This window comes from Rhododendron vialii, chromosome 2a, assembly GCF_030253575.1.
Source record: "Rhododendron vialii isolate Sample 1 chromosome 2a, ASM3025357v1".
NCBI classification, from domain to species: domain Eukaryota; kingdom Viridiplantae; phylum Streptophyta; class Magnoliopsida; order Ericales; family Ericaceae; genus Rhododendron; species Rhododendron vialii.
This window is the reverse complement of record NC_080558.1, coordinates 13,545,180-13,597,469: the sequence shown is the minus strand read 5'-3', so window position 1 is coordinate 13,597,469 and position 52,290 is coordinate 13,545,180. Positions and strand designations below refer to the sequence as shown.

General features: G+C 37.1%; 3 protein-coding genes and 1 long non-coding RNA gene across 5 annotated transcripts; 1 reads left to right on the top strand and 3 right to left on the bottom strand.

Annotated features, from left to right (window-relative positions):
* The first annotated feature begins 13,089 nt into the window (after positions 1–13,089).
* On the top strand, positions 13,090–37,892 carry LOC131316902 (uncharacterized). Of its 2 annotated transcripts, XM_058346419.1 has the most exons (22): positions 13,090–16,385; positions 16,416–16,430; positions 20,895–21,566; positions 21,920–22,342; positions 22,468–22,662; positions 26,348–26,449; positions 26,568–26,735; positions 26,836–26,964; positions 27,052–27,147; positions 27,725–27,907; positions 27,982–28,157; positions 29,343–29,550; positions 32,527–32,667; positions 32,744–32,851; positions 32,928–33,140; positions 33,227–33,376; positions 33,845–33,940; positions 34,725–34,907; positions 34,975–35,147; positions 36,323–36,530; positions 36,666–36,758; positions 37,530–37,892. In XM_058346419.1, the coding sequence occupies exons 1-22, from the start codon at positions 13,452–13,454 to the stop codon at positions 37,533–37,535; spliced, it is 6,672 nt and encodes a 2,223-aa protein (XP_058202402.1). In that variant the 5' UTR covers positions 13,090–13,451; the 3' UTR covers positions 37,536–37,892. The 2 variants fall into 2 exon arrangements, 1 of the variants encoding a protein (XP_058202402.1); XR_009197317.1 differs by lacking the exons at positions 33,845–33,940; positions 34,725–34,907; positions 34,975–35,147; ... (1 more) ...; positions 36,666–36,758; positions 37,530–37,892 and having other exon boundaries at positions 13,090–16,430; positions 33,031–33,140; positions 33,227–33,369.
* LOC131316910 (uncharacterized) lies at positions 17,510–19,371 on the bottom strand. The gene is made up of 3 exons (XR_009197320.1): positions 19,214–19,371; positions 18,967–19,070; positions 17,510–17,794 (listed from the first exon to the last, which is right to left on the bottom strand). It is a non-coding gene; the product is annotated as an uncharacterized LOC131316910 (long non-coding RNA).
* Positions 37,893–38,502: 610 nt separating the features above from the next.
* On the bottom strand, positions 38,503–43,067 carry LOC131316906 (uncharacterized). The gene is made up of 6 exons (XM_058346426.1): positions 42,602–43,067; positions 41,630–41,736; positions 40,287–40,395; positions 39,768–39,929; positions 39,472–39,645; positions 38,503–38,715 (listed from the first exon to the last, which is right to left on the bottom strand). The coding sequence occupies exons 1-6, from the start codon at positions 42,917–42,919 to the stop codon at positions 38,686–38,688; spliced, it is 900 nt and encodes a 299-aa protein (XP_058202409.1). The 5' UTR covers positions 42,920–43,067; the 3' UTR covers positions 38,503–38,685.
* Positions 43,068–48,042: 4,975 nt separating this feature from the next.
* LOC131316905 (protein STRICTOSIDINE SYNTHASE-LIKE 2-like) lies at positions 48,043–52,043 on the bottom strand. The gene is made up of 3 exons (XM_058346425.1): positions 51,677–52,043; positions 50,035–50,304; positions 48,043–48,828 (listed from the first exon to the last, which is right to left on the bottom strand). The coding sequence occupies exons 1-3, from the start codon at positions 51,979–51,981 to the stop codon at positions 48,261–48,263; spliced, it is 1,143 nt and encodes a 380-aa protein (XP_058202408.1). The 5' UTR covers positions 51,982–52,043; the 3' UTR covers positions 48,043–48,260.
* Between the last annotated feature and the right edge of the window lie 247 nt (positions 52,044–52,290).

Below are 52,290 nucleotides of genomic sequence, written 5' to 3'. Positions count from 1 at the left end.
AATTTTTCACCACTCATGATTCATTCCCCTTTTGGCTCTGATCTAATTAATTGTAAATCCAACATCACCCACACTTCTGGGGTTCCTTGGTCATTCATGTTTCCTTTGCGCGTTGGTCATTCTGGATTAATCAAAATTATAGTTTTTCGAGAGCCCAATTCGCCAAACCCAGGTCCTATTATCGACAGGTTATTTAATCTACTCAAATTAGAGTGGGTTGGACCCCTCCTAATCCAGAGAGGTTCATGTTAAACAGTACTGATGGTGCTATTGGAGGTATACATGGGTAAAGCTGTAGCTGGAGGAATTATTCGTGACTGGACTGGCCAGTTTATAAAGGGATTTAAGCGCGACATTGGAGCTGCATCAGTTCTTGCATAAGAATTATGGGGTACAAGGGATTTTTTTACAACTAGGGGAGGAGTTAAAAATCTCGAATTTAGATGTGGAAGTTGTTTAGCTAATATTTCAAGAGAATTGTATTGCTATCCACCTGATGAACAGTTTGATTTCAGATTGCAGAGATTTCCATCAGCGACGCTCAAACATGTTTTTCGTGAAGCCATTTTTTGCACATATATTTTGGCTAATTAAGGAAGCTCTCACAGCTTGGATGTAGGATTTACCACTAGATTCAGTTCTATTCCTGATGTAATTTATGTTCAACTCCGTAATGACTGTGTAGGGGTCCCGTGCCCCAGAAGTTTATAGTAACCAGACCTACTTGTTTTTGACATTCATCTTGTCCCATGAAGGTTCATGTGTCATCATTATGGAGGCAACAAATTAATTAGGATATTTGAATTCGTGAAAGAATGAGATCTAATACCATTGCTATAATCTCCCCTGCATTAAAACGAAATCCTCGCTTGGGAAGCGATTCTTTTTTTTCCCCTCTTCCCCTGCTTTGCTTCAATTCTTTGTTGTTGTTTGGCTTCGCGGTTTTTTGGTCTTTTTCGCAATCCTCTAGTTTCGGTCTTCTGTAAGGATAGTGGTAGACCTGGTATTTGTAGCTATTTTAGGGTTTATTGTGGTTGGTGACGAATCGTTCAGTTAAGTAGGAAAAACACGCGAATTGGAATGCATCACCCCCCAAGTGACACTCTGGTTTGCTTTTTCTATCTCGCCCTGTATTAATATGTTAAGTTCTTTGGCGATTTCGTAAATCATTTTATGGAGAACATCTTCTTGCTTTCTCTCTCTCGTTTGATCTGAAATCGGTTGTGGAAGTGGTGGGTTTAGTTTTATGTTTGATGGTTCTTCAATTATTCTACATTTCTTGATTCAATGTACATGACATGACTCGTCTTTGTTCATTTTTTTTTTTTTTTGCAGCAGCTTTGGTGCTCATCATTTTACTTCCCTTTTATTGTGATGGTTTCTTTTGGATGCTAACTCTTTCGAGATTTTGTAACACAACACCTTTTTTGTCTTTCCTCTACTTTTAACTGTTTTCGCTACGTTTTCGTTGTCGTGGTTTTGGTGATTTGGTTAGCTTTATTTTAGCAGGAATGGTCATTCTATTGGAGAATCTTGTTGAGTGAAATCTTATTAGGTGTAGAAAGCTCACAAAAGTTATGTCTCAGCTACAATATTATGTTTGTGCGAGAGGTGCAATAGTACTATTCATCTCTAAAATCACGATATCAAATTATTACACATATGTTTTTCATCCAAAAGACGAACGCTAAATGAAGGCACGATCTTGGCCTCTTCATGAATCGGAGGGTAGAAAAAGATGTGCTCGTTCACACGAATTAGAAGAATCCCATGCTGATGTGTGCGGAATGAGTAACAAGAGTTCAAGTGATTAGCATTTTTCGACTCCTTTGGATTAGCTCAGAGAACAAGTACTTGAAGATGCGTGGTTCCTCCAAATTTGAGGTAGATCCACAGGCTGAAGTCCGATTCCGCTATCAACTTATCAATAAAAGTTCACAAATGGGTTTACAAAGAGATTCAAGGATTACACAAACACCCTAAGGTGTATCCCACAAATTACAACCAAAGAGAGGAAAGACCTCACCAAATTTGATGAACAAAACCCTTCAACGCAGCTGGAAATGAGAGCCCAAAAACATAGAGCAAAACCAGTGCCAATTGTTAGAAAGCTTGATATATATTGTTGAGCCTATTTCCTAATAGCTTAAGATTTTGAGGCAACTGGCAACTTAACATAGTATTAGAGCTCAGGTTGCAAAAGGTCTAGCTTCTCTCTATTTACATTTGGTTCCTGTTAATTTGCATTATGTTTCTCCCATTTGTATTCTATCGCAATATGTATCGATGTTTGTATATTCACGTGCAAGACTAGGTTGCACATGAGAGAGGGTGTTAGAAAGCTTGATATGTATTGTTGGGTCCATTTTCTAACAATTTTTTTTTCCTTTTTGATCCGCATTTTCTAACAACTTAAGCTTTCGGGACAACTGGCGACTTAACAATATCGTGAATATGCTGTAGGCTAGAGCAAACGAATGGCTGCACTCAGGCTTCCACCTTCTTCACCGTATCCCCCGAGAACACAAAGCACACACTTGCACTCCCACGTTTTTCTTTTCCTGCTACTGGTTCTATTTGTTGAAGTGATATAAGCTTTAATTTATGCGGGGTTTGCTTGTGGTTTAGGTGAGAGACCAAGAGAGTTGAGGAGTAAATGGGAGCGTTTGAGAGCTGTGAGGGTGGTCTCCATATTCAGAAACTCAAAATAAATTTGGAAACCAAATCTCTTAAAAAGAATAAAGGAAATCTCCAAAATTCTATTAAAAAGTACAAAAAGTGAGATAAGATGAGAAAATTACAAAATCTCTTTTTAATATGTCACATCCATTTTTTATTTTCAAGGAAGATGAGTTGAAGATTCTGTAAAGTAATGTCGGGAGTCAAGACCCAATGCTCTCCGGGAAAATGACGGCTAAGGATGTGTTTTTATCATTAATACCTATCAAGGACATTTTCAGCATTAACAAATGTTCTTAGCTTGTCTTTGGCGAATATTAATTATCAAAACATGTCATGGGCCGTCATTTTCCCATTCTCTCCATCATCCCCCAATACAACTTTTGAAGCCTTTTGAATTTGATGAAGATACCTCGAAAGTTTGAGTTGAAGATTTCAATGGAATCCAAAGGCAATGAAATTTGTGGTAAATGGCCACAAACACCCTGCCGGAAACAAAGTAAAAAGTACACTCGTAATGGGGCACTACGGTAATAGAACCTCACATTTCGATTTATGGCATGGGAAGAAAGACAAGTGAAAAAAGTGAAGACATGCACATACAATCAAGAAATCAATAATACACTCGAAGATATGTAAGGACCAAGATATGCACGTTGAAAAAACTGAGGTAAGCAAAATCGTCCAAATTACCCTTGTTATACAAAGGTGGAGGCCCTCCAATTGAAGGGTTCAATTGAATATTTCAGACCTAAAGTGGCGATTGTTTCAATCACGGAAGACGGAAGTGCTTCTTTTACATGGGCAGATCAAATTAAAACAAGGCTTATCGAAACAAAATATAGTTGCATTATGCTTGCTCGACCAAAGTGTGTCGTAGTAGAGGTTGCCCCAAGCGCAGGGCTAGGTCGGTTGCAACATAATAAATTCGGAAGTCCGAGGTCGAATCCACAGGGAGCCAATGGAGCTAGGTCAGAAGGTTTGTTTTACGAAGGGTTTTTAGCGTTAGGACCGCCAACCTTTAAATTTGGCGTTGAGACGGCCAACTTTTGCGTGGTGGAATTCTCTCTACCTCCTAACTTAATTGAAAACGAAGATTGACTAGAAACTAACAGCAGCAAGGTCTAGGAGTTCATTCCGCCCATAACTTAGGCCGTTCAATTCTTCTCTTTGATAACTCAAGTGAGAGTCGAAGTCATACGATCTCACTCGGAAGATTTAACTATGAAAATCAAGTTGAACTCATACAACGGGGTTTGGAAATGGATGAAAACTCGTTTAGGCATTTTATTGAACACAAAGAAAGCCATGGTTCCAAGCATTGGGTGTGCTAAGAGACTTGTCTACACCCAATCAAAGAAGTTAACATCTCTAAGTTTAGACCAAAGATTAGAACTTAACAAGTTCTTTGAGGCATTTTGGCAAACACCTAGAGTGACATAGCTCCAAGCATTATATGTGGCAATAGATCAAGTCCTTGCCTACACATAATCAAAGAGGTTAACAACCTTAAGTTTTGTTACATAAAAATGAACTTAATCCATTCACAAACCACATTAAGCACAAGAAATTAGAGAAGCCATTAAACTACCTAAATCATGGGGTAGAAATCACCCCATGACCAAGCCTAGATCACTACTCACCCATAGTGGGTGTATACACAAGGCAAAACGAAGAGAGATACAAAAACATGCACAAAAACGGAAATAAAAACTAGATTAATAAAGATCTTAAGTTAACTTACAAGTTTAATGAAGAACAAAAGCATCAAAAACCCTTGAAATCCTTGCTCTTTTGAAAGAGAAGGAGAACTAGAGAGGAGAGGAGAAGAGGGAGGTAGAGAGAGAAAGTGTAAAATGAAAGATAACCTACTAAAATGAGGTTTGGAGGTATTTATACCCCCTTAAAAACGTGTTACAAAGTTCCAAAATACCCCAAAGTTGTTGCTTGGTCGGGTACAAAATTCTGCAGAAAATCCCAGTTGGTACAGGTACTACATTTTTGTGGTACCGGTACCAATCCAATTTGGAGCTTTTTGCACCGCTACTGGTCACTGGGTACAGGTACTGAGATTTTCAAGTACGGGTACCGCCTGGACAATTTTGATCTTTCATTGTTTCTTCACCCTATGCATGTCCCTTGGCCTTCCGATGTTCGACACGCCTTCCAATGCTACTTTCCATCATTTTTGGGACTCAGTGGCAGGGTGCCACGTGGTCTTGGCTCTTTGGATACTTTCGGGTTGTTCTCATTGGCGTTTAAAACGCCTTATTTCCACAGTTTCACTTGAAACTTACAAAAAACACAACCTCCGTGCAATATCATCCAAATAAAGCAAGTTAAGCACGTGAGAGTGACAAAATGGAGAGAGATAAGCCCCATTATTTACACTATTTAGGGCTTATCACATTATTGAAGTTGATCAAATTAAAAAGTGATAGGACATCCCTATTAAGGAACCAAAATATAACCTATGATATGACGATTTCATGTTCAGCCCAAACTAAGTTGAATTTTCACCCAATCTATATAATAAGAGCTGTGCACGTAGCTTTTCTGATATAATAATGGGGTGCAAATGCTCAAAGACTATATTTCTCAATTTTAAGAATGCCCATACGTGTTTATTATTCTTGCTCCAAAATTTGGATGCCTTGACCATTGTGTCCCTGTGGTGACTTTTGTATTAAAATTTGATTGGTCAAAAGAATGTTGGCATATTTTCAAAGGTAATAAACGATTAAAATTATTGTAGGGGTGATAAGTTGTCTTTTTGATTTCATTGCCAGTTCATATTTATTTGCGATGAATTTAATAATTCAATCTTACTCTTATTTATGTAGGAAAGTCGAGGACGGATAAAGAGACAATGGGGTCGTTGTGATAAGAATTTTGTTAAGACATTGAAAATTTCATAATGACATTTTATTTGTTAGGTTAAGTTTTACAAAAATATATTTGGTTTGAAAGTAGTTAATTTTTATGGATTTTGAAAATTTGTGTAAAACTTGAATATTATTTGCATCTCGATTTGTCTTGCACATATACCAAAGTTTAGTTTGATCCTCCATTTGCTCATTGTTTGACGAGCAACTTTAATTGTCTTTAAAATGTGGTGCGCCGTGCCTGAAGGCATGGGCATTCGCTAGTAATTTAACAAAACAGACTATATAGTAAAGTAACACGTGGTGAAAACCCATTCGTCCGGTCGTGATTTCGTGTGGATAAGGAAATGGATGATGCCACTTTTAACAACTGGTCTTATAGGATTGTCCTGTCAATTACGCCTTTGAAAATTACTCAATTAATGGGAAGGAATGGTCACAATTAAGTTTTAGTGAGATGGGCCCTTCCTTTTCTGTTGATCACAACCACCCCATTTATTACGTTTGGCCTCGTTCAGAGGCAAAAGCCTGAGGGAGAGTCCTCGGGGTTTTTTTAGCGATGGATGGATACCACGTGGTGCCTCTCAACGCATTCGGATAGTCCAAAAGTGTTTTAAACTATTCGGATTAAAAATAATCTCTTAACAGTATGTGCGGACACCACGTCTGCCGTACCCATCCGACACTGAAAAATTTCTCCCCCACCCCATCCATCCTTTTTACTGGAACCACACTCAGAATCTGTCACTATCGACGGTAAATTCCATGCTTAGTCTAAATTGATGAATTCAGCCAATTACCTCTGAACGGTTTCATTTTATTTCAAAATTCAATTCATACCCCGGATTTCAAAACAGTGAGAAATTGATAGCTAGCAAGGTCGAGATGGTTCTGCCATGCTCTGAAAAAATCATGTTCAAAATGGATCCAATACAGCTGGAAACCACATAAAGTTAAGGTTGGACCCTTCATTATTGATTGATGCTTCATTCTTTGCCCAACATAATCTGGTGGGATGTGACAAAAGACGAGCTTGGGAAAAATTTTCTCGCTGGAGAACTTCATCTCACAATAATGGTGATTGATCTTGTTGATATTTCTTTTTCCAAAGATTTGGTTTTTCCTCCCCTACTAGTGGTGATAACTTTTCTTTGATAGATATTTTCGGTTTGAGGTCCTAGCAAGGAAAACTCCAACTACCTCTTTTATTAGTGAGATTTGGATTAAAAAGTGGAACAATTACTTCTTCTTCTTTTTTTGTCTTTATTTAAAAAAAAATCAGCGCGCAGTTGTCAGTTTTGCATCAAATTTTTGTGACTTATTTGATTTGTCTCAGTGAGAGGAATCGAAAAAAGTAAAAAAATTTGATCGAAACTCATAATTTTTAAAAAAAAGACAAAGATAAGTAAAAAAAGTTGTCTTATTGACTTAATTTTGTCTTTATTTAAAAAATTATGAGTTTCGATCAAAATTTTTTACATTTCTGATTCCTCTAGTCGAGATGAATTAATAAGTCACAAAAGTTTGACGCAAAACAAACAAATACAAAAAAAATTTAAAGACAAAAAAAAAAATTATTTAATTTTTTAATCCAAACCCATCCACGTTTGACTCATTCAGAAGCAAGAGCCAGGGGGAGAGTCCCCACCCCCATCCATCCTTTTTACCGGTACTATACCCAGAATCATGAGGAATTTCCATCCTAGACAAGGGATTAAGAATTCAAAAAGAAGGAGATTCAGTCTAAAAGACTATCCAACCCACCTAAATTTTTACTAGACAAAGTATGCGCAATCCAATTAGAAAATCGGTAAGCAAACAAAAACATACAACTTTGAAAATCATTGCTCAAAATCTTAACATCATGGATGAAATAAAGCAGATTACGTTTGACCTCATTTATTTTGGGAGTGGTAAAATCTGTACCAGCGAGTACAAATGACTTTTTTGGCCACTTTCGGGTCTCAAAAAAATGATCGGAACCGCTCATTTTGTTTAGATATGATCTTTGCAAAAAATAAGCTCAATCCGATATCGATAAAGGCATTTATAAAACATCCAATTTTGTTACAGAATTCAAGCCTGAATTCTAAAGCAACGTTGGATATTTTGTAAACGCCCTTACCGGTACTGGATTGAGTTTATTTTTTCCAAGAACCATAAACAAAATAAACGGCTCCGATCATTTTTTTGTGACCCAAAACATGCCAAAAAAACATTTGTACACATCTGTACCAGTATCATTTGCCTGAGGGAGAGTCCCCACCCCCATCCATTCTTTTTACTGGAAGCTTTTTCCCCACTCCCCTGACAGCCCCCCATCCCACTTTTTTGTCAAAATATCCGAAATACCCCCAACCCCCACTCTTTAACTAAATTCTACTATTTTTATTTAATTTCTTAATTTTTATCTCATTTATTTAACTCTTTTTTTTTCTTTTTTTTCTTTTTTCTCTTTTATTATTTAATATTATTTATTTAACTAAATTCTTTTTTATTAAATTTCTTAATTCTTTTATCTTATTTATTTAATATTCTTGAATGTAGGGATTAGGGATAGGTGAAATTGGAGATTGAGCATAGGTCGAATGATTGTTGCAAACCCCCGACCCCCGACCCCCTCCCACGTCTCTCTCTCCCTCTTACTCGCGATGTTGCAGTCGGTTGAGCGAACGGTACATTTGAAGTTGATATAAACACAACCCTAGATTCTAAAGTGGATGCTTAATTAAAGAAAATAAGAAGAAAAAAAATATACATAAAGAATATTAAATAAATAAGATAAAAGAATTAAAAATTTTAATTAAAGAAAATAAGAAGAAAAAAAATATACATAAAGAATATTAAATAAATAAGATAAAAGAATTAAGAAATTAAATTAAAAAGGAATTTTGTTAAATAAATAATATTAAATAAATAAAAGAGAAAAAAGTTATAAAGAAAAAAAGATAAATAAATAATTAAATTAATGAATTAAATTAATAAGATAAAAGAATTAAAAAATTAAATAAAAATAGAATTTAGTTAAATGAGGGAATTGGAGGTATTTCGGACATTTTGGAAAAAAGGTGGGAGGGGGGTTGTCAGGGGAGGGGGGAAATGCAATTTGCTTCTCAGAATTCATCACTATCGACGGTAAATTTGTTCCATATAGTCAAATTAAAGGTGGATTTTTATGTATTTTCTCTAAACTTGACAAAATTACAAATAACTACTATTAAAATAATTTTTCGGCGAGCTTGAGGGCCGTGGCCCCTCAATACCTCTGCCCGTGTCCGTGAACACTAAGAAATTATAATAGGCCTAACTTGATTTTGGTGCTTTTTCATTACAACAATATGATGGTTAAAAATTCCATGCTTGGTCTAAATTGATGAATTCACCCACTTACCTCTGCACTGTTTCATTTTATTTCAAGTTATTCAATTCATACCCCGGATTTAAAAACAGTGAGAAATTGATGGCTACCAAGGTCGAGATGGTTCTGCCATGCACTGAAAAAATCATGTTCAAAATGGACCCAATACAGCTAGAAGCCTAGAAACCACATAAAAAAAAGTTAAGATTGGGCCCTTCATTATTGATTGATGTTCATTCTTTGGCCGACATAATGTGGTGGGATGTGACAAAAGACAAGCTTGCATGGGCAAAATTTTCTCACTGGAGAACTTCATCTCACAATAATGGTGTTTGATCTTGTTGATATTTCTTTTTCCAAAGATTTGTGGTTTTTCCTCCCCTACTCGTGGTGATAAGTTTTCTTTGATAGATATTTTCGGCTTGAGGTCTTAGCAAGGAAAACTCCTCCCATAGTAGTGAAAAAGTTACTATGCACAACTCTGTTCGGGCGTGTGGAAATTGTACTAATTGAATCCCATTGAATATATTCATAGCATTTTGACACGTGGGAGGAGATGTCAAATTACACCTAAGCAATTGACATATGGGTTATTTACCCAAAAAAAATTTGACATATGGGTAGGAGACTTGGAGTTAATTGGTTCAAATGTCACTTCATCGATCTCATGCCACATTTGACCTACTTGGTTGGAGATGCTCTAAGGGAGCCTTTGGGCAATACCATTGAGGTAGAAGCTTTCTACAAGTGGAAATTTTGTTGAGCAAAATATTCTCTACCAAAAGGTAAGAGAATACTACTCCGTCCATGATGTCCGTCCCAATTTGTTAGTTCATTTCGGGAGTTCGTGCCTCGTTTAAATTAACTATATCCTTTGATGTATAAATAATCTGATTTAAAATGCCTTGGTTGATATGACTAATTGAAATCCATCAAGTAACATCATTTATATTGCATATAAAAATTTTACCAATTAAAAGATATTATCAATTTTATATTCAGTTAGAATGCAATGAGGGACCAATAAATTGGGACAGAAGGATCATGAGCTTGTTGGAAAGAATAGAATAGAAGATAATAGAATTGTTGAAATGAGCCTTTATATAGAAAGTAACTAGCTACTAAGGCCATCCACAGTGGTATAATCAAAAATGGATAACCAAAAGTTGACACGTCAGCTTTTGATTATTCGTTTAAGAGGTTGCTAAGCTTAACAATGTTGAGGTTTACAATGGTCACTTCTAGTCCATAACCAAAATAAAGAGTCTACTACAATTTCACACAATCGCTCTCTCCCCATCTGTTTTCTGCCATTCACTTCCCTCCATTACGTTTTTTTTGAGCAAAAATATATCGAACATATGGTGTTTTTCCTAGTGTTATCTATCAAAATTATACCGAAACTTTTTTTTTCTTTCTATTTCTATAGCCTATATCACAAATCCACCACTATCTTAATCTTTCAAAAAAAATCAGACGTGTTCTTGAATTTGGAAAAGAATGCAACGTTCTTCTTTTTCTTTTTTTTTTGCAAGGTTCTTCATTTGCTCAACCATAGGGGGAGGAACAAAAAAGGAATAACTATTTTTTAGTCAAAAAAGTCTCTTTTTTACTTCTTTTTTTTTTTGCTGAAAAGTGATTAGTTCTCAAAATACTTGGGTAAAAGTAAAAAAAAAAATACTTTTCTGATTCCTCTAGTCAAGACGAATCAATAACCTATAAAAATTTGGTGCAAAACTAACAAATGGAAAAAAATTCAAATAAAGACAATTTTCAGATTTAAGTTAAGTTTAAATTAAATTCATAAGAATGCAGCCTAAAATAAAAACGGGAAAAAAGAGTGAAATACCTTAATCCGGCAACGATGAGTTAAATTGTAGATGATCGAGAAATATGAGCTTCATTTTTTGAGGAAAAGAAAGAGAAACAATTTGTGGTTGAAGTGAAGAAGATATAGAGCAAGTGAAGAAGAGAAGAAGAAAATACTAGTTGAAATACGCGCGTATATAAATTTTGGAACCAATTAACTTATGTAGTGTGGGGTTCACAAATTTTGATTATTGAAAAAGGTTGCTAGTTTTGATTATCCAAAGCCCAAAATTTGATTATTTCTAAGGATGTTGCTAAGTTTGATTATACCATTGTGAGTCATTTTTTGCACAAATATTGTTAACTTTAGCAACAACTGACTTTTGATTATACCACTGTGGATGGTCTAATAAGAGGTTGGTTCAGTGGTGGAAACTCAAACTTAGTTAGACAAGGCCCGAGTTCGAACTCCTGTAGCTCTATTGGGGCTAAACATGCTCTTAACATTAACCATACGTGGTGAGATTTTAACTTTGGTCCCAACGCAATTGTGGAGGGGTCACTTACAAATAGTGGTGTATGACGGGGCAATAATCTCTAGCGGAGGTGTTGTGTACCATTAATTTATACTCATTTTTTTGGCACCAAAAAATAAAACTAGCTAAATAAAAATGAAGAAGCAAAAATGTAAATAAAAATGAAGAAGCAAAAATGAAGGTGGGGGGAGGTTTCTCTCAATGCTCTTTTTTCCAAACCTCAATATACTAGCTATCCTGTGATCCACATGAACAAAGCAAATGGCTGTCTATCTTCTGTAAGTAATGTCGGGAGTCAAGACCCAATTCTCTCTATTATCCCAATACAACTTTTGAAGCCTTTTGATGAAAGATGGAAAGTTTGAGCTAAAGATTTCAATGGAATCCAAAGGCATTCAATTCGCGGTAAATGACCACAAACACCCCGAAAACAAAGTAAAAAGCACACTCGTAATGGAGCACTTCGGTAATAAAATTTCACATTTCAATTGATGGGAAGAAAGACGCTTGAAAAAAACGGAGATGCTACAATCAAGAAATCAAGAATGCACTCAAAGATATGTAAGGACCAAGATATGCCCGTCGAAGAAAGCGTGGTAAGCAAAAATCAACCAAATTACCCCTTTACAAAAAGACTAGGGCGCTGCTATTCGCAGCCCTCTATTTACTCCCATAGCCCGTTAAAAATTTTCAATTATACTCGACAGTTAGTTACCGAAATTGAGATATATTTTCAGCGTCCAATTACTGAAATATAATATTTTTTTCAACAGATGTTTACCGAAAATGCATGTTCGGCAGTTGTTTACCGAAAGTTGAACATATTTTCGACACGTAGTTACCGAAATATAATCTTGTTTTTAACAGCAATTTACCGAAATGTTATTTATGATTTTCAACAATCATTTACCGAAATTTAGTGGGCTACGGGAGTAAATACAGGGCTGCGAATAGCGGCGCCCAAAGACTATTGAGTGGTAAGGACTATTGAGGAGTTACTCGTTACTAATTACGAAAATGGAAATAACTAGTTTGTAACAATAGGAACGGAGAATTTCAAAAAAGTCCCTGAACTTTCAAGAATTTTGAAAAAAAATTAGACTTTAACTAATGACAAAAAGATACGTGAACTTACCTTAACAATTAGACCCCCTGAGGTAGGACAAAAGTGGGGTTTCTAAATTTTATTTTTATTAATTTAAAATAAGATTTTTACTAGGAATATTATCGATTGGGTTAGAATTAATAACTTTCCGTATTTTGTTTGATTTTGATTTTCAACTTTATTAGGATTCTTGGTCTGCAAGAATTATGATTTTATTTTAATTAATTAGAAATTATCTTTTTTTTAATTCTCCTTGTTTTGGCATGATTTATGATTTTTTTTTCAGTAGAATTTCTAGAGTTAGAGCCTCATAAAAGGGGCTGTAACCTACATCATGAGTTGAACATTCAACTTTTCATTAATAAAATCTCTGAGTTTATTTTTATTTTTGTGAATTCAAGAACTGCTCGTGGCTACTAGTACCTATCTCGTTTGGAATGTTAGTAAACTATTATCTTCGTGAATTCTGCTATGTCACCCCCGCCGTCCAATTCCGTCAATTATAATGGATGAAGCTAACAGAATGCGTTAAACTTTCTTTTTTTTAGTTTTTACTTTTAAAAATTGGTTTTAACTCTTTTTTTATTTTAGTACTAGTAAATAAATATGCAATAAATTTTTTTCCTTACTATTTATAAAAACTACTTTTTATTACGTTTGGCATTGCTCTTCGATTCTTCTGTTAAAAGACTGACGGATAGTCCCCACCGCATGACTATTCAAATCTCACTCACTCTGTCTCTCTCTCTCTCTCTCTCTCTCTCTCGGCTGCTGATCTTTGTTGCGTTCAAGATAATTGATTGCAGTAACTGTGGTGATCTGCTCTCTCTCTCTCTCTCTTGTGTGTTCCTGCGTCGAATTGTAGCTAGGCTTGAAATCATTTCTGCTATATGCTTTCGTTTTTCTGTCTTTTGGCTATTAAGCTTGCTTTCTTCTTTAATTTACCTCCTCTTGTTCAATTCCGATACATTCGCTTTCATTTCGTTCTTGCTGCCTTTTGGTTTTCCATTTTTTTATTTTATTTGAAGTACCAAAGGAGAAAAGGCGGAAAAAGAAAACTAGATCAAAAGAAGTGAGAGATGGCTGAAGCACTTGCTCTTACCTGTTTGGAAAAAATCGTAGATTGCTTGGTCGATCCAATCAAACGCCAATTTACTTACATGTGCTGCTTCAATACCAACATCACGGAGCTTGAAACTCAATTGAAAGAGTTGGAAACAACAAGACAAGATGTTCAAATGGGGGTGGATGAAAACCGTAGAAAGGTCAGAGTTGTTGGACGTACTGTTGTGGCTTGGCTGACTAGTGCGAATGAGGTCACGACTGAGGTTGAGGGAATTATCCAAGACAAGGACAAAGTCAAGGAAGGGTGTTTAAATGGGTGGTGCCCCAATCTCAAACTGCGTTACTCGCTGAGCAGGAAAGCCTTGAAGAAGACCAAGGTTGTCGTTGATCTCAAGGCTGATGGCGTAAGGTATACTCAGACTCTGCCATCTCACAGCCCACCTCCTGCATGCTTGGAGACCATCACCAATAGAGATTTTATGGGGTTTGAGTCTCGAAGGCTTATTATGGAAGAAATCATTAAGGCTCTGAAGCATGATGAGATCAACCTGATTGGGGTTTGCGGGATGGGAGGTGTGGGCAAGACAACTATGGTGAATGAAGTTGCAACAAGAGCAAAAGATGATAATCTCTTTGATGAATTTCCAATAGCCGTCGTTAGCCAAGAGCCAAACCTAACCAATGTCCAGGCTTGCATTGCAGACACGCTTGGTTTGAAAAATATTCGTGACATGGAGAGCCCAATAGCGAGAGCTGATCTCCTTCGTAAGAGACTTTTACAGGATAACAAGAAAGTCCTTGTTATACTGGATGACATTTGGGCAGAATTTGACCTAAAGGCCATGGGAATCCCTTTGGAAGGTGCTGATAAGAATTTCAAAGTGCTTTACACGTCACGGAATCGAGATCTATGGCATGATCTACGATCTAAAAAGGAGATCCCCCTTGAAATCTTGTCAAAAGACGAAGCATGGCAACTATTCAGGGAGAAAGCCGGTGATTCAGCTGATGCTCCGGATTTGCAGCCGATAGCCAAACAAATTGTGGATGAATGTGGATGTTTACCGCTTGCTCTTGTACTTATTGGTAGCGCACTTTCGAAAAAAAGTGAGAGAAATTACATTAAGGAGATATGGAAAGAGATGCTTGATCGGCTAACTTGTGCAGGAAGCACTCCTGCGGATAAGGATCTGTCTTCACGTCTAGCGCTAAGTTACGAATATTTAGAAGATGAGCAAGCTAAGCGTCTATTTTTGCTTTGTTGCTTATTTCAAGAGGATGAAGATATCAGTATTGAAGATTTGGCTAGATATGGATTGGGTTTATCACTTTTTGATGCAATAAATGAAATGGAAAAAGTAAGACGTCGAGTTTTTCTTATTGTTGATGATCTTAAGAGCCGTTATTTACTGCTAGACAGTGAAGAAGTAGAAAAAGAGTGCGTAAAAGTTCATGACGTAGTGCGCGATATGGGCATATCTATTGCATCTAAAAATAAATTTGCTCTAGTAATCCATGGTGAAGTATCTGAGTGGCCAAAGAAGGACACGTATGAGCATTATACTTGCATCTCGTTGATATCGAGTAAAATTACAGAGCTTCCGAGAGGATTGACATGCCCAAATCTTGAGTTTTTGCTGTTGGATTGCAAGAAACTTAAGGAACTACCGTGTAATTTTTTTGAGGGGATGGGGGAACTCAAGGTTTTGGTACTCAATAATTTTGAGGGCATCCTGTCACTTCCAACCTCCTTGAGGAACCTTCACACGTTGTCTCTTTCAGATTTCGATGGCAAGTTGGATAATGTATCTGAATTTGGAGGACTCTTTAGTCTGAAAACTCTAAGCTTTTGCAATTCACGGATGGAAGAGCTACCAGAAGAAATAGGGAAATTGGTTGACTTAAAGTTGTTAGATTTGACAGGCAATGAACTACTAAAGAGAATACCGCCAAATGTCATATCACGCCTGGTTGATTTAGAAGAACTATACGTCGGCTTCCATGGCGAATTTAAGGATTGGGAAGGAGAAGGCAAGGAAGAAGAAGGAAGAAACGCAAACCTACAAGAGTTAGAGTTCTTGTCCAATTTAAATACCTTAGAGATCGTTATAAGAAGCGATGTACTTATTCCAAAAGTGCGAATATTTAGCAAACTTAAAATATACAAGGTTATTATAGTCCAGGATGATGACAAGGAGATGGATGATGGCATCAGGGATGAGGAGCTCGGAGTTGAGATGTATAACTTATTACGTAAATGCGAAAGGGTGTTTATGGTCATATCGTCGATTCCGATCCCTTTAAATCGCGGAGGAATTGATTTGTTGTTAAGGAGTAGTGATTGCCTAGTTCTTGAAGGGAAAGGATGCAATGATTTGGTGCAAGCGTTACTACGCCGGGATGGGGTTGATGGACTCCAACAATTGAAGTTACTGGGAATCGGAAGATGTGATACACCAGAATGTCTCGCCGATACAATGAATCTGGTCCATCTACCTATTGCTCATGCTCCTGCTATTTTCCCCATCCTGAAGGTATTAGATCTCTTTGGGCTGATGAATTTAAGAGAGATATGCGGCGGCCCAGTCCCAGCGCGTTCCTTTGGGGAACTAACTTTTATTCGAATCCATAATTGTAAAAGATTGAGAAATCTCTTCCAGCTACCAATTGGAGGATGTCTTCCTCAACTCAAACGTCTCATCATAAGCTCCTGTGGTATGATGGAAGAAGTTTTTTGGAAGGATCAACAAGAAGATGTGCATGCTGCAACCAACCGAATCGAGTTCCCGAAGTTGGAAGTCTTGAAGCTTGTGAAGCTACCGAGTCTTGTGGGTTTCTGCAGAGGGAACGACCAGATTGATTTCCCTCAATTGAAAGAACTATATCTCGAAGATATACCACAGGTCAACCTCCTCTTTCACAACAACGGTAATCTGTCTTCCAATTCAAAGCGAAATGACGATTTCGGCTTCCTATCTCTTTTCCCCGAAAAGGTATGTGCCTATTTTTTCTCTCTTTCCCTTCTTTTAATTACCAGTATATTTTATTTATTTCGTTATTTCATTTCTTTCTGTTGCAATATGAATATAGAGGCAATAGAGACTTTGAGAATTTTGCATAACTCCACTATAGCAGTTTCAACCCATCTAGTCCACTTCTAAATTTTATAATCCACTAAGTCCACTAATAATTTTAATGACAAAAATACCTCACCTAAGAAACAAGGGCCTTGTTTGGCTAACACAAAAATGTATTTTTTTTCATTTTTTTCGTTTTAGTTGCAATCAAGCCGCCGCCGCCGCCGCCACTGTCGCCGCTGCCATCATAACACATATAACGTCATGTGTAACAAAAAACGTAATTTTGCATTTTTATCGATTTTTTTATTGAACCCGCTACACTTAACATTTAACGTTATATATGTGACAAATTTCTCTTTTTGTTTTTTCCTATTTTTCTTGTATTAATTTTTTAACGTTATATAAGTGATAAAAATTTCCTAACGTATAACATTATATGTGTGACAAAAATTTTCTAACATGCAACATTTCTTTTTGGTTTTTCTTGTTTTTATTCTTTAACGTTATATGCTGGTCCATACAAAATACATAATATTATATGTGAGTTTTTGAATATCTAAATATCACAAACAAAAAAATAGAACATATAACATTAGATTTGAGCTTCTGCAGCTCTGAATCTCACAAAAAAATAGAACAGAATATATAACATTATATGTGAGCTTCTGTAGTTCTAAATCTCACAAAAAAACATACTCCCTACGTCCCTTTTTAAGTGTCGTGTTTCGTAACTCCAACTTATTAAAAAGACATCATCATTACACCTTTCACATCAACTTTTTCCTCCACTTTCCCTACTTACCCATCATCATTACACTTTTATTCACTAACTTTTCAAAATGAAATCTACTTATAGGGACAAAATAGACAATGCACCAACTTTTACCCTCCTAACTTTACAAAATGGATACTTATTAAGGGACAACCCAAAATGGAATACTGGACACAAAAAAAGGGACGGAGGGAGTAATATATAACATTATATTTGAGCTTCTGTAGTTCTAAGTCTCAAAAAACATGACATAAAATTATATGTTCTCAAAACAACTTCATATCTTTCCAACAATATTATTTATCTCAAAAAATAACATTATATGTTTACATATCATACCACCATTATTCTTGTTTCTAGTCGCGCCTTGAATCCCAAGTTGAATGTTGATGAGGCCACAGAAGGTTGAGCTTTATTTTTTCACCGTTTCTTCATTAAAACCTTCATCGGATCCTTCAAAATTTTGATTTTCTGCCCCCGAATAGCATTCCCATAACCTCTATATCTACATATATACATATTCAAAACAACATAAACAACATTAATATATCTCAAAAATGAGATATAATATTATATGTCTAACCTTAGAAAAAACACATATTACACATGACAGAAGTTCACATAAAACGTTATATCCTCCGTTGTCTATCACTTATTGAATTGGTCTGCGCAGCGGCCTCTTTGACTTGCTTCTGATAATATATGGAGATATTCATATGTGCTTTTGAGAGGCCATGATAAAATCTCATATACAACGTTATATGCTCTTTATGCAAATTGAAATAATTTTTTTTATGTCAATACAAACTCATATATATATATATATAATGTCATAATCATATATATGTATATATGATCACAAATATTCTCATATAACCATATGTTCTTTTTATTAAATAACATAGAATATTTCTAATTTAGAATGTTATATATAACAATATAACGTTATATATTATTATATATCTCTCTAACTGAGAATGTTTTAAAAAAGTGACATTAAATAACAACAAAAACACACAAAAATATATAATTTGTGACACGAAAAACACACATATAACTTTATATATTTTTTCAAAAAACATAACCTGTTCCAACCTTATATGTCTAGCCCTAGAAAAAACACACATATAACTTTATATATTTATTCAAAAAACTCTAAATATATCAGAAGCAAGTCGGAAAGGCCGCTGCGCGGACCAAATCAATAAGTGATTGATGAAAAGTACAAATATAACCTTATATATTTATTCAAAAAATTCAGATCTACACACATATAACCTTATGTATTTATTCAAAAACCTCCAAATCTGATGATAACTGGACACGGGACAAACAAAAGACTGGATCAACATTTTTATAATATTATATTTTTTACTTTTACTACTCCAGATTTCTCTCTAGTAAAACAAATAAAAAATCGGATTAACCTTTTTAATACGATAGACAAATCAACTTTAAAGCACGTTTATGAAAAAGTAAAATAACGTTATATAATTGACTAAAACTACAAATTCCACACACATAACAAGTCGAAAATCCAAATTCGTTCAAGATTAGTGCAAGAAATAGACTATAACTGCATCTAGAGCAGTTCAATGCACGAGGGCTCATACACAATTGTGTCCAGAAGTTGTGTTCCGAGACTCTTCATAAACAAAAGGTAGAAAAATACCGTACTTGCTGGACGTTTGGGGAAACAGAAGGTTGATTTGAGTTCCTCAGATCATCTCCATCCAAACTCAGAAATATTAAAGCCTTGGTGCCAGAATCCACTGTAGTTACTGCCAATCAAGGAAGAAAAAAAAACAAAGAACGCCCAATTAGTTTTCTGTTTGGTACGTAGCCGAGAAAATACAATAGGAAGAGGAAGAAAGGAAGCTTTCATCTGTTTCTCATTCTTTCTGTTTGGTAGCCGATAAAATACCTTGATATGACCAGGTCTTGAGGAGCCTCTCGATGAGTGAATTTGGAGGTGGACGGTTCACCAAGGGAGGGGAGGAGAGAGAGAGGGGAGGCTCAGATCTTTTTTGTGATCTAGGGTTTCTCTCTCTATATGTTATATAAGAGCGTTTTTTGGTCTTGAAAAATATATATTTTTAAATAAATTGGAGTTATTAGGTTATATAACTATATTAGTGGACTAGAGGAGTTCTGAAATTTAGAAGTGGATTTAGTGGGTTACAAACATGCTATAGTGGACCTCCCACCAATTTTTTAGACTTTTTTTAGGGTTGACAATAGTGCAAAAGAGAATTCGAATTAGGTTGGACAATATTACTCTTAAGTGCTTGTAGCACGTGGTAGAACCTTAATTTCCTTAATTTTGGCACTCACATCAGTGAAGGCTTTGCGGTGTTGAGTATAAATAATAAAGTTGTCACTATCTCTAACAACTTAAACTTTTAGATGGGTTAACTGTTAACAATCTAATATGGTATCAGAATAGGCAATAGATCCTGCATGTATTTGAATCTCATAGTCTAGCTAATGTTAAAAATATTTACACGTGTTTGGCCTGCATATGGAAAAAAGTCTGACTACACATGAGGAGGCTTGTTGAAGATATACATAATATAATTGTTCCTTTGTCTTACAGCATTCACACGCATATATGTGAAGTAGATATATGATTATCCCTTTTTGCTATACAAAAAAAGGAGGCATGTCAATAGATTTTGCACTAATAATTACTTAAAAAATTGCGCATACGAAACAGTAGCAGATGGAGACCAGATATATAGAATCGGTTCCCTCTTAGTACCATAACAATTAAGGAAAAAAACACCTTAACAATTAAGCAAGACCTTAATTTTTTTTTTTCCTACTCCATTTGCGCATATGGGATGTTAAACTTTCGGGTTTTAGCCATGATTTTTTAAGGTCGCAACCATTGTATAGTTTATTCAATAAATCTAAGGACACATATCTTGTACATACACTTTTATGGGGCCCGCCTCCGGTCTCACCAATATGATCCGAACCGTTCATTATTTTTAAAATAATGTTTTAAGAGTTTCTATAAAAAATCAACTCGATAGGATATCGGTAAGGGCTTTTTCATTTTCAGAAATCACAGGGCGAATCAGACTACTTCACTCTATGATTTCTGAAAAAGCCCCTACCGAAATCCTATCGAGTTGATTTTTTACAGAAACTCTTAAAAAATTATTTTAAAAATAATGAGCAGTTCAGATCATATTAGTGGAACCCGAGGTGGGCCCATAAAAATGTATGTGCAAGTAGCATGACTATTCATTAGATAGATTCTCAAACAGGTGTGTTGAATTTCGGGGCCACAATTTATGAATTAGCGAAAAAAGAAAAGGCACTATAATAATCTGATACTTCCAGATGCTTTCTTGTTTTGGATAAACTTATATAATTCAACGGCTGTGATGGTCTTCGGCTTCTAAAGATACAAAAAATAAAAGGGAATTGATATTGCCACTTCATTTAATTTTCTCTAACCGGAATCCCATTCACTTATAAAACAAATTATCTATTAGAGACACAAAAAAATACCGTTGGAAGAAAACGGAGCGACAAAATCACTCCCCAAGAAAAACATAATAATTGCATGCACTGACCAAATGAGTTGTTTGCAGGTCTCACTACCTAACCTGGAGGTCCTCCGTGTCGACAAACTTGAGAATCTGGAAAGACTAGGACAGGGTCCACTTCCAGTGGGGTCATTCTCAAAACTGGAAGAATTTACTGTGAAGTTCTCCAACAAACTGCTCTGTGTTATTCCATCACAATTCCTTCCGATGCTGCGAGAGCTTCAGGAACTCACTGTAGAAAGTTGCAAATCACTGGAGGTAGTCTTTGAATTGGAAGGGTTGGAATCTAATGAACCAAACCCAGAGATTTTATCTCCACTGAAATTTGTCAAATTACGCGAGCTACCCAAATTGAATTGCATTTCAAAGAGAGATCCCGTGGGCGTCAAGTACATTCAGACTCTAGAGATTCACAACTGTAATAGCTTGAGATATGTGTTCGCACCTACCACGACGAAGAGCATCCCGCAACTTTGTGAGGTGAAGCTATCGAGCTGCAAGATGCTGTCAAGAATTGTGGCAGAGGAGAATGGGTTGGGTGAAAGTTCAGTGGATAAAGTTGAGTTCCCTCAGTTGGAACGTTTGGAACTTCTTGATCTTCCAAACCTTTTGAGTTTCTTCCCGAATGTGAATGTGAATGGGAATACTACTGCTCTGGCAAAATCAACTAACTTCTACCATAACCCACTGCAACCTCAGCCTCTCTTCAATGAAAAGGTAAATGGAAGAAGTCGGTCAATGCTATATAAGGACACTTTTTAGCAACTAATTAAAGTCTCCTAACTTTTTACTATTATGAGTTATTTTGAAGAGAGTGTCTTATTTACGGAGGTGCTGTAAATAGTTTGTTTACAGCACCAACCAATCACTATCATCCAAAAGTGTTCTGGACGATCCGGATTTTAATGAAACTTTTTCGGGGAAAAGTTTCACTCTTCCCCGGAAAAGTTTTATTAATATCCTAACCGTCTAAAAGTTGAGTGCTGTAAACACTTATTTGTAGCAACTCCGTGAACAAGATTCTCTATTTTGAAACTAAGTGATCTTAACAAAATCATAATGCTTTGCAGGTTGCAATTCCTAGCTTGGAGTATTTGGAACTAAGTGGGTTGGAGACACTAAGTGACCTATGGTGCAGTGAACTTCCGACCAGCTCATTCTCCCAACTGAAAACACTCAATGTGAGAGGTTTCACGAATTTGAGAAGTATGTTCCACCCTTCCATCGTCGGAGGTCTTGCGAATCTCTCAGAACTAGTCATTAAAGATTGCTCAAAGATGGAAGGAGTAGTTTACTGGGAAGAAGAAATAGAAGATGGACAAGGAAGAAAAGTAGAGAAAACTTTGTTTCCTCTGTTAAGAAAATTGGAACTTAGTAATCTACCAAACTTTGTGAGTTTCTTTCTGAATGTGAATGTGAATACAACTACTCCGGCAAAATCAAATGACCACCTCTATAACCCAATGCAACCTCAACCTCTCTTCAATGAAAAGGTAAAGTGGAAGAAGTCAGATAGTGCTAATGACACTTTTGAGCTACTCAGTCTCCTAACCTTTTTACTATTATGAGTTTTTTTTTAGACTAAAGTGATTGTTAACAAAATCATAATGCTTTGCAGGTTGCCTTTCCTTGCTTGAAGTATTTGGGACTAAGTGGGTTGCAGAATGTGAGTGACCTATGGGGCAGTGAACTTCCAACCAGCTCATTTTCCAAACTGAAAAATCTGCAAGTGACAGATCCTGCAAGTTTGAGAAACAAGATTTGCATAGTGTGGATTGATGATCTCAATAATACCACACAAGGTTTGGAAGAGGTACGTTTGCCCATACTTTGACCAATTCTTTCTACACACTATGACAGGCAGCATATCATTTTCTTGCATTTTGTCTTCTCCCATATACTGCAATTTTAGGTAAATATAACTGCAAAAAGAGAAAAAGAACCATGCAAGCTTCAATTCATTCTTTTTTACATAGATCCTCTCTATTCAAAAAGGGATAATTAGAACCTTTTATAGAACTCATTGGCAACGTTATATATCTGTGTCAAACGTCGCGTTGATTAGGTATCTGTTGATTTGATTTCGAAAGATATATATCATGGAAAGAGGAGCAGTACTGGACTGGACCCCATTTTTCTCTACAAAGTTCGGCAACATATCCTCTTCTTGCATTTTTTTTCTCTTCTTCTTTCATAAGCTGCAATTTTTAGCTAACTTTAATGGTAAAAAAGGAAAAGAATCATACAAACTCCATGCTGTCAAAAAGTATGTCTTCCCTAGAAAACAAAAACTTCCTCCATCCCAATAGGTTGGTCCCTACGAAACTATGTGCAATTTTTTCAAGCTTCAAAGTATGTGTTCGCGAAATAAATTTTTGTGAAAATTGGTTTTTTTTGGGAGTAAATGAAGATTTTATTGAACCAAAGGACACAATATCAAAGGGGCATACCCCCATAAGAAGCAAGAAAGATCCCAACAACAAAAACATCTATAATTAGAATCTATAAAGACCCATTAGCTATTCATTTTTCATTTTACACAATTCAAAACTAGTAAAAAAAAAAACCTGCAGACATCCAAAATGTGACTAGGCAGGCGCCATAGATCACGTATGGCCCAAATTTTTTTTTTTTGAACGGTCACAGATGGCCCTATTGACCTTTACCCCAAGAGCTAATGCAAGTTTTGATATCGCCTCCATTGTTTGGACATCAAAGTTTCAATGTTGGAAAATACGTTTGTTTCTAAAATAAATAGAGAACTTATTTGATAGACTTTGATGAGATCTTTTGAACAGTGCCAAATAAATTAAAAAACTATTTTAGTGAATACGTTATATGTACTAACAACGTCTTCATAGGTGGGATAGTGATGGTGGGGGGAAGCCTTGGTTTGTTTGAGTGTATACAATATAGAAAAAATCATTGGGGATGGTGATGACTGGTAAGGATATTGATCACATTTACTAACAATATCCTTCAACGGGGGGGATAATGTTTTGCATATCGATCACACATATATTGAGAGACGAACGTGAGTTTGCAAAAAGGATCAGATAGAGCTGCGATAGTAGAATATGTTAGACTTGTCCCATATCGCCCATCTAAGCCACCCAAACTTGGTTAATAAAATCTAGAGGCTACTCCACCTATTGTCAATTGGTTTTAGGTTAGAACCCTCCAAGAAATCTAACAGAATAGTTGAGTCGGTGGATCGAGGTAGTAAGGATTCGGGATGGAGGATCATAAAAGCCAGAATAAAAGAGCGCATGAGCACTGGTGAGATACAGACGAGACAAGATGAGATTATTTAGTGTTCTAATAAGAGGTTGAGCACATAACAAACTAGATTAATATCAAGGAGATTTTGATATCCTTAATTGATTAAAGAACCAGCTGAGAAGCCAGGATGAGAGAGCACAAGGGTGCTGATTGAGATCCGGGGCGAAATCCGGATAAGTTGAGCCAGTTTGAAAAGTCACGATCGGACCTTGAGATCTCAAAGTTATAGGCTAGATTGAGAGAGTGCTTAATTGGGCGATGGTTGGGATTGTGTACGAACTTGGAATGGTTAACAAAATTCAAGTGATATGAGATGGAGACTGACAAGACCACTCTCCCGCGAGTGTTTTTTTTTAAGGTGACATGAGACTCAAATATTTGAAGGCATTGTCAAAAAGATATGCTTACTAATTTCTTTGTTACTCGTCATCATGGCCATACATTACCCTTTAAGCATGTAAGCTGGAAGCTAGTAAATCAAACAGAGTTTTAAAGGTAAGCTAAATATATTTTTGAACAGCAAAGGTAAGGTAAATATAACTCGCATCTAAAAAAATTGACTCAAATTTGTCAGAAAATGTGTTTGCAGTCTTTTGTTTTTGATTTAGGAGAATATAAAGTTGAACTCATGAAAACAAACTCGAATTTGCATTCGGTATGTAAAAACATCCAGAGACAGAAAACGTCTATGTGAAGCCATTTCGACTCAATATTTGTCTATTTCGAAATCAATTCCGATGCTAGTTCAAGAGGTGTTTTATTGATGCCCTGAAATTCTCATTGCTAAATTACCAATCCTATGAAACAATTGACAAGAAGAGGAGAGTATCGGTATGAGCAATTTGCTGCCTTTCTTTCTTAAACAAAACGTTGCCGATACAAATAAATAAATAACTTTTATGCCTAAAATGGGTAATTGGTAAAATGTCCAGTTATAGTAAATTGGGAAAAGTTCCAGAGACAATCCCAATTGTCAAGGTTAAGTCAGGAAGATCACCATATGTTTGAATTAGGTGCCATTAATATTGGCATCACCAGTGTGGGGAGTGGAGCCGAAAACCGTGGTGATATTGGTTAGATACACTTTGCTGGTGGCTATGTGCTCCTCCTATCCAGAGTTTCCTAGGTGAGTACTGCTATAACTCTACATACATACCCCGGCCAGGATTGTATGAAACATGGCGATGAGTCATAACGCCCAGTAATTAAGGGGAAAAACCCTCTACCAATATCGCAAGGGAAAAAACCTCTATCAATATCCTACCCGTATATACATACCCAGAGGCCGGTAACTAAAAGTAAGGCAAAACGTACAGGAAAGAGCATAGATGATGATAGTGTGGAATTTCTATGTTCGTTTGTTGTGTTTCGATTGTTGTTTTTAACAACAAAAAAACAGATTTTATTATTCTCATAAAAAATTTACAGATGATGGTATGTGGAATGTCTATGTTCGTTCGTTGTGTTTTGATCCTTTTTTTTACCAACGAAAAGAGAGATTTTATTAGTCTCCTAAAAAATTTTATAGAGATTAAATGATTAATAGGACTCGAGACATTAAATGGCATCACAATAAGGAGTAAGCATCCCAACAAAAGGCACTCATTCTCCCCTCTAATCATATGCCGCCCAAAACCCAAAAGACAAGGTTGGCAAGAGGCCCAGAGAAAACACCCCAACCCCGGCCACCACTTCCTCCTAAACCCAACACCTCTACCTCATTAATCTAGGATCCTTCCCCCCTCGGCCAACATGGCTCTGTACTGCACTTCATCAATTTCCTCCAAATGAGAATCTTACTAATGACTTTCCCTTCATCACCATCGTAAACTCTAGTTGCCATGCCAGACAGCACAGACGGAGCCGGGGTGGCTCTACTATTTTTCGAGGGTTCTGGATTCAAAAAGTGCTCTAAATTAAAATTGTATATCTTTTTGCATATAATTTGATATTTTGCTAACATTGTCCACACTGGATCATTTGTAGAAGGCCAGAGTAAATGAAAATTCACTTAAATTGGTAAGAAAGTAGAATATATAGCTCAATAACATTCTGACCAAAATAAACATATTTATGCATTTTTATCACCGCTGAGCAAAAATTCTTCAACAGCCCCTTAACGGGGTGCACAAGGTGCGTCTCGGTAATTCCACTTCACACTTTTGGTTTCAAGATTTACCTAATGAATGATGATTGACTAACACATCTGCATCTAGGTTGCTGGACTACTCTATTATACAAGTTACCACGGTAATGGTGTTTTAGCACTTGGGAGTAATGGTACTATGACGATGTGGGATTGGCCACGTGGGACGAAGGTAATCTCAAGTCTGGAGTTGTTTCAGTACTTAATTACATCCTTACCTATTTCATTTCTTGTATTTGTGGTTATTTTTTAAGTAGAGACTTCTAAATTCCGTGAGGTTGTTTTTGAAGGTCACTACCAGAGTTCTTCCAGCCAGTTGTCGTCTTGCTATGACAAATGATGTGACAGGTGTCAACCTCGAGGAAGCAGTGCCCTGCATGGCACTCTCAAAGAATTACAGTTATATAATTTCAGCTTGTGGTGGAAAGGTTTCATTTTATAACACACTGGAACGCAGTGTATGTACTGCCGTTATGAAGGATTAAAGCTGAGATTTTTTTAATGAGTTCCGCCGTTATGAATGATTAAATTAAGCTGAGATTTTTTTTTGGAATGTAGGTAGAGAGAACGTTTATGCCACCTCCCCCAGCTTCAACATTCCTGGCATTTTATCCTCAAGGCAATAACATCATAGCCATTGGAATGGAAGATTTCACAATCCGCATATACAATCATTGGAAGGATGAGGTAATTAATTTCTATAATCATGTGAGTCCAATCAGATACGTTTATTGCTCATGTCAATCAACAATTGATACATCTTGCCTTCTGTAGGTAAAATCAGAATTGAAAGGTCACGAAAAGCACATAACTGGCTTAGCTTTTTCCACCAGTCTTAACATATTGGTTTCATCAGCAGCTGATGCTCAGGTACTTGCACCTTTTAGTTTCCCTAATTTTCCTTTTCGTACTTTTAATGTTATTGATTTGTGAAGATTCTTTCTTGGTTTGTGTGGGACAAAAATTTATTTAAACAAGTATTTTATGGTATACTAGAATTTTTGGAATCCGGGGGGCTGCTACTAACAGCGCCCAAACGACACCGGTTTCACGCCATTCCCCAATTCCAAACTCAACCCTTAAGCCTCTGCAGGGAAAAAATGCTTTATTGAATTTTTATTTTATTTTTTGTGGGACTCATTCCAGGTCCTACAAAAACGATTTGATGCGTAAGTTATTTTTAAAATATTTTTTTACGGGTGAAACTGCCCTTACCGATATTGGATTGAGCTAATTTTTTTAGGAACACATAAACAAATATTTTAAGAATAACTTGCGGTTTAAATCTTTTTTGTAGGACCCGTAATGGGTCCCACAAAAATCAAAAAAAAAATCAACAAATGGTTAAGGGTTGCCCAACGACTCTCTACTATCCCATAGTTTCCACTATTTTCTTTCTTAGTTTTTCCTCTTTTATACACTAATAGTAGTTAACATGCGTTGGCAGCTCTGTATTTGGAGCACAGATACATGGGAGCACTTGAAATCAGTTTCAATACAATTGTCAGCTGGCAAGGCTTGTAACAGCGACACAAGAGTGGAGTTCCACTCTGATCAAATCCGTATGTTGGTATCTCATGAAACACAATTAGCAATATATGATGCTTCCGTGATGGATTGTATTCGTCAGGTAGAAATCACACCTCATTCTTTTAGATTTCGTGGTACAAACTTTAAACCTAATGATATTTATTTTGCTTGCAGTGGGTTCCGCAAGATGTCCTTCTTGCACCTATTTCCTTTGCAGTATACTCTTGTTACAGTCAACTTGTTTACACTTTGTTTTGCGATGGAAACATTGGGGTGTTTGATGCAGATAGCTTGACACTTGCATGCTGTATTGTGCCATCCGTATACTTGTACCCAGCAATTTTAAGTGGGTAAGTGCATCATCAAGGCCCTCTCCAGAACTTTTTTATGTTTGCCATGAAATTTATTTATGGAGCCAACAGAGGATTTTGTTTTTCATTTTTGTTTTCCTCATTTTCGTTGGGTGGGGCCATGGACACCTCCAAATGAAGAACACAATGCTAGATATCTTAAACGCCCAATTGTCCCAGTTTTCAGTCATTGCTGTTTTAATTTTTTTCAAGAGATGTTAACCTACCCGAAAATTTACTTTTAAAATTGAGGAAATGATGCATTCTCTCTTTCAAAGCCCACATTCGAATTCAAAGACATTTCTTCCATCTTCACTTTTCTATCACATCCTGGTTGCCCTTGCCCCAGATCAAAGGGCGTAGAGAAATGGATTAAAGATCACAATGCTGGTCTCTTTCTCAGAGGTGGGTGTCACGTGACACCGCACTTTCCGAGGAACAAGATTTTTTTTGGTAGGAACCGATCTTGGGATCCCACATAACTAAACAATCCGAGCAGTTCATTGTGCTTAAAGCATATTTTAAGGATCCTTAGCAAAAAATTTATTCAATCGGATATCAATAAGGACTGATCAATTCATTCAATTATTGATTCCTATGAATTTAGGGACCAAAAATTAAATTAATAAATCAACCGCTTATCAATATCAAATTGAGTTACATTCTTACAAGTATCATTGAAAAAATATTTCAGACAAAATTAATGACTTTGATCATTTATGTGAGGTCCCTTGGTGAGTCCCACACTCCATCTGTACACTACTATCAATACCTTTTTGGTGGTACCTATAGTATTCACGCTATATTTGTGAGTAAAATATGAATTTCTCTAGTATTACGAATATAGGCCTAGCACTGATTTTGTGAAGAAATAAATAAATATCTAAAAGTATGTTAGATAGTATATTGGGTTAATTTATTTGTGGTTAAATTATGTTAATTTCACCACCCATCTTTAAATATTGGCTCTCTCTCTCTCTCTCTCTCTCTCTCTCTCTCTCTCTCTCTCTCTCTCTCTCTCTCTCTCTCTCAACACATTGTTTATAAATTGACATGCTCCTTGAATTGCATACCTCACGGACCAAACTATCTCCACTAATTCTTGGTTCTTTTTGGAAGCATTGCAAACTTTGAATGTTACCAATTTGTCGTGTACTGAACCCTCTCCCTTGCAATATGTTGCAGAGGCCAAGCTTTGTACCCTAGAGTCATTGCAGCACATCCGAAGAAGCCCAACCAGTTCGCCATTGGGTTCACAAACGGGTTTGTTGTACTTATGGAACCCCAAGAATCAGACGGCAAGTGGGAATTATCTCCAAGTACTGTTGATAATGGGATGCTAAATGATAGGACAACGTCCTCTTCCAACACAAGCAACCACACAATTGATCAGGTTCGGAGACGAAATTTTTTGTATTTCAAAATAAACATTTTCTCTCCTCTCCTGTGTGTATTTTTTTATTTTTTATTTTTACGGTTGTAGACTCAGTTTAAATCCTCTTTGAGTCCCTTTATCACCGCTTTATGGGTCGAACTTGGAGTTTTAGAACAGGAGAAATCTATGGTACGCCCCCTTAAAAAGGGTGTACGGTACATACCTTTTACATTTGCTTTTGGTTTTGTTACGTTTGACTATGGTCATCGTTACGTTTGATTTTTTCGATCTTAAAAAATCGTCACTATTCGGCCTACGATATGTTTGAGTTTGGTCATTGTTGCATTTGAATATGGCCAGATCAAACTCAAACGTATCTGTGAACTGAAACGTAATGAAGATCATAATCGAACGTAACAATAACACAACCAAATGTAACAAAACTAAAATCATAGGTAAAAGCGTACTATATGCCGCTTTTTAAGGGGGCGTAAACATCTCGGTTAAAAATTTTCTTTTCGGATTTGGTTTTATTCTTCATCATCTATTCTTGCTATTGTTTCATACAATAGGGCTTTACTCATAGAATTTTGTTTCGTAAATATACTAGTGGTGTCGCTAGCTCCTTTTAGCCATGTGGCCCAATTCCCAACATTGGTTGCAGATTTATGTACGTATGACGTGTGTGATGTGCATATTTATTTTAGAAGACGAAAAAAAAAAAACTTGGAGTTTTAGAAAGGGAGAAATCTACGGTACACCCCCTCAAAAAGGGCATATGGTACACCCTTTTTACGTTTGATTTTGGTTTTGTTACGTTTGACTATGGTCTCATCGTTACGCTTGATTTTGGTTTTAAAAAATCTGTCACTATTCAAAGTGGCATTTGTTACGTTTGAGTTTGGTCATTGTTACGTTTGATTATGGACATACCAAACTCAAACATAACTGTGAACTCAAACGTAACGAAGACCATAATCGAACGTAACAAAATCAAAATTGATCATACATAAGGGTTTTTCTGATGACATAATCAAAATTGGATAATCAAAAGTTGCCACCTCATTTTTTGGTTATCCATTTAAGGGGTTGTTAAGTTTAGGAATGTGAAGTCCCACAATAGTCCATAATCAAAAATACATTTTTGGGAGGGAGAGAGAGAGAGAGAGAGAGAGAGAGAGAGAGAGAGAGTAAATATAAGTGGGTGAGTCCATTGATAGTGATAGGAGGTAGGAGGAGAGAGAAAGAGAAATAAAAAAGAGAGTGTAGAACTCTTTAAGCAATTGTAAAAGTACCAATAACTGATATTCCATTCTATTTTTGCAGCAAAATAGATATCAGTGTGTTTAAAATTCTAGGAAAAGAGTGTTTATAGATCGAGCAATCCAATATGTAATTTTTGGTATGTATAATGAATGACTTTTCAAAGGGTCTACTTATAAATGTATAGACATCCTTTTTATGAAAGGTTATGTCTTTAGTAGACACACATTAGGAATGGTCACGTCTTTCGAAGACACTAGTTAAGAAGAATCATGTCTTTTAAAGACAATTAAATAGCAAAGATCATGCCCCTTTTATGTAAACAATTAATTGGGAAGAGTCATGCCTCTTGGAGGCAATCCCATGCTTCATATCCCTTTCCAACAACTACATCTCTTCCAAATAAACACATCCTAGTTTATGGGTGTTATAACCATTCGCATAAAGTCACAACGCATGTCAAAAGATGTTGCAAACTTTGACATAAACTCTCTCAAAATCTTTTTAGAAAATTCCCAAACCGAAACCCACTTATTATTTTGAAAATCTCTAACAAAAACGAATCCATTTACTTTGATTAAAACCCAGCAACAAATTCATGGTTTCCATGGAGCAGTCCCAAATATTGCGATGTATGCTTTCTTATAGCCAGTATCAAAAAACATGGAGTAGAATTAAGATATGTTTCTCAAGGATTTTTGCACGTAGATATAAAAGGTTCTGTACGTTTTCCATAAAAAAGCAAAACAACGCCCTGGCCATGTGATCGAGATGCGCGGGCATGCTAGGATCACGTTTAGTTTGAGTGTAGAAGACTGACTTTTGAATAGGTTAACTGTGTGCAGTATGTCAAATCCACCACCAGTTTTTTTTTGCCCCACCGGAGGACTTTACAATTTTCTCAAGCGATGGTGCTCAAACGTAAAGAACACCGTTGAAAGGGGAAATGCTTGATTAGCCGCCCATGTGTGGGTTGGCTTGAAGGAAGAAGAAGCAAAATGAAACTTTGCTTCAGCCGTCGGCGTTCACATTGAAGTGTTCACACCACTGATTTCCCTATATATATGTGTACCATTAGCAGTGTTTAAGTGTGGGAAAAAGAGTGAGATAGAGAAGGCAGAGACGTGAGAGGGAGCCCCTTTGGCTCCTCCCCCGGGCCCCACCAATGGAAGGAGTTTTAGTGACAGAGTTATGTAATTTTGTTTGAGTCTGATTAATGAAAGAGTAGCTAGTGTTTGATTGTTTGTGTTCTCTCTTACCCACCAACAGTTGCAACTAATTGCATGAAAGGAAAGATAAGTGAAGATGCTAGACCTATGGTAATTGAACTTGATAAAGGAAAGACATTTGGTTGTGTGGTCGGGGACCTCTTCTTTGACTCTGATTCTTGCTTTTATAGAGACCAATGGCAGTTGCAAAGGAAACCTTGCACGAGCATAAAACCGCATCCCACATCAGCACGTCCTTCCATTTGCATGTTTTCGGTGGTTAACATCTGCCCATTACACCATTAATTGATTTCTTGCACTGGTTACGGCCACCTTGTGTCCCATTTCCTTGGACCATTTCAAAAGCTCCATGTATCCACTTTGCTGCCTATTTTTATGGAACAAAACCGACCTATTTTTCACCAAATATTGGCTGTATGGCACTTTAACATTGGCGGTCATTTTTTAGTACAAACATGTTCCCAGGTGGAAACTGATGCTATGTTGTCTTGTCTTTCTCTAGAATGGAGATGGTCCTATGGCTAGAAGCATGGAAAAGCCAAAAACTCTAGATGATGTTACTGATAAATCCAAACCCTGGAAAGTGGCCGAAACTCAATGCCAGCTTGTTGTTATGCCAGACAGCACAGACGAAGCCCACAAGGTGCGTCTCCGTAATTATAGTATTGCACATTTGTGGTGTCAAAAATTCACCTGTTGACTAACACATCTGTATCTAGGTTGCTCGTCTTCTCTATAGGAATGGTTGTGAAGTTTTAGCACTTGGGTGTAATGGTGCTCTACGGCTGTGGAGGAGGTATTCAAGTAAAAACAATCAAAGTGGGAAGGTAATCTCAAGTTTGGAGTTGCTTCACTTGCACCCATTTCATTTCTTGTATTAATTTGTGGTTATTTTTTAAAAAGCGACTTCTAAATTCCATGAGGTTGGTTTTAAAGGCCGCTGCCAGCGTTGTTCCACAGCAATGGCAACCAGCCAGTGGTCTTGCTATGACAAATGATGTGACAGGTGTCAACCTCGAGGAAGCAGTGCCCTGCATGGCACTCTCAAAGAATTACCGTTATATAATTTCAGCTTGTGGTCGAGAGGTTTCATTATTCAACATAGAGACTAACAGGGTATGTTTGCAAATGACCATATGGCCCATTTTAATGAGTACCGCCGTTATCAAGGATTAGAGCTGAGATTTTTTTTTGGAATGTAGGTAATGAAAAAGTTTATGTCACCTCCGGCACCATCTTCAACATTCCTGGCATTTCATCCTCAACACAATGACATCATAGCCATTGGAATGGAAGATTCCACAATCCGCATATACAGCATACACAATCATTGGGAGGATTGGGCAGAATGGGTAATTTATTTCTATAATCATGTGCGCGGAGCGGTTCTGGGGACCCATAAAAACAACACCTCAAAAAATATCTCAAATCTCAATTTCATAGTTTCCGATCAAAATTTAATAATCCGAATTATTACAATGTGTTTAAAACGTGTTTTTAAGGGTATCTCGAGAAATCGGCAAAAAAAAAAGAAGACAAGAAATGGCTTGATCAGTGCAGTTTTTCATAATTGCCGACAGAAAATGTTTTATAAAAATTGGTCCGATCAAGTCTTTTTTGGTCATTTTTTTTCCAATTTCTCGCGTGTACCCTGAAAAACATGTTTTAAACACATTGAACGGTTTGGATCATCAAAATTTGATCGAAAATTATGAGGTATTTTTTTACGTGTTCCCGGAACCGCCCCGAATCATGTGAGTCCAATCAGATACACTTACTTCTCACGTCAACGAACAATTGATACACCTTGCCTTCTATAGGTAGGATCAGAACTGAAAGGTCATGAAAAGCGCATAACTGGCTTAGCTTTTTCCACCAATCTTAATATATTGGTTTCATCAGGAGCTGATGCTAAGGTACTTGCACCTTTTAGTTTCCCTAATTTCCCTTTTGGTACTTGCTTTGTTACTGATTTGTGAAGATTCTTTCTTGGTTTGTGTGGGGTAGAAATTCTCTATAAACATCTACTTTATGGTATAGAATTTTTGGTTCACATCATTCAACTACCATTGCTTGGAAGAACAGCATTTTATGTCCTTATGTTGCTTTGTCTAATCAAGAGTTTGCTCTTTAAAGAAAAAGTATTTGAACTTAACTCGACACATGGATACGCCCATAGTTTGAATCCTCCTTTCAAATCTTGGATTTTTCTCTTTCCAAGCTATTAGGTATAGAATTGCGTGTCTGGTGTTGAGTTGTAGGGGATTCCCTTGCCTTTCCAACTACTATGAAGCCTGTTTAGCAACTTGGTATACATCTCTCAGTTGTGGTGAGAACAAATTAAATGGGCATTTGTCAGCCTTCTTTGGCTCGAGACGAGCTTTGTTTATTGAAGTAGGGGGAGTGAATTGAAAGGTACTTCTGCAAACTGGTTAAAAAATAAGACTGTTTGCTAAGCAACTTCCACCCTTCCTATGAAGCAGAAATCTTTTAATCTTTTGATCAACTGTGCATGCATACCAAGACGATTTGTCTCTTCGTTGAGCAGAAGTCTTTTAATATGTCTCTTGTGTCGCCCAAACTCTCTGTGTGTCTCTCACTTCTTTTTTCCCCTGTTGCCCAACGACTCTCTACTATCCACTTTTTTTCATTTTTTTCTTTTTCCACTTTTATATACTAATAGTTAAAACGTGTTTGCAGCTCTGTATTTGGAGGATAGATACATGGGAACACTTGAAATCAGTTCCAATACAACTGCCAGCTGGCAAGGCTTGTAACGGTAACACAACAGTGCAGTTTCACTCTGATCAAATCCATTTGTTGGTATCCCATGAAACACAATTAGCAATATATGATGCTTCCAAGATGGATCATATTCGTCAGGTAGAAATCAGACATTCTTTGCTATATATTGAGATTTTAAATCTAATGATGTTTATTTTGCTTGCAGTGGGTGCCACAAGATGTCCTTCCTGCACCTATTTCCTTCGCGGCATACTCCTGCGACGGTCAACTTGTTTACACTTCCTTTTGCGATGGAAATATTGGGGTATTCGATGCTGATAGCTTGACACTTACATGCTATATTTCGCCATCCGCGTATTTCCCAACGTTGTCAAGTGGGTAAGTGCATGCATCATCAAGGTCCTCTCTAGAACTTTTTTACGTTTGTGAAATTTATTTATGGAACCAGGGGAATTTTTTTTTTTTCATTTTTGTTTTCCTCATTTTAATTGGGTGGGGCCATGGACACCCCAAAATGAAGAAAACAACGTTAGATATCTTAAAAGTCCAATTGCCCCAGTTTTCAGTCATTGTTGTTTTTATTTTTTACAAGAGATATTCACTCGAATCACTCCCGGCCTACCCGAAAGTTCACTTTCGAAATTGAGGACATGATGTATTCTCTCTTTCAAAGCCCACATTCATATTTCTTCCAGCTTCACTTTTCTATGATCACATCCTGGTTGCCCTTGCTCGAGATCAAAGGGCGTACAGAAATGGATTAAAGATCACAATGCTGTCCATATTGTTGACATGCTGCTCTCTAGCACTCTCAGAGGTGGGTGTCACATGACATCGCACTTTCAAAGAAAAAGATTTCTTTTGGTAGGAATCTATCTTGGGGGTCCCGTATAAATAATCCGACCACTTAATTGTGCTTAAAACATATTTTTAAGGGTCCTTGCAAAAAAAAATACTCAGTTGGATATCGATAAGATCTTGTCAATTCATTCAATTATTGATCCCTGTGAATTCAAGGATCACAAAATAAACTAATAAATCAACTATTTATCGATATCTATTTGAGCTAAATTTTTTAAACTATCCTTAAAAAAATGTTTCAGACAAAATGAACGACTTAGATCATTTATGTGAGACCTCGAGGTGAGTCCCACACTCCATCTGTACTCTTATCACTTCCTTTTTTGCGGTACCCATAGTTTTTATGATTTATTGTGTGTAAAATATGAATATCTCTAGTATTACAAATATAGGCCTAGCGCTGATTTTGTGGAGAAAAAATTAAATACTTAAAGGTATGTTAGATAGTATACTTGGTTATTTATTAGTGGTTAAATTATGTTAATTTCATCACCCATCTTTAAATTTTGGCTCCGCCACTGCAAGCGCTCTCTCTCTCTCTCTCCATTGTTTATAAATTTGACATGCTCCTCGAATTGCATACCTCTCGGACCAAACTATCTCCACTAATTCTTGGTTCTTTTTGGAAGCATTGCAATTTTGAATGTTATCGATCTAGCACATAATGAACCCTCCCTTGCAATATGTTGCAGAAGCCAGGCTGTGTACCCCACCGTTGTTGCAACACATCCGTGGAAGCCCAACCAGTTTGCCATTGGGTTGACAAATGGGTCTATTATACTTATAGAACCCCCAGAATCAGAGGGCAAGTGGGGATTATCTCCAACGGTTTATCATAAAGGGATGCTAAATGATAGGATAGCATCCTCTTCCAACACAAGCAACCACAAACCTGATCAGGTTTGGAGACGAAATTTTTTGTATTTCAAAATAAACATTCCTTTAAAAGGGCGTATGGTACACCCCTTTTACGTTTGATTTTGGTTTTTTTATTTTTGATTATGTTCATCGTTACGTTTGATTTTGGTCTTAAAGGAGGAGGAAGTGGACGTGGACAAGAAAGTGGAAGTGGATTTGGGCATGGACAAGGATGTGGACGTGGATGAGGACGAGAAGGATCAAGAGGAAGTAAGTTTTACATGCATTATAGTTTTCTAAACATTTTATTCATATAGTTAAGGGTAAATTTTCGTAATCGTCCCTCTAGTTTTACGACTGTTTCAATTTCGTCCCTCTAGTTTCAATTGTCTCAATTTCGTCCCCGTAGTTTGTTTTACGTTCTAAATTGGTAAAATCGTTAACACCGTTAATGAAACTAACGGAAAAATATGATTAAAAAAAGTAAGTGCTCCAATTTTCAATCCGGTTGAACCGGTGCGAAGATCTTATTTTGTTGATCATTTTATCCTAGATGGTCGTAATGAATTTTTGGCTCTAAGGCCTTTCAACGAGCACCCGAAAACTCTTTATTTAGTTTCAGGGCTCTCTTAGGGCGCTCGTTGAAAGGCCTTAGAGCCAAAAATTCATTTCGACCATCTAGGATAAAATGATCAAAAAAATAAGATCTTCGCACTGGTTCAACCGGATTGAAAATTTGGAGCACTTAATTTTTTTAATCATATTTTTCCGTTAGTTTCATTAACGGTGTTAACGATCTTACCAATTTGAAACGTAAAACAAACTATAAGGACGAAATTGAGACATTTGAAACTAGAGGGACGAAATTGAGACAACCGTAAAACTAGAGGAACGACTATGAAAATTTGCCCTATAGTTAATTGGTAAATAATATTCTATTTTCTTTACTTGGTCGTTTATTAATGTTTCAGCTTGAAGAAGAAAGAAAGGACGACGAAAATTAATGATGGTGCTTAATATCTTTGTTTGCGTTATTTTCAGTTTTAAGGAGGAAAAGACAATAAGGAGCTAATGATGGTGAATCGGTGATGACACAACAGTGAAGGTTAAAAAAAATCGATGGTTCAAGTAATGATGGTGCTTAATATTTCGTTGTCTTTTGTTTATTTTGCATTTTAGGATTTCCAGTTTGGACTTATATTTCTTTCTTGTACTAATATTTTCGTTGTAGCTGCTATGAAAATTGTGCATTATTAGTGTTGGTAAGCATGAAAAACTATTGAGCCTTATTTAGAACATTGTAACAATATTTATTCATTCGATTGTAAAATATCCTTCTTAAGGTGTTCTAATCTTAGAATTTTGTGCCAAGAAGAAATGATAAAATCGCTTCATTGCGTGTGATGATTCTCAGTAATACAGTATAGAAGACTTTGGCTATTGTTTGATTACCCTTTCGTTTTTGTGTTCTTAATCAAGTTATCTTACATCTTTATTCTTGAACTCTACGAAAATCAAGAATTGTTGTGTTCTACGTCTAGGGAGTATATAATTGTGTGAAAGCTCAACATCCGGGAGTATATAATTGTGTGAAAACTCAACATCCTAGACAACCTTAACCTGTCAGTTGAAAATCAGCCTTTTCATTTGTCGTTCTCATAGGTGATGAGACGTTATTTAACCAAAATTTTGAATTTTCTTGTATTTGTGACACATTTTAATTTGACACTTTTGCCCCCATGCTACGATTATCTATCTTACATACCATGCCAGTTGGGTTCCAAGTCCAAGTCCATCGCCGAAGCCGATTCTTTTGGCTTTTCCTTCATTTTTGTTTCTACTTTTTCTCTGTTTCTTGTTTTTTTTATCTTTCGTTCAGATCTTTTTAGGTCCTTTGTTGTATCTGTTTAGACTATTGGGACATGTAGCTTGTGTCTGGTTTTATCAATATAAGCTGCATTTGTTCCTTAAGAAAATCAACAACATTTACAACTTGTTTTTGGAGTACGAAAAGAAAACAAAACATTGCCATCTCTATTCGAAGCAACGGTTTTGCCAGCATCTCTAATTTTTCTCATACCGATTACAAAGAGAAAAGATGTACAACTAATTAGGATTGGGCGGAGATACAAGATGAGAATACACTACACAATGATATTACTGCTCGGGTTATTGCAAGGGGAGGAATAATCCTTATTCAGATCTGGACTCCTATCCTCTGAGCAACCTGCATCTCCCTTAAGAAGCAGTGAAGCACCGTCACAAACACGACAAGTACATGCTGAAGCAACAATTTGGTGAAAAAAATCCATGACACGACATGTAAAGGACACGAAATCCTCCAGTTTAATTGTGGGCAACATTAATCTAAACCATTTATATTCTAGGCCTCGGAGAGTAGAAAGATCCTGCAAAAAATTAGCTTTCATCGAACATGAATAAATATCGATATTTCCAATTTGTGGAGGACAAAACTGACGGCAAATGTGATATTCAGACTTCTACCCGTCTATTTTGTAGTATTCCATAAAGGTGAACTGTTCATATAGTTATCGATATCCAACCAAACTAACTTTTTGCAAGATCGTACTCCCCGCTGAGGTCTAGCATGTGAATGGGCGGGGCTAATGCTGCATCTTCTACTATCGTGATCAGTGTTTGAATTAAACTGTTTTACATGCAGTATCTTTCAAGGTATTGGCAACGACTGATAAACGAAAAAGAGTTCTCCGTTTACCATTTTGCAGATTAAGTCCAACTGGAGTTCTTTTTGGTAGGTAAGATTTACATATAAGATGTTATCATATCACTACCAACATCCACCCATTTCCCACCAATTCTTTTTAAGGGCTTGCTTAAAGAAAAGCACTATAATTTGATGAAAGATATAGATAACTGGTGAAACAAAGAGCAACAAAGCACAAAGCCATGCAGGCTGCAGCTAATGTAGTTCATTAGCAATCAAGAAGAGCAAAATTAATACCTCCTTGAAGGACTGTACATCACTTCCCCAAAGCCAAGCATCACAACCTGCACCTCTGGCACCCCAAATGTCATTTCTACGATCATCCCCCACGTGAACTGCATCCTCAGGTTTTACACCCAACAATTCGCAAGCTTTAAGAAATATAGTGGGATTTGGCTTCTCTGCTGCGACCTATTTGAGAATTGAGAGATAGAGGGAGAGGTTGAATTTCACCAAAACGGGAAGAATGATGGGAGAAAATAAATAAAAATTCGGTAACAATTCAAAAACAAATGAACTAGATTGATGCTTACTTCAGCTGACACTGCCACAGCATCAAACCAGTGGTCACAATTGAGAGCCCGCAAGAGAGGTCTTAGTCGAGTGTCAAAGTTTGACACAACAGCCAACTTTACGCCTAAGGTCCTGAGAGCCTTGAATACTTTTTCAGCATCCGGATCACAGAGGTGCCACGCCTTTAGATAGGAAAAAAAATGAAACATAAACTTAGAATCCAATGATAATTTGATCAGTAGCTGCAACTCAAAAATCATTAAGGCTCTGTTTGGAACTTGTGGAAAGGAAGGGAAAGGGAAAGAAAATTTAAATTTTTTCTCTTCCCTTGTTTGGTTGGAGGGGCAAAGGGGAGAGAAAATAGCAAAATAGAGTTCTAGGAATAGTAAAATTTCCCCCCTCATTTTCTCTCAATTTCCTTCTTAATTATTTTCTCTCCTCTTTTCTTTCCTTCCACAAGTTCCAAATAGAGCCAGTGTTACTACATATTTTTCTGGAGAAAGTACTATCTCACTTTTCATACTACAGTAAGAGCTAACCTTTTCAGTCGTATAATAGTTATACAATTCTTCAAAGTATTGAGTGTCGGAACAGCCAGTAGAAGAACTAACTATATATTGCCAGAATGGTTTCCCATCATTAACATATCTGCACAATTAGTAAGATTTCATTAGAAAGAGATATTCCCACCGGAGTGATGAAAATCTTCTGCAACAAAAGAGGAACGTTCACCATTGCAGTATAAGGGGATGAAAATAGTTGGTATATTTTATACTAGTTAAGAAGAATTGTCCTGAAATTCAGAGATTAGAGGGTACAAATTGAAGCCTTAAAAGAACTTTGATTTAAATAGCCCGCGTGCAACATCTTATACATAAGTTAAAACTGGTTACCTGGAAGTTTTAAGTCATCAATATGTGCAATACCAATACATGTAAAGGGAATTTCGCGTTTTGACGTCATGCATGAATGTTTGGTTACCTGATGCCATGGAGGGACTTACTCCTATTTTGGCTCTTATCATGCTGCTACCATGGTAGCAGCAGGTATTTTTCTTGTAGCTCGGCCGATTGCCAAGCACCACGTAGGCAGGTGCCACGTGACCGAGCCATGCTACCTGGCACCGACATGGCTCGGCACCGCACACACATAAAATGCAATGTCATGACCCAACCCTTTGCCTGGCCCAAGATGCTACAGGCTGAATGGCCCACCAGATTGATTGGGCTTGGTTGGGTCGCCAGGTCTCTTCATCTGAATGGGCCTGTTTGGATGACCAGGTGCGGTCGTCGGTCTGGCCCACTACAAGCACAAGTAATGAATTGTGAAACACATTGGAGTAGGTGGCTAGGCCTCATTGCTTTATATGGGAAGAGGGAAAGTATCTGCAAGTGACCACTTAATCTAAAGCAGTTCATAAGCTAGTTTGTTTCTGTAATAATGTTCACATTTTACAACATGCAACTGCCATAGGTGAAAAAGAAAGCATAACACTATATGTAGAAAAAATTGGAAATATATAACCACTGAAAAAGCATCCTAACCAGCATCAAGACTCGTAGCTCCAGTCTCACTAAATCACTTACCACACGCTTAATTCTATTCACCATGCAAGCAGTGCAAGGTAGCCAATCTATCACTCTCCTAGGTTCATATGGAAGGGAGACACTTAATCTACCAATATAATTCTCATATATTCTTCTTGAGAAGTTCTGATTCTTGCTTGTGATATCATAAAGTAGTAATCAAACAAATGATCATAAAAATTCATCTCTAATCCTCTATGTAACTTCCAAATTATTTCCAAAGCCAAACAAGGAAACTAAATCAATTTTGATAAACAAGCAATAACATGCTTAAAATTAGTAAGATAAAGAGTCACCTGAGCCGAGATCTACCCCAAGGCTGCTCATAAGCCCACCTATATCTGTTTAATATTTCAGCTTCCGAGTACTCAACACCATATTTCTCCCCAATCTGTCTGTAAATCTGCAAAATAGGCGTATCATGAAAGTAAGACGCTCTCCAATCTTTCCTGTTCTTTGATTCAACACATTTGAGTATAAATTTGGTTAAAAGCTTGATTTGATAGGAACCACTCTGATGGTCATCAAACCTCTGGCGAAAACATTCCCTACTCATCCTGATTAGTGATTCCTAAAACACATTTTAACCAGTTTTTTTGAGAAACTGAATGCTCCAATCCTTACTCTTTTCACATATTTCATTGAACTTCTAAAAAATTTCAAACTCATCCCCAAGGCTGCTTTCACCAAATTCAGTGAAAAACTTCTCCCTCCCTTCCAGGGGAAAGTCCCAAGAGGGTGCAAGGGGGACCCGGGCTCCTGCAAAACTCCAAATATTCTCACATATATACTAATTTTTAGGTTAATTAAGAAAAAATATACAGGATTGGCCCCTGCAAGTTCCTTGCGTAAAAAGAATTTCTTAAACTTTCTATCTGCGTGGGGTAAAAATCATTAAAATTTCAAGTTATCTACCATTTTTTAGATCTTGTGTATAAAATTAAACGGTGGCTACGCACATAAACACAATATTGTCTTATCTTCGGACCTCAAAAGTGGCAATATATTTAACAAGGGCAATATATACTTATACATACACTTTTTATCATCAAAATGAAAATACACGTGATTCGGGTCCTACTAGATACAAATCCAGCGTCTGCTCGCTTCCATTCATGAAAATGGTAACAAAAATTATGAAATAGGGACAGAAAGTTGTGAAATGGGGAGAGATTATAGACAAATGAAATGGGTTTCAAACATCAATGAGAGACAACGAAATGAATAGACAGATCCAGCAGTTCACACACACACACACACACAGAGACCTGGGCCATGGGCTGAGAGGGCACAACAAGGGTTCCAACAGCATCAACCAAGAGCGCCTTGTGAGTGATGCAGCCATACAGAGCCCTCCTGTAATCCTCGTAATCCTTCGACCCAAACAACCTCGAACCCACCAAATCCGACTCCACAGGAACCGCCGCCGAGTAATAGAATGACCCACCAGAAACCCCAAACCGATCCACCAGAAACTCGGCCCGAACACCATTACCGCACGACCCAGAACGGGAAATGGGTCTTGGTAATTTGTGGGATAATAATCTGCCCGCAACCTTACTGATCTTGGCCATTGTAGTCGCCATCTCTGTGCTTCATTCGGTGTTTGTGTTCTGTAATTTTCTTTGGTGTTTCCCACTCGGTTGAGCGTGAACGTTTTTGGGAGAATAGCTGGTGCCAAGAAGAAGAGAGAGTGATGTATTGATGATGAGTAAATTTGGAAAATGCCTTTTAGATTCGAAATATTTATTCAACAATAATACTCATACAATAATTCAAACACAATAATTTACACAATCTCTCACATACATGCCCACATGTATTGAAAGATTGTGTAAATTATTGTGTTTGAATTATTATATGAGTATCATTTTTGATATTTATATGCTAATTTTTTAGATCATTATCCATATGTGTTTTTCGAGCAACGATAGTCTAGGAGTTTGTTTGTGCTTAAATTTAAATACTGATGCACCCTGAATCGTCAGATGTATGAATGTTCCACACGACAAATACGAGTTGATATATATTGGATGATTTTGAATATATTTGTATTTAATTTATGTATACTATGGGAGTTACTTTTTATAGTTCACAAAATCGTAATTTCTGCTTTCTGTTATTGAAAATTTGTTAAATAAGTGATGGTATCACTTTAGAATTATTCATACTCCTCGTCTCATTTTGTTTGTTCGTTTTTAAATTTTTTGTCTTTTTAATTACTTATATCTTTTAATTTATAATATTTTTCATAATTTTAAAATTTTTGTAATATAGAATTAATTGAGACTTATCAAATAAAATTCATATTATATATTTTTAAAAATTCATATTAAAATATCTAAAGCAATTAAAAACTGACACAAGTATCGCAGACAAAATAGAACAGAGAGAGTACAATATTGACGCCCAGGACTTGTATGTGCGGTTTTTATATCAATATGTAGTAAAATAGAATTTGAAGGGATTACGTGACGATGTCCGCTGAGCTGTGAGGGAATCTGGATAGAAGTGGTGATGGCAGACGGGAAAATAGCGTTAGGATCCGCGTCAGCAAATTCTCCGCCATCACCATGCGGCCCATTCATACGCCAGTACGTTGGGCCCACCTTCAACATCAGAAACGTGTGGCCCAACATTGCTCTTGGAGTCCAGACATAAAAAAGAGTCCATCACCCAAGTGTTCAACTACCAGTCTTCCATCCAAAGATTGGATAAGATGAGGAAATTGATTTTAACACTTCTGTTTTAGTCATTGGCACTCTATTTTGTATCTTGATCATATAAAATTACAAAACAAAATGTGGAGTGCCACTGACTAAAACTGGAAGGCCAAAATCACATCCTATAATATAATAAAGCAAAATGTGACCAAACATACCATAAGCGTGCGTTTCAACTATATTATTGGACTACAGACTAATGACAGTACTCGAGTTATTTTCACTAAATGGAATATTTTACTTGCTGCATGTGAGAAGAATGACCAGCCTAAAAAAAATCTGTAAAAACTTGACTTTTAGTCCATTTAATTTAACAGAAACGCTCCGTAAATTTTACGGTGGAGGGTGCTAGGACTTAACCTATGAAAAAAGTTGAACTCTATATTTTACCGAGATTGAAGATGCACACCAGGGGAAGAAATGCAAACACATGCATATTCTATGCTTGTAAATTGTAAATAAATATTCTAGGACTCCTCGATTATGGATATTTGTGCAATATATTTATTTCTTAAAAAATTCTAAAATCAGCTCAATGGGTTGAAAATAACAAGTGTGTGAATATTTATTAAAAGATGCAAAAGGTACACAGGAATACATATTTTTCTTGTTTTCTTGTGTACTTATTGTGGACTAACAATAAAAAGACCAATAATTATTTGATTTGAATTGCCAAAAAGGAAAAAAGTGATGGCCGGGGGCTGTATATGCAAAAGCCAAAAATGAAACCTTACGTTTGTAGCCACATGAAAGCGAAACAAATGGATCACATAAAATTTGAGGTCCAAAAACGATAGTAGAGGAAAATAACGGAGGCAGCTGGAAAAGGTTCCAAAAAAAACAAATTGAAGAAGGTTTGAGATTCTTGATCATAGGCTGATATTCATGCTTCCTCCCAAGACAGTTTTGCAAGACCACACAATCTTTATGGCCCTTTGCAAGCATGAAATCATCTCAAATCACATCAAGTGGATAAAGCTAAGTCCACTCATTTCGGGTGGCTACAGATATAGTCCTTCGATATATTGATAAACATAGTTCTTGATGCAATTTACATTCTTAATTTTCTTTCTTTAAAAAGTAAACTATTTGCTAATCAAAATAGACTTGGAAAACCCCTTGAATGTCTTAGACCGGACCTGATCCAATTCCTTTGAGAATCAAGAGATTATTTAATGTTCCAAAATACCGTCATGTGGTACTCTTAAACTCTTAGCTATCACAAAACTAATGATTCAAAGAAAAACTTTCAGTGTCAGGTCGGTATTACGTGGTGCTTGCTCGGCACATCCAAGCCGTCCATTGCGTTTTTGGACGGCTTGGATTTAGAGAGAGCAAGTGTTGTAGTGAGAAGAGAGAGAAGATTTCAATCCGAGCCGTCCAAAAATGTATTGGACGGTCCGGATGTACCGAGCAGATACAACGTGGGATATATCCACCTGGTACCGAAAAATTTCTCATGATTCAGCCTATAATTTGGTCTTAAACCCCCACGTGAATCTTCTGTGTGGAAGGACCAGTGCCCTTGAGCAACGAATATAATTTTCTTTTTCTTGAGCATCCCCATCCCCTGCAAAAGTGTAGCACCCAAAGTCATGTTGGCTTGGGATTAAACGGACAAGGGGTAATTTGGACCCCCCATCCTGGAATGGAGCTGAGATCTTTTATGCCGAAAATTTTTGTGCTTTTGTGTCAAGTGGTTTTTCGGTCATTGGATTGTGTGTTATTTTTTTCAAGGCCCGAGATTCAATGGCTGGAAAACACTTTGGCACAGGCGCGCAGAGGTTTTTCGGCAAAGAGGATCTTGACTCCTTGAAATGAGCCGAGATCTTCTACGCTGGAAACACCAACAATAAGGTTTCTGTGAACCCTCCTTTCACATACGTACGAGGCTATATATCCGAGCTCATTAGGTTAATTCGAATAATTTATTTATTTAAGTGGTTAAACTCAATTGTGATGGAGTGTTTAAATCCTCCTGCAGTGTGCATCCTCCATTGGCATCATTGCTAATTTGCTAGGGATAATGGTGGAGCAGAACAAAGGCTTCGGCTTCTTCTGCTATCTTGAGGCGTGAGCTTTGTGTATAGCTTGTGGTATTGTTTACACCTATTTTTGGCCAAAAATCAGGAAATGGATTTACGGGTTAAAAGGTAGCCTCGAGGGTCGAGGCCCTAGCCTTGAAAGACCTTACGACCAGTTGCCCACGAATTAGGGCCGGTTCTTAAGAAATGATGGGCCTTCCATATAGGCCTAAATCAGTCAAAGGCCTAAGGCTTGAATCAGTCCATCAGGCCTGAGTATTTCGTCCAGGCCTAACCCAAATTCCTAGAAGTAACAAAGGCCTAAGAAATAGGCCCAAATTGGTAGAAGCCTTGGTTTTCTCACTAGGCTTGGGCTCAGAAGGCTTACATTGGGCAAAGGCCCATGATTTACCAACAAGTTTAGGCCCAATTGATGAAAGGACCACTGCTTTAAGAGCATCGTTAAAGCCTTTAAGGAGCAATTAGGGGGCCTTAAGCTGCTCACAAGTAGCTCAAAGGCCTTAAGCTGCTCACAAGGAGCTCAAAGGAGCTCAAAGGCCTTAAGCTGCTCACAAGCAGCTCACAAGTAGCTCAAAGGCCTTACGCTGCTCACAAGCAGCTCAAAGGCCTTAAGCTGCTCACAAGTAGCTCAAAAGCCTTAAGCTGCTCACAAGCAACTCACAAGTAGCTCAAAGGCCTTAAGCAGCTCACAAGCAGCTCAAAGGCCTTAAGCTGCTCACAAGCAGCTTAAAGGCCTAGAATATTCCTGATAGGCAGGTATGGGTAAGCTGCTCACAAGCAGCTCAAGGTCTGAACTGGTAGGACCCCATTCTTCAGCATGAAGCAAGGCTAGAGACAGGTGGCGCACATGCAGCCCTTGGAGCTGTTGGTGAATGATTCATGCAGACCTAAGCAAGCTGCTCACAAGCAGCTCATCCAGGTCTGGTTAATCTTTTGTTTCTAGATCCTTCTTCCATGAAAGATGAACCTCAGAGGATTTAGAGGGCCCACAAGTATGCAAGGTCCAATAAAATGATAAGAAAGGCCTGGTGAAATATTGGTCTGCAGCTGTGGTAGGCCCGGAATGGCCTGGATACTGCAGAAACTGAAATTTTCTTTGCCCTTTTTCAAAGTTATATGCAGAAAAGAAGGATTTTTCAGGCCTTTGCCCTTTTCTTGGAGTAAAAGGCACGTTTTGTTCAGAGAGTAGCCCCTCATTGGAGCATTTCGAAGCTGCTCAAGCTCAAGCCTCTGATAGAAGGCCATGTGGCAGCCATGCATTGGAGCATTTTGAAGCAGCTCAAGGCCTGTAGCTCCTATAAATCACAGTTCTGAAGGCCTTGGCCATGATCCACGACCATCAAAGCCCATGGCTTATCCAAATTACATTTCAATTATCTTTTAACTATTTTTATCTTTCGGTCCTCGACCATCAAGCCCCCGGCTTATGCAAATTTATGTTTTAATTATCTTCTATCTTTCGGTCCCCGACCATCAAGCCCACGGCTTATGCATATTTATCTTTCAATTATCTTTAGTTTCCCGTTCAATCTAGCCAAGCCTAGATTTTATTTCATTTCCTTGTAATCAGACTTTATTAAATCATTAATGAAGTCCTTTTATTTCTGTTTTAGGCCTTGCGCTACATTTCTTTCCATTTTTCACACGATTAGGAAATTTTAAGTCCTTAGCCCGCAAAGGCAAACCACGAACCTCCTCACGGTCTCCACCCTTAGGCCGTGCACTTTCGTCCAATTAGAAGTCAGATTAAGGCTTCCAGGCCTTGATACGAATTTGGGCAACAATCCTGCCCTGGCACGCCCGCATCAGGCCTAGAACTGCACTACTCGCTGTTCCTAGGCCAATTGTTACTTTTCGGAAACAATCAGGTATGGCGGTGGATACGGGTTCGTCTGATGCAATTTTTGAGTCAGATTTCAGCATGGTGATTGCCCATGGGAGATTTCAGCTTTGGTGGAGGCTATTCAACAACAATTTTATTGCGTTGAAGTTTCCTAAACTATAGACCGAAAGTTAGTTTATATGAATATCAAATGTGTTTGATGCGAGTGATTCCACATGCATTGTACAAAATTCACATGCATCGATCAAACGATTCCGAACACATTTTCATATTGATCAATCTGTTACATTTGTATCCTTAGCATTGATCCTGACCTCTACCTAGAATTTCTTTGTACGCCCACAAAAGGCATCCTTATGGATCCAATCCAGAGATTTCCATCTCTCTCCTCCACTTCACTCACAGCCTTCCAACCGTTTCTACTTTCATCTTCTAACGCTTCCAATACATCACCATCACCACTTAACCTCACTGCCAACCCATTCCCTCCCCACCTTGCAAACACTTTTGTTATGTCAAATGGAAGTTTAATCAAAGCCTGTCCTACCAAAGGAAAAGATAATACCCATTTCAAAAACTTCCCTCTTTTTGCATGAATTCCCACCCAAAACTCCCCTCTGTGGTTCCTTTTGATGTTATCCGGGAATCCAGGGAGCCGATTGAAAACCTCAACCATCCCTGATTTTGACGATGGTTCAAGCCAAAGCTTGAGAATTCTGCAGTTGGGGGTATCTGCAACAAGAATGAAGTCTCCATCTTTGCTTAGCGATACTCCATTTGGGAATGTGAGATTTTGAAGAAGAACTGTTGTTTCCTTGCTTTGAGGGTTGTATTTCATTAGCCTCCCTGTTCTGTCTCCGCTAACAATCACAGAGATGTGGTTCCTGCAAATTTACTACACCTATGATCATTTCCGAATCTTATCGTACAAAATTCAAGAAATTTTTTACACTAAGACTCCGTTTGTTTCGAAGTAAAATATTTTCCTCACAATTATTTTACCCACTTTGTGGTGTTTGGTTGGATAACATCAAGTAAAACATTTTTGGGTGTAAAATGTTTTACCCCATCCAGTGCAAAATGTTTTACTTCTCAAATCCCCGTAAGTTGTTTTTGGAAAATTTATTCCCAGCTTCACGCTTGAATTGCAGGAATTGTATATGGCAACATCTCTCTCTCTCTCTCTCTCTCTCTCTCTCTCTCTCTCTCTCTCTCTCTCTCTCTCTCTCTCTCGGAATGAACCAAATTGATTTCGAAAACCACAAGCAAGTTAATTACGTGAGTAATCGGACACAATGTAACACAAAACTTGACCCAAATCTTGTTTGGAGTCCCACGCTAATAATCGGAGCCGTTTAATTGTTTAAAATATGTTTCTAAGAACTCTTATTACAAAATCAACTCACTCAGATATTAGTATTGGCTTGATTGATTTATTCAGTTTTTATTCTATCAAATTTTGGGACAAATATCTTAAAAATATGTTTTAAACAAATTGAACTACTCCGATTATTTGCATGTGACTTCAAAATAGATCCCACACAAGATTTTGTGCCAAACGCTGTGTTATTTATTTATTCCACGGAATCCGCCCCATATAAACATCTTTTTTGAAGTTTAAACTGATTCAAATTTTTGTTCTGAAAAGTAATTTCCAGATGTCAACCAAACACCGGAAAACAAAAGTAACGAAAATAATTTTAGCAAAATAATTTTACAAGGAAAACATTTTTCATTGTAAAACATTTTACATCAAAACAAACGGAGCCTAAATTGAAGAGGCCGGATCAGTACTTTTATAATCAATTTCCTTTCTATGGCACATTTGACTTCGATATCTCCAATTATCTGCATAATTGCATATCATGTTAATGATTTTAATTTCTAACACCACCCACACAGGGTGGAATTTTAACTTCAATCCCGACATAGGTCTGGGATGGTCATGATCACCTACAGATAATGCCATGATGTGACGGGATAATACTCCTTGAGAGAAGTGACAATGTACCATTTATGCACTTCTATCTTCTTAACCAAAAAAAAAGAACAAAAGAAGATGAAAGGAAGTGAGAGAGCAGCGTACGTACCTTCTCTGGAAACGCGAGCTGCTGTCAGAAAAATACACTACTCCAGTTCTCTGGTCGATATCTAAACTGTTTGTGAAGCCAAAAGGAATGCCTTGGGCCTGTGTTGCAACTTTGGTGGCCAGTCCACCCTCAGTGCCCACGACGAGGAGGCCCATATACGCGTCCGCTATGTAGAGATTGCCCGTTCTTTCGTCGAAACGTAGGCCCAATGGGCGCCCACAAATGTGCTCCCTTTCTTCATGGTCGACTTGTGAACCTTCACACTCATCTCTGCTTGCAAAAATCATTATCAGGGCTTGAGATGCAAAAGGCCCAATAGAGCCGATATATAGCGAAGTTCATCGAGTCATGACGAATGTTATTGAAGTCTTTATAGTGATATGTGTAATTATGATTGGATATTTCACATGACTCATCATTTCTTGTCTTTTCAATATCTCGACCATCCCAAATTTCCAAATTTAACTTCGCCCTTGACCACATATCATGACGTATTATTAAATTGATGTTAAAAATGTTATATGCGTCTCTTATGGGGTAACGCATGTTTGTTCCTCACACAACCTTTATCAATTATTCTTATAGTTGCCAGATCATTAAATAGAGATTTCATTTTCCACAAGAAATGATGAGTCGAAGGCAAATAATTTACATCAGACACACACTTGCAAAAACACTATTACACACACATCCGCGATACATGTCGTACTCACGCTCACAATGCACGCTGTGTGGGCCCCATTCGCATCGTGAACGTGTGTAATTAAGTGTGACTTCTTCAGCTTTTTTGGGCAAATTTCTATAGCTAGTGGTTAGAAGCATGAGTAGGTAGCCGCAAGAGAATAGTGTCTACTGGCCGCCTCTGATTAAAAGCTTCTGTTGGGCTAGCAAGAGAATAATATGGTGGCTGTCAATAATTCCATCTACTTGGAACACCTTTTTGAAACATCAAAACATAGCCATCCTAGCTACATGGCCGCAATCTTTTATTCCATTAAAAAAAAACATAAATAAATAAATTTAATAAGTGTTTTGAAATTCATATATAATTTCGTGGAGTGTTTGGCAAGATTGCAATAATGGAGTCTTTTGAGATACATAAATTACAATAAATAAATTTAATAAGTTCGTTTGATTTTTCTTTCTTCTAACCTTTCAGGATTAGTAAAAGTAGTGGATTTGTCCTAAACTAATGTAAATGCCTTCTTCTTCGTCTCTGTGTTTTTTTTTTTTTTGGTTGGATTTGGGTGATTATTTTGGGTTAATTGTTCTTCTTGACAAGATAAATTTCAAACAATAAAAATTATGATAAAAAGTTTAAAAGAGTTCATGAAGAATGAATTTTTTTTTTTTGAAATATTTGTTTTTAATGTACTTTTTGAAATTTCGGTCCAAATTTTAATTCGGACTGAAATTTCATTCTTTTCTACTTCCTCCTAGGAGAAAGTACTTGAACCTTTATATTTTAACAAAAAAGAAAAAATATTTTTGTAATCACTAAAATATACCAAAACTGTCTTTAAGAATATTTAATTAAATTTAGACCGAAACGACTCGTTAATTTTTTCAGTCAAATATTCAGGCCAGCTTGCAAGTAACAATGGCAATGAACACAAAAGATAGATAACAAGGATCGAAATACCTCTGGGTAGAGGTGACGGCGAAATCAATCCACCGCCGTTCATTTTCCAGCCACTTGATTATCCGGCCGTCCGATACACCGGTGTACGGGCCTCCGCCGTGCAGGTCAAAGGCAAGGCTCTCCGGCCCAACTGCGCTCACAATTGGAATAACTTTCTTGTCATCATAAATAGAATATGAATCCTTGTTGGTGTAAGTAAAGGGTAAAAGAGTGAGAATTTTGCTGTGATCAATTGAGTGCAAAGCAGATAGGAGAAGGATTGTGCATGTGGTGATGAGGAACAAGTTTGAGCCAAAACGAGACATGGTTTAATTTGTGAAAGGCAAAACGATATGTGGAGACATGGGTTCATGCTTATATATTAATTGGGGAAGTGGGAAGCTGGCCGGGCATGATTTGGCGGAGTGAGCATGAGAAACAAAGAAAGTAACTAAAAGGGATGTCTTCAGGAGGTTGCAAGTTAATTTGACTCCAACATTCTAAATCTTGAGGCTACGGGAGGTCTAGCCAGTCCAAACCAAACTAAGTCTTAGGTCCCAATAAATTTGGGTCAACTACAAGATTCTTTTTTTTCCATTGATTAGCTCTATCCTTTTAATCATATTTGGTTTCAT

Bases quoted from the DNA above. Each gene is read 5' to 3' on its own strand.
- LOC131316902 (XM_058346419.1), top strand. From the start codon at position 13,452: ATGGCTGAAGCACTTGCTCTTACCTGTTTGGAAAAAATCGTAGATTGC. The intron at 21,567-21,919 runs GTAAATGGAAGA...AATGCTTTGCAG, and splicing joins AGCCTCTCTTCAATGAAAAG to GTTGCAATTCCTAGCTTGGA. The intron at 27,148-27,724 runs GTACTTGCACCT...ATGCGTTGGCAG, and splicing joins CATCAGCAGCTGATGCTCAG to CTCTGTATTTGGAGCACAGA.
- LOC131316906 (XM_058346426.1), bottom strand. From the start codon at position 42,919: ATGGCGACTACAATGGCCAAGATCAGTAAGGTTGCGGGCAGATTATTA. The intron at 41,737-42,601 runs GTCTCTGTGTGT...CCTATTTTGCAG, and splicing joins CCTCTCAGCCCATGGCCCAG to ATTTACAGACAGATTGGGGA. The intron at 39,930-40,286 runs GTTAGCTCTTAC...TCCTATCTAAAG, and splicing joins ACTATTATACGACTGAAAAG to GCGTGGCACCTCTGTGATCC.
- LOC131316905 (XM_058346425.1), bottom strand. From the start codon at position 51,981: ATGTCTCGTTTTGGCTCAAACTTGTTCCTCATCACCACATGCACAATC. The intron at 50,305-51,676 runs GTATTTCGATCC...TTTTGCAAGCAG, and splicing joins GCCGTCACCTCTACCCAGAG to AGATGAGTGTGAAGGTTCAC. The intron at 48,829-50,034 runs GTACGTACGCTG...GTAAATTTGCAG, and splicing joins AGCTCGCGTTTCCAGAGAAG to GAACCACATCTCTGTGATTG.